This window comes from Paroedura picta, chromosome 2 (assembly GCF_049243985.1).
Source record: "Paroedura picta isolate Pp20150507F chromosome 2, Ppicta_v3.0, whole genome shotgun sequence".
Lineage (NCBI taxonomy): Eukaryota > Metazoa > Chordata > Lepidosauria > Squamata > Gekkonidae > Paroedura > Paroedura picta.
This window is the reverse complement of record NC_135370.1, coordinates 67,354,665-67,426,753: the sequence shown is the minus strand read 5'-3', so window position 1 is coordinate 67,426,753 and position 72,089 is coordinate 67,354,665.

Genomic DNA, 72,089 nt, shown 5'->3' with positions numbered 1-72,089 from the left:
CCTGATTACTGTGCAACATGGAGGTAGACTCTGGGTCTGCCTTTTCCATCATTTCACAAGAGACTAGTGCTATACTAGATGATAGGAAGGTCTCACGTCTTGAACCACTCAGCATGTGGCTGATGGACTTCCAGGGGAACTAATTCCCTGTCACCAGCATTCACATATTCTAGATCCAGCACAAATCTTTCACAGTGTGGCTTCCACTCATCATTGTGGATGGCTGCTGCACCAGCCTGCTCAGATGAGTGGCTTGTGCCCCTTGACATCGCTATCTCTGGGGTCCATAGAATGCTGGATGCTACCTATTCTGAATTTGCTGGGGTGTTACATTAGCCTGCCAGTCTCCTTTGGCCTCGACTCGTTTATCAAGCCCATTCAGCTGAAAGCCCACAGGGTGCCTTGTCCCAAAGCCTTGCATTTATGCAGAACTCCATCACTTGATTGCACAAGGTAGCCTTGAATCAGTATCTGATGTCAAGTGGGAAACCCTGATTGTGATACCACTAAAGGCAAATGGCAGCATTTGTATTTATGCAGACTCACAATCAACAATGCACAATCAACAAGGCCCTCCAACAACATGCCTATCCAGTTCCTGTGGTGAGCCATCTGCTGGACTGTCTTTCTGGGGGCAAGGTTTTCGAGAAACTTGACCTTGCACAGGCATATCAACAGTTGCATTGTTTTGTGAGCAATGTTTTGTATGGCTTTACCCCCCCCCCTCCCTGACAACACTAATGTTCACTTTGTGCCCTGCAGCTTGAGGATTGATAGCACTGTCATCTCAGCCTCCCTGGCATAACTGAAAATATCTAAGTAAAGCACATGCTTTTGTCACTTGGATTCCTCCAGAAGACAATTTGGAATGTAATGCCTCAGAGCAAGGCAACTGCAATAATGATTGCTGGGCAGATTTAAGGAATGGGCATGGGCAGGTGAGTCACTGTGTTGAAGCAGGATCTTGTCAGACAACAGATCAGATATGTGACTTCCATCCTACAGAGGAATTGGTGCTGTCATTTGGAGGAAATCATCCCATGTCAACAGGATTTCTTTGGAGCAGCCTTAAGAACCAGAGAGATATAGAAGGACAACATAGAACAATCAATGTGGTGTAGGGATTAAAGCAGACAACTTGCCATCCAGGACATTCTGGGGTAGAAAATCCCAGTGGTAATCCATATACCTATAAATGACATAGATCCACTAGGAAGTGCTTCATCTCCTGCACAAACATCAATGAAATGAACATGAACAAGCACAAGAGGACTGCCATGCAACTCTGTAGTTTCCCTTCATTTCTGCAGAGAATCCAGTCGATCATGTGCCATAGGTCAGATCGATCAGCCCCTCATCTATCTTTAACAGCATCTATTGTTTGATGTTAAAGCATCAATTAAATTTAATTAAAACATACAAAGGCCCCTGGTGGATCAAATCAAGAATACAAGATCAAAAGTTAAAAACTCATAGAGTTAGAAAGCCATTCAGTCCAACCCCCTGCTCAATGCAGGATCAACCTAAATCATCCAGGATAAGTATCTGTCCAGCCGCTGCTTAAAGACTGCCAGTAGGAGGGAGTTCACCACCCCTCTAGGCAGCCTATTGCACTGCTGAACTACAGTGACTGTGGGGGGGGGAGAGAAGTTCCTGATATCTAGCCAGGTCCTATCCTCTGCTGCCAACAGGAACCACTCTCTACCCTCCTCCAAGTGACAGCCTTTCAAACTTTCTTTCAATAGAGCCATCATGCCTCCTCTCAACTTCCTCTTCTTGAGACTGAACATTTCCAAGTCTCCCAGCCCTTCCTCATAGGCCCTGGATCAGTCTCCTTTGCACCCTATCAGTTGTGTTCTCTTTCTCCACAATAACTGTTTGAGAATCCCACAAGCAGGTCAAAAAAGGCAATCCCCCTGCTGTATACCCATCAACTGATATACGTTGGCATACTGGCTCTGACCATGGAGGTCCATGTTAGCCATCATGGCCTTCCATACTTTTGTCATGCAGACCAACTCTAAGAATACGCTCCTGGGAGGAAGCCCCATTGATTAGACTTCAGTAGGATTCAGAGTAGAGCTGCATAGGATGCCACTGTCGCTGCCTGCTTCCTGGTTGCAGTCTTTACATGGCAGGGCAAAGAACTACTGATTGGCCTGGGTGGGATACCTACGCAGCAAGAGCAACAGGTAAGGGAAAATCACAAGTGAACAAAGCTGATGCCTGGCATCCCGTGGGATAAACTTTTCATGACAGCCCAGCTAATGATATTAAGCAGCAACACTCTCTGCTGTGCACATCTTTGCCTGACCTTATCCCGGATGTTTCCCCCTTTTGACTTTCTTCCTTAAAAACCCTAATAGATTTTCTTTAGCTTGAGGCACAGTAAACCTCTGCTGGTTTGAACTAATGTAGAAATATTAGAAAAGATTGGAGCTGGGAATTCTTCCACTCCCTCCATTCTCCTTGCAGGCTGATTGGAGAAAAATGTCTGACCTAAATCTGCCAGACACCTTCAAAAGAGAAGGATGAAATGGGCATGGGAGACGGTACCAGGGAGCCACCCAGCTCCAGTGAATAATTATTAAGAAAATGCAAGTGCCAGTAAATTACTGGGGGGGGGGGACCTGAACAAGTTGTTAAATGATTATAATTTTCCTCTCATATTTCTTTTTGTCTGGATAAATATTCTACATTATAAATAAATATAGGCATGTGACCTGGCACCGAAACATACACCTTAATTTGTTTTAATTTTATTTTAATTTTATGGGAGGGAGAGAAGGTCTGTGCTAATGCTGCTCAGAACTAAATTTCAATCAGGAGCACCCCCTGGAGCATCTTTGAAAAATTACAACACGATGATATTCTTTTTGGGAAAAGGAAAGCCAGGGCTAAACAAACTCATTTGTGTGGTAGAATTTTGATAGTTTGACTTTATCCAAGCAGTATCAGTTATACAATCATGATTTTATTAATGATGTTGAAATGGTTGCCATACATCTATAAGTTGCCTTGAGAACCAAATTTGGCTGAGAGTCCGTGGGTGATAAATATCCCACAGATATGAATAATACAAATCAATCTCAGGAATTGATTTTCCTTCCGAGCAATTTTCAGACACATGGCTGAAGGAAGACTGACAGATGGACAGTTCACTCTGTTTAAAGCAACCTATGTCAATTTTTTTACCATTGAGAAACCCATGCAACATTCTTCAGGCTTCAAGAAATCCCAGATGTGGAACAACAATTTAATATATATATATTAATTAAGTCTCTCCCATTTGGGAAACCCTTTTGGGGTCATCAAGACACCCCAGGGGTTCACAAAACCCTAGTTCAGAAAGCCTGGTCTAGAGTCTAGGAGCCAGTAAGCCAGCTGGTTCCCTAACCTATAGTGCTGCACGAAAAAAATGGACGATTCCAAAATAGTGACGAAGGAGAGACTGAATCTATCCAGTGGCTTAATTAGGCGTAAGAAGATAAACAGTTGTTTATTTAGGCTTTGACTCTGCCAACCTATGTCATTTGCCCCTAGATTTTCCAAAAGACAATTTAAGAGGTTATACAGATTGTGGATTTTGTTCTTCATCCCCTATAACCGTCTCAAAGCAGCTTTTCATCAAAATTGGGGAAAATGTAGGACACCTCAAATTCACCATCAATTCATAGCCCCATCAAATAGTGTCTGTCCCACGTGTTTTCCCATTTCACAGCAAATTAGGGAAATTAGTTTACCTTGAAAGTGACAAATTAGGCACTCATTGGAGATGTGAGAAGAAGAGAGAAAATAACTGGTAACAGACAACAAGGAAGAGAGGTAGAGTTCCAAATAAAGCTCAGAAATGGGATGTTTTTAATGCATTTTAGGGGAGGAAATGGAGTTACCTTTAGTCTCCTGTGGAAGACAATTCTGCAGGTGTTCCAGAGGTGTCTTTCAATAAATAAATATTTATTCAAAGTGCTTGCATTCTTGATGATGGAAAACCCAAAATGCTCAGCCTGGCATTACCAGATGTAGACACATTACAATGGTGTTAATGCTGCCAACTATCTGGAAGGGGAAAAAATTCCTATTCCTTTAAAAGAAGCCTAATAGGATGTTATTTACCAGGTGATGTTATGTCAAGAAATGCTTCACCAGCCCATTTCTACATATTATGCTGAACTTGGCCTTCCTCAAGTTGCTGAACTTGGCCTTCCTTCACTGAGGGCCCAGATAAATGTGGTTTTAACTAATTTTTGGTGTAAGCAGACAAAAACCCCAGCCTCCTATCCATCAAGGCAATAATTCCAAAATGATAGCCCCTGGGTCACTAAATATAATAGTACTCCTAACTGATATTCTTTTCTAGTTGATACTCAGAAGGTTCCCAGCTTAGCTCCAAACCCTGTGAATGGGTATGCACCTTTGATATCTTGATGGATATGCATACAATGGTAGGCTTTAAATTCTTGACTTGGTACAGATGGCTCAAAGTAGACCACAACAGAGCAGGTCTAACATCACATTTCAGAACTGAAAATCAGCCTTTACAAACATCTGCTTCTGAACCATGACATCTGCCAGGTTAAGTACTCTGCCAGGACAGTACTCATGCAAACATGTTAGGTTTGCCAGCTACCCCAGGAACTGGTGGGGGGCAGGGAGGACTTACCAGCAGCAGGGGAGGCCTGCACTGGCATCTCAGCATCAACTCTGGCAACACAGTGAAGTCACTTCCAGCACACCCCAGGAGTCACCTTATCATGTTGCTGGTGACCCAGAGTCACTGATATTTGGGGGGAAACTCTTATGTTGCCAGCAACAACACTGCGAGGCTGCTGCTAATGTCCTTTCCAACAACTGGCTGATACAATATGATGGGCACTAGGAATTATAGTCCAGTGAGGTCTTTCCCTTCCAAGCCTCAGCCTCCATTCCCCAAAACTACAGACATTTCCCAACCCAGAGTTGGAAACCTTAAGCCCAGCCTCAGTTCCTCACTACGAACACCACAGCCTTGGTCTAGCCTGGGTCCTTGCCTGCCACCTCTCTCGGAATCCTATTTTATTCCTTTACAAGTAGAGAACAGGTGAGTACCTGCTTCTTTCTAATGACTAATAAAATAAAATTTTAATTTATAAAATTTATAATTTAATTTATAAATTTATAAAAAGTTTAATCTATAAACTCTTTCTGACCGAAAGAATTAAGAGGTGCTAAATTATTTGAGTTCAGTGGCACCATTCTTTTATTTCACACCTACATATTATTCTCCCTTACTTCATTAGTGAGCTGCTATATTTTAATAGTGCCTGCCAAAATGAAAGCTCCCAAGTTCACTGGGTTTGCCTACCTTAGTTCTCACTATCTTGGAACAGGCTCATTCAACCAGAAACTGTTCATAAGAGGGAACAATCTTTCTGTCATGAAAAAGCTTCATACATTCTGCCCCCTCAAATTAAATCATGAGTGGCAGTACGCACAAGCTTATTTTGGCTGCCGTGCATACCCACAGTTGTGGCTCACCAGCCCTATGCAATATCTCCCTGCTGTACTACTACTCACCAACAAGTTTCTTGTAGCCTGGAGACCTTGCCCCTGCTCCTTGCAAAAGCCTACCTGTGCAGACATTGGACCATCCCCTCACCCCTCCATCATGTGATGTGCATGCAGAAGCCAACTGAGGTAAGTAACAAGCAGGGGATGGTGACTGAGCACAATCTGTCCAACTCCAATCAAAGAGAGATACAAGTGTGGTGCAATTCACCCTTTCATGGAACAGCTCCAGAAAGCTGAAAGCAAGTCAGATGATTAGGGCTGATAACTTTCTCCTTGCAGTAAGGCTCCTGTGCCTTTGGATATGACACTGAAAGACTACAGAGTCACAGGCACACTCACTTCATGAACATGTCTGTTCAGGAGCTTCCAGTGGTGCAGGAGATAAGACAGCAAAAGAGCTGCAACCCCATAGCTGAGTAGCTAGAATAGATGCACACCAATCACCACTGCTGTTGTTTGTGCTGTAGGCTTATCCGGTTGGATGACTGCCTAAAAAGAGTTCCAAGAAACACAAAGACTATCATGAATAATGTCCCACAGTAACAGCAAATGTTATTTGTTCATCTATTTAGGTATTTATATCCTGCTTTCCCCCATAACGGGGATACAAAGCAGCTTACATCATTCTCCTCCATTTTAGCCTCATTACCATTATCCTGTAAGGTAGGTTAGGCTGAGAGAGAAAGTGTCTGTCAGGACCAAGGACACCTAACCAGTATCCATCGCAGAGTGGGGAATCAAGCCTGGCCCTTCCAGATCCTAGTGTGACAGTCAGCACACAAGAAAGAATGAGTGGGCTCCAAAGGTCTGAGCAGTGTGCTCCATAGTTTTCTGCTTCCTCTTGAAGGTTCCCTCAGGTTGGGCTGCCCTGTTGATACATGTAAATAAATTCTCCTAGCAGTCAGTTACTAAAATGGGACTGTCTACAATGAGAGGGAAAAATCCATTAGCAACTGGTTACTAAAATGGAATACAAAGGTTACTTGAAAATGGCCACTTTTCCACAGTCATATCATTAAAGGAAAAATATCTTCCCACAAGGATTCTCATACCTTATGTGGAACACATGCACATAAAGGGAAGGGGGGGGCTGGCAAAGATTATGCCAAACTGGCAAAACCTGATTCGTTGTTACGAAGCACATGTTTTGCAGACTTGGGTTGTACTTGCATACTCTTCCAAACATCCTGGGTTCTCTTGACCTCTTATTTAGTGGGGACATTAAACAGATGCTGCCTTTCATTAGTGGATAATGCAGTTCTGCTATATTGCTTGGGGAGCAGTCTGGTTTCCTGGGATGAAAAAATGCCCCCAAAATGTACTGCAAGCTGTTATCCAGTTTTTTTTAAATGATTCACTTCAGGGATAAGATCTTTTATGCCAACTTTTAGCTCAGGGGAAACTTTTATGGCCAGGTTATAAACTTCTGAAGAGAAGGAGGTTTATAATGGAAAACTGTAGTAGTGCATCTACAGGATCAGCTGGAGCAATTTATAGCCACCATTGCTTTTGATTTCCAAGAACAATGATCTTTCATCAAGTCCAATATTAGGGTGCAGTCCTACTAGGATAACATGTGTATGTGCACGTATGAAGATATATACTGAAACACAACCTAGATTGCAGGGTGTTTTTTAAAGGGGAGAACAAGCACGGAGTACATTTTAAATGGAGATGGTTATTCCTACACAAATTCTTAGAAACTGCAACATATTTCTGATTGCATTCCCTAATTACTCAATTGGTATCACAGTAGATTTATGACTACGGACCAACTAATTCTTGGAACTGAAACCTAGCCATTATCCTCCTATGTCAGGATGACACTCAAGAGAGTGGATTAAACCCATGTTATTCATAGTACAGTGTCCCAGAGAGAGCTGGGAGGAGCATTTGAAGGAGGTCCATTTGAAGGAGTTGGCTGGAATAAAGTTGGACACAGAAGTGTCTCAGTCTTATTTATTTGTTTATTTATAGCCTGACTTTCTCACTGAGAGTCAAGGCAGAATACAGAATATAAAAGAAGAAGTGGAAGAGATCTCAAAGTGGCTTATAGTTAAGGAGTCTCAAAGTGGCTTACAATTGCCTTCCCTTCATCTTCTGACAATAGACACCTTGCGAGGCAGGTAAGGCTGAGAGAATTCTGAAAGAGCTGTGACTGGTCCAAGGTCACTTAGCTGGTGGCATGTGGAGGTGAAGTGGGGAATCAAACCCAGTCCCCCAAATTAGACTCTGCCACTTTCAACCACCACACCCTGTAGTACAATGTGACAGTGTAAAAAAACCAATGAAAAATGCAAACCTGGGTGTAAACTGCACGGAGCTTTTATTCCAATCCCAGGTTGATTCAGTCCCTGCCGTCTACACAGAATGCGATATCCGTTTTGATTTTGGGCGATTTAAATTTTCCTTCTGCAGCAAGGATTGATCCGGAGTGACTCTACCTTTATTGTGCGATATCTTAGAGTACTTTTAATGCTCAATATTTCAATATTCAGATTAGAGAAAGCAGGCTGTTTTGAACCTCCGTGGTAGAGACACCCTGATTGGCCAAAGGTGGCCATGTGACAAGCTTGCCTTAAAGGAGAAGCCCCTAATTTCTCTCAACTTCTTGGATTTTTTCTCCCTTCTTTGCCTTCTTCGATCCTCTCCTCCCCCCTCCAAGAAAAGAAAGAGGCTCCCTGCTTGGCTCCTCTTTCCCCCCCCCTTCAAGAAAAGAAAGAAAGAGGCTTGGCTCCCCCCCCCCTTCTGAACTACCCTAACCACGTGCAGAACACTTTCCTGTTTCAATGGGGAGGGGGGGAAAGAGGAAGACCCAAGTTCAAATCGATCTGAATTCAACAGGATTGACAATGGAATAAATAAACTAAGTGCAGACTCTGCCCTGGTCTCTTTGCCCTGGGGAAAGAGGAACACTACATTGTTCGGAAGACGAAAAGCTGTATCACTCCTTAAAGCAAAAGACAACCTTGGAGATTTTTAAGCTTTTTTTTTTTTAAGGTTCATACTGTCAGCACTGATTCATATTTTAGTCTTTGAGATCTGGTACAAAAGTATCCACATTTAAATGGCATGCTAAATGCTTGTGCTGTGCCAGCAACTGTAAATGACATGCGTGAATTTCAATGGTCAAGTTTCCATATAATAAACACCAGCTGGAGACTGGAAATAAATTTTTTTTTTCAAAGAGTAGAAGGTGGAATGATAAAGGATCATTACCTATGATGCTCATAGTCATACCACTGTTGTTACTTTTTACAGGCTTTTGTTGTGCTTCAAAAGCCTATGTGACCAGCAGCAGTTGTAGAACAAATGAAATGACTGTACACACCACTGGAATGAAGCCTATGTGAGACCTTTTGCTGATCCTGAAACTGTTGCTCATCAGCATCGCTGGAAGCTCTTGAATTTTGCTATTATGGGATGGGGACAAAAGCTATCTTCATCTGCTTTCTCTACCCCATATATAATTTTATAAGCTTTTGCCATATCCCACTTTGTTTATCCATGATGGGCATGCATGCAGTTTGATCTCATGTTCTCTCTGCTCACCCTCCTTCTTCCCCTAATATACACAGCATGACTGAAATCTTCCTACCTTGGGAAGGTCTTAGTCAAAGTTCCACTTGCTATGACATTCCCACATAGGGACCTGGGCAAATGGGAGTTTATTTCTCCACAAAGACCTTAGCATTAGCATCCTCGTTTATGGGGAAGAAAACAACTCCCATTTGCCTAGGCATTTGCACTTGGGTCTCACTGCAAACAGGAGTTTGATACACTCAGGAAGGCATCAATTACATTCTGTATATGAGGGGAGCATAAAGGGAAGGTATGGGAGGAAAGATACAAGAACAAGCTGTTAAACTCCTATGAGCACAAAAGCCCAACAGATGTGTGGGCTGTGTATTATTGGTGAGAATGGGTTTAATGGAGAAGGGCATAGGCTGCACTATCAAAAATGTATTTTTAACTGTGGGTGGATATTGTATACGCATCATGTGCAAGAGTAATGTGGGTGAGAGAACATAGTGTATGAGAGAAGGTATGCTGAACCTTTACACACAATGGAGGAAATTTGCTGAACCTAAGAGGTCTGCTGAACCTAAGAGGTCAGCAATTTTTTCCCACTGCCATGATGGGAGCCCATCTGAAAACCTCTTGTACTGTATGCATTTTGAGTTCCATGGGGGAGAAAGGTGGAATGCAGTTTGATCTCATGTTCCTCAAAAATGTACCTAACAAAGGTAACCAATTTTGCTCAATATTTTGCTAGGCTTCTTGGATGCTGATTTATGATCTATTTTCTCATGGATTGAAACACACACACTGATATGAATTTTTTAAAAATTAAAAAGGCACTTCTGTATTGCTATGTGATAATGCCACAACATAGATGCATTTTTAATAAAAAATCAATACTGCCCCGTTACTATGGAGAAACATCAGAATAATACAGCACCCCCCCCCCCCATCTTTTTGGAATTTGTGTTCTTTTGCCATTTATTTCTTTCTGGGTAGATTTCTGAGATGCCCAACATGATACCTGGAGCTCAGAAAGACATTTTGTGTAAATGGTTGGCTTTAACACAAGGTGCTCAGAATGCTGTATGATCAGGAGAAGGCTGCCAGATCACCCATTCTGCCCCCTCTTTCCCAACTCATTCCCCACTTCCAGAAAACAGAAAAGGGGTTGTGTTTTGCCTGCCTGATTCAAATAAGACTGTGGACACTTTGAAGAAGATTGTATTTCACCTTGAATAATGTAGGTTTGCAGTCACACTGCAACATGGACCACACCATTTTAAAAAATTGCTCAGAGTAGAAAATGGAGAGGGGAGGGTGGGTGCAAGGGCAGGACAAAGCTGCTGAGACTATCATGCATTTCCTCCTCCATAAAGTCTTATCCCTGGTTGTGCACTAGTTGTTCACCAATAGGACATGCAATTTAGGGTGGTAAATCCAGTTCTGGCGATTCTGGAAATCAGAAGATAAAAATGGCCAAATCATGACCTACCTACTGGACTGCCTTGGGATGCAGGTGATATCATGTGAAGGGGCTCTAAAAGCCACCAACATTCGAAGACTGTCCAAGAACATATTCCTTGTGTGGAAATGGTCTTATAATAAAGATACAAGATGGAAGGCAGAAGCTCAATTAAAACCATATATTGGATTCATGGATGAGCTAAGCTCTGAATTAAGAACATCCTGTTCAACCCCTACACTACACTTCTGGATTTCTGCTAGTTCTGAGATTTTTTACAGCTTCCTTTTATTTACATACAGTTTGTCCCCTCCAGCAGGAGTGATTCAAAATGTAAGGTGGGCAAACACAAATAAGGCTGTGAACATGACTGTAGAAAAACTGTTTCTTTTTCATGAATATTCATTCCAAATGTTTTCTGCATTAGTCACTTCATTAGCCAACTTCATTAACAATACAAAAGTATTTGTGTAAATAAGAGAATGAAGGGTGATGACACTTGAGGCAAGGAATTAGCAAATTAACTAACTCTTTGGGTAAATAAAAGCGATTGAACCACATTGTTCTGAAGGGGGTGGGGATATGCATATGCTCTGCTTGGTGAATGAAAACACACTTTTCAAGCAAGGAGCACCTTTATTTACTGAGTCAATCATTTCAAGGAATTACTTTTAAAAGCTCGTGTCCCAAGAGGGTAATGAACCTTCATACTTCAAGCAAAACTGAAAATTAAGCACTTTTAAAGACCAGTGCAGATACCCCTGAGGCAATCTAATTTTTCTATTTGCAGAGGGGGTATGCCTATCTGTTCTAGCAGCCATGTAAGGATTCTACATATGGTCCCATAAATCTGAGCAATCCTTCTCCTCCAGAAAGGGAAGGAAGAAAAACTATGCAAATTGCACTATGTGAAGAAATGTGTTTTTTTTTCCCCTTTGGAAGTTTGAATTGAGCAAAACCATCACTCTGCATTTTAAAAGGCTCCACCTCCCCCCCCCCCCTCTGGGCAGAGAACGGGCAGGAAGAGGGGAGTCAGTTCAATTATTTTCCAGATATGCCTCAGCCTATCTTCATACAAATGCTAATAACAATGGAATGGTCAAGCACCTCCTCCCCCAAATAAGGAATGGAGATTTGGAAGAATTGAAGACTAGAGACACTTCAGAAAGGGAATTTCTGGAGACTTCAGGAAAAGCCTCTCTGACCTGGCCTGACTTGGTGATAATGTGGAGGAAAGAAAGGTTATTTTTTTATCATAGAGTTGGAAGGGGCCATACAGGCCATCTAGTCCAACCCCCTGCTTAATGCAGTATCAGCCCAAAGCATCCTAAAGCATCCAAGAAAAGTGTGCATCCAACCTTTGCTTGAAGACTGCCAGTGAGGCGGAGCTCACCACCTCCTTAGGCAGCCTATTCAACTGCTGAATTACTCTGACTGTGAAAAATTTTTTCCTGATATCTAGCCTATATCGTTGTAGTTTAAACCCATTACTGCGTGTCCTCTCCTCTGCAGCCAATGGAAACAGCATCCTGCCCTCCTCCAAGTGACAACCTTTCAAATACTTAAAGAGGGCTATCATAATACTCATGGAAGCAGGGAGGAAGGTTAGACAAGGTTAGACAACTGAAGGAAGCTTCAAGGAAACAGTAAATGTGGAAACCAGATTGCCTTCCTCAGCTGGGCACAAAGACACAGAGACATGGTGGTCACTTCCACACTTACTGCTCCAGCTTGGCTTCTTAACAGCATTGGCTTTTCCCTGACCATCACATGACTGCCATCACTATGCTGATCCTAAGTCAACTTTTCTATATATATTTCTCAGATCATCTTTGCCTGAAAGTTTCCAACAAAAATACAGTGTTCTGTGTTCTCTTAAGTTCTGCCCACAAAACAATAATTTCCCTGGACACTCACCCATTTCTGCATTTCTTATGAGAAGTCTCTGTTCTCCATTGTTTTAAAGGTTTGCTAGCAGTCAAAATATTGGCATACTAATGTACCAATCCACCTTTAGGGCATATTTTTCTAACCTTTTACATGTCAGTTTTTCCCACAGCTGCCCTTATCTTCTTATGTATACCTATATGAATCAGATCATAGTCCTACTGATTTCAGTAGGAAACAATGAAGCAAATGTTTGAGTTTCTGTTGAAAAATGTTTCAATTTTAGCTACATCATGACCAAGGTTAAAATTTCCCCAAAGCTAAGAAGCACAAATTATTCAATGAAGCTTATCCCCATAAAAGCATTCTAAAGAGTCAACTGGTAATCCTTTAGCTGGAGATAGTTTAGATGGAGTTAAGGCATTTCGGGATTCGTGCAGCTCCTGTTCAACTCGAGAATGGGATGTTGATCTAATGTATAAATTTCATTTTGTGACCTGATGCTATCTGAACATAATGAAGAACATTTTTCACAGGCATCACTTTGTCTAAAAGAAGAACATAAATAGTCAAAGGTCTCTTACTCTGAATAACATTTTAAAATGCAAATTTGTCAGTGTCACTCTGAGAGTGCATTGACTGATAAGCTGGTAATGTCCTCAATTTGCAAATTATGTTTCTTTGTGTGCTAGAAAATAATTCTGAATAGAAAGTTGAATTCATGTGTCCCACCATAGAAGAAGCATCATAGAAGCTTCTTTGAAACAATTTATATTCCCTTTCAAGTGAATCTTATGTGTCCCCTTTGTATGCATGAGAGGGTATGATGGAACATTGTATTGCAGTGTTTTGCCTCTGTAGAATACACATTACAATGTACATAGGATTCTGAAACCTGACACCTAGAAGAAATTATATATGTACATAGCTAATAAAATGGTAATGATTGGGGAAGGCACTGGCAAACCACCTCGTATTGAGTCTGCCAAGAAAACGCTAGAGGGCGTCACCCCAAGGGTCAGACATGACTCAGTGCTTGCACAGGGGATACCTTTACCTTTACTTTAATATGTTTTTTGCTTGTTTTAAAGCTATAATCACAGCCAAGCAATTCAACATATAACCCAACTGGTATTCTCATAAAAAAACAGCACATTTTGTATTTAAACTCATATTGATTGGAACATAAAGGTTTAAGTACAAATAGATTGAGGAAACTATAAGCATGCCTGCATGACTCTTCCTGAAATTATCAACTGTGGTTTCTGGATCTGGGCATGTGTCAATATTACGCGCTAAAAGTCTGATGCTCTACTTCTCCCAGGCAAATTGACTGTGGAAGGGGTTGGTGGACTGGGTCCTGAGAGAGGAGGGGTTGCCCCTGCTCTGAATCACCCATTGGTGGTATAAAAGAAACTAACTCTGGCCAAAGAGAGCTGAGTAACTACAGTCCAGTCAAAATGTACTATTCTTGTGCAAGGTTATAGAACAAGTAGAGGCCAGGCAACTTCAGGGTTTCCAGAATGAAGCAGATTCTTTTGATCAGCTACTATCTTGTTTCCCGTATAGGTATGGATCTGAAACAGCTTTGGTCACCCTGCTGGATGACCTGCACCTGGTAATGAACAGGGAGATTCTGTTAATTCTTCTTGACCTCCTGGTGTCTTTGGATACTAATGCTCATCGTATCCTTCTGGGCTGTCTTTTGGGGTTAGGACTGGCAAATACTGTTCTATGGTGACTTAAAAAGGTAGGTTTCATGTTCTGGTACTCAGGAACTGTCTGCACCTTGGCCAACATCCTACAGTGTTCAGCAAAGTCATATCTTGTCTCCCATACTTTTCAAGATCTATGTAAAACCACTGGGGGAATTCATCACTAGATTTGGGCTGACATGCCACCAACATGTGGATGACACTAAGCTGTTCTATCTTGTACTTCCAGTGATCTCAGAGATACTGTGGAAGCCATAAACAAGTGGTTGGAGGTAGTTTGTGGATGGATGAGGACTAACAAACAGAAATTTAATCTTGACAAAGTGGAGATGCTCCTGGTGGGAGAAAGACTTGACTCAGGAAGTGGGATATCTCCTGTTCTGGATGGGGTTGTACTTCCCCTAGAACTGCAGGCTTGTAGCTTGGTGGGAGCAGGGGGATGCTGCTGGACCTGGTCCTCCAGTTCAATAAATGGCTTGTTCCCTGCTTGTATATGTGTAAACAAAACAAACATTTTTAAATGCCATAAGAATCTACAAATACCTTTTTCACTGTAAGAAAGGCCATGTTTGTATGGCGAACTTCGTTGACCAAAAACTCCATTCATATGAAATGGGATAACTACATATGCATCTAGGATCTGATACCTAATTGACTATCCCAACAGTTTGTCATGTAATGTCCCAGGGGCATCTGATAAAGTTTCATCCTGATACCTCTGAAGCCCCTGCACATAGATACAATCTCCCCCCCACAAAAAAAAACCCTGTTGAGTGATGATTCATTAATCTGGAGCATTTGGGATAAACCCTCTGCTTTCTCATAGTCATGATATTTCCAGTCTGCTTTTGCAAGGGAGGTATAACTACTAGTGAAACTTTTATGTCTGAAGATAGCCAGAAACAGTGTTGTTGATCTCCATCTCAGTTCACTGTTTCCTTTTTTCCAACCCCCTCATCTGCCAATGTCTGTGTGCCTTAGCAGTGGAACTTTCCTCTGAGAAACATTTATTGCTACTTTTTCTCCATGAGCTTGCTATTCAGTTCACTGAACAGTGAAGTATAGTTGCCAACCTCCAGGTGGGGCCAAAAGAGCTCTCAGAATTACAGCTGTTCTCCAGACTTTAGAGATCAGTTCCCTGGAGAAAATGGCAATGTTGGAAGGTGATCTCTGTGGTATTGTGCCCCACTGAGGTCCCTCTCCTCTCAATACCCATTCTCCCGAGATTTTATTCCCAAGTATCTAGGAATTTCCTAGACTGGAGTTGGCAACCTTAACTGACGATAAAAGCAAGAATGCAGTTTCTTTACTGGGATAAGGAACACACCAAGTTCCCCTCCATCATAAAGGAGGCGTGTTTATTGTCATACCTGTGGCCCATTATGCACGGCCGCCGAAACGGCGATTTCGGGTCACATGGAAAACGCGGAGGGGGAAGACGCGACGCATACCGGTTATACACAGGGCGGGGCGCGACGGCGGCAAAACCCAGAGTAACCGATTATGCACGCGCCGATCCGGGCGCCGCTCCTGGTTGCGCCCCGCTCACCCGGAAGCTGCGCTTTCTTCCGCGTTTCACTGACGCGGCTTTTTCGGCGGCATGCACCGAAGCTGCAGCCGGTTGCAGCCGGCTCCGTGCGTTATCCGTGATTTTAGTCGCCGCCATTCCACCCCGAATGTGCGCTAAAACCCCCGTGCATAATGGGTCTGTGTATGGATAGATGATGACCAAGCCCACTTTCCTCCCTCAGAGGCAAGATTTTCTCTTCATTTTTCTCTACCTTTCTGACTGAGCAGCTCTATTTATCAGTTATTTTCCTTTTCTGAAGAACTAGGACTGGTCCACCCTGTTGCAGTAGAAAACTTTGCTGCTGCCTCAGCATAGGAACTTGAGGGAAGAAACATGGTCTCCCTCTTAAACCTCTGAAATATAGTTAACTTTTCTTCATGTGGAAGATTCCTGTTCTACCAAGTATCAGCTAGATGTGTTATGAGTGTTGGAGCTACTTGGGCATATTATGCCTGCCCCCAGTAGCTCTGACACTCATAATACAAACAGCCTAAGTAAGCATTGCTTCTGGAGAGTCCCACCAAGTGGAAACATAGGGAGTATTTAATATTGTTGGTATCAGTACAGTTGACCTTACTGACCATGTAGTTGTTTTTTACGCATGCTCACAATTTATTAGATTGGTGAGTTTGGTCATCATTTAGAACAATTTCAAATGCTTGATAAAAGAAACATTTTTCAGTTGTGGGAAGCTCCTGATCACAATGACCGATTATGCACTGGGAACTTTACTGCCCCAGCTCCCATGCAGGAGCGCAAATTGGGGGCGGATGAAGTGCACTGGGACAAATGCTCACCCATGTGGGTGCAGGAAGAGGTAGGGCAACCTGCCATGACTAAAACTCCAGCCTGCAGCCTGGCATGAAACCTCCAGTGCAGAAATGGTCCAAGTGTGAACCAATTACAATTCAAACAGAGGAATGATTGTACATTGCTCCTGTTGTACTTCCCGTTATACACTCTCTGTTTTACAGTTGTTGGGCCTGCATTAAAAAACACATTCCAGGACCAATCTCTGGCTCAGATTAAAACATTAATCTTGAAGTCTGATACACACCATTTAGAATTATCATTTTAATTTCTTACATTCAGAAAATCCTATCAAGTTACATGTTAGGCTAGAGTATCATTCTAGCATCTGAAATTTTACAAAATTGAAGATATTTTTGAAGTATCTGTATCCTAGTGCCACTTTCCTTTTTTCAATTAATATCCAAGTTTGATACATCTTGCTACAGAATTAATATCTTAACACAGAGGTAATAGGTGGCATGACATTTAATCTCTTTGATTAAATTCCATAGTAAAAATGTCATATAAATAAAAGAAACAATTGAGGTAACTTTTAAATTATCTTGATTGTTACAAAGTGACGGATTTAATAGTTATGAAACGTGAAATTTAGAACCCATTAGAGATATAAGAGGATTTTTTTTTAATTCCATAGTCCTAAAAGATGCTATGGTCTATGGTACCTTTCCCCACACGGCTTTAATTTAATTAGATAAAATCTAAAAGAAAGCTGTAAGTTTTTTAGGCTGCTTCTGGGTTTAGACAACTGACACCGTAACATTAAAATCTGCCTGTAATGCTCCTATTACTGCCCCACCCAAAAGCCAATTTCATCATGCTTTCTAGAAAATACAAAATTATTTCACACATTAATTAGACAAATACTTTGGGCCATTCCACACAGAGCTAATGTTGCTGAAGTATAACTGTTGTGAAACGCTATTTTTTTAACATTATGCATGATATCGTACACAATCCGCAACACTCCTACAACACTGCTGCAAAAAGCGCTTCAATGTAGCGTTTTTCGGGGAATCGTAAAAAGTGGATTCCCCCTTTAAAAACGTATACCATACTTATTGTAGTCTAATATTATCTCAAGAAATATATAGTCAGTTCCCATTGCATATTGGTCCTAACCTAACAGTTACTGCTGTCTTTCTTAAGAAAGTCCAGATAATCACTCCACTGTTCATCATATTCTTCCGGTGGTTTCTTCTTAACCATGTTTTTTTTTTCTTCAAGCCGCCAATAGCAATGAACATGCGAGCACACAGCTTCTTTAACCGAAGTTCCTGGACAACTAATTCAGCAGTGCCAAACAGAAAGCACCCTTCTTCAAACGTATTAAATATTTCCAAGTGCCATCACCCACAGTCATTGCTCAAAAAAAATGTTTTTTTTAATGGAAACACGTGTCATTGAATACACCCGAGTGTGGCATGTTTTGTCTGATAAATAAATGTTTTGGGAAGAGAAACCAAGATGGCTCCCTATGAAGCAATGAGTAAACATATATTCATTGCCACTTGTATTTTGGGGTTTTTAAAAATAAATAAAGGGAAAGGGGGGTTTTGGTGGCACTAGGATATCAATTGAATTGGCTCTTCAGTTTGATTGACGGCCAGAGGCCGGCAGAAATGCCACAAATTATGTCTCGTTTGTAGCGATTCAGGCAAGACCAGAAACTTGTGGGTAACGAAAACAGCGCTAGTGAGAGAGCCTTTTTTCCACTAGAAATGACTGTGTGCGTTATCAAGACCTGCCGCTATTAATTGTAGCGCTTTATGATAGCGCTTACATTTAGCTACATTGGCGGTTGTGCAGAATGGCCCTTAGTTTCCCCAAATACTCAACAGAAGTGTGGTGAATTGGCTATGCAAGAGGGGGGTAACTAGCAAAGAATTTTTGCTAATGTTTTACAAGGTGATTACGCCCTTTGAGGAACCCAAAGTGGACAACAAGTATTTAAAAATAAAGAATGTGGTAAAGAATAAAACACAAGGCCAATACTATACAATTACACCAGCACATGTATGGAGAGAGAAATAAGATAGGAAAAGGCTAGGTTTCAAGGAAATGGGGGCAGCAAGGGTTATACCGATTTAGTCGTAGAGTGCATAAATGGAGGGAGTCAGGTGCATAGATAGAAGAACACAGAGAAACACAAATGAGCCAGCATCCAAGTTGGTGTTTGGTGAAGATCCATACTAGGGAGGCTTGTCACCAGAGAGGAATGTGCTTTGGGAGCCCAAATAAAGGAGTTTTATACACTCTTCCTAGCCAGATACATGGTAAAAAGTAATGTAGGTTGACATGGGCTTTAGACAAAAGGTCAGTTGTCCTTTTGATTGTGATGATTGATCAGGATGGGTAAGATCTAAAGGATCAAAGAGGGGGCTCTGGGAATCTTTGGACCTCATTTGATATTCTAATATCTAGGTGGATAGACCAATAAAGCTCTTGGCAGGCTGGCATGATAGTGGGGACAAGAAGGGGGTTCATGAGGTGGGAAAGTGACTTCTGAAGGTCTGCCAGTTCCCTTGTTAGCAATACATATGGGAATGTCAGGAAGGAAGATGCTCTTTGAAGATTGAAGGCAGGGATGCAAAGTTCATGAGAGAAGTCAGTTACTCATGTCATGTCCACTGATGCTCTCCCGAGGCCAAAGTGAATGTCCAAAGTCCAAAGTCGTGATTGTTCCAGTCCATTCCAATGATGAGGTCTGCTGTCAAGGGCACTGATTCCATTATTGTGAAATCACTTCATTCAGGAACACCGAAGAGAAGAATCATCATACCCTAGAGTTATACTCTATGCTAGATGGGAGAGTATCGTTTACAAATTTCTCCCAATGCTAATAGAACCCAATGACACTCCAGAAGACCCCAATGATACATTGCACTTATACTGATAGTAGGGACTACATTGTGCTGATGCCAAAATTTTGCAGCAGATCAGGAGATCAACTAGGAATCATGTTCTAATCTATCACCACCCTTCATAAAAATACCTACACAGTAAATTGGAGATCAGAAGTTATTGGCTTCTGATCTCCCTATTGCCAAAGGGAGAGGAGAACGATACTGTTTCTGTTCCCTCCTCTCCCTGCTGGGGAATGCTTCTGTCCCCACCATTGCCCAAAGGAAACATAGATAGTTTCTCTCCTTTCCTCAGCAGTACAACCTGAAAGCTTAGGGCAAGGAAAAAAGAAGCCATCTGTTTCTTTCCTTCCATCCCAAATGAGAATTTGGGCTCCTTTTCTTTACTACTTCTTTCTACTACTGTTAGATATGGAGGGGGGGAAAGGAAATCAGTTAAGTGTCTGCTTCCCTTAGGTAGTCTGGGACACCAGCAAGAGTACAGAAGCCAATTGCTAGTTGATTCCTCATCACTTTAGAGTTGACTCTGGACAGCTGCAAGTTGCCTGCTTCTAAGAATAGAAATATACAGACTGCAAATAATTGAACAGCAGATCAATTAGTCAGTAGTCTGGTCGCCACTGGTGAACAGATGTGAACTGAAACACAGGCATTAGAACATCACTAGCTGATGATATTCAACCCTTGCAGCAGTAGCATACTACCAATGCAAAGAGGGAAACTATAGAAAATAGCATCCATCACAGTACAGGAAATTCCAGTGGGGCTGATGCTATAAGCTAGCCAGCCATCACCCATGAAACCAGAGTGAGCACCTTTCTCAGTTTATTATCAGCCACAATTCTAGACTATCATGCTATATCAATCAAATGTCTCCAGAAGCAGCAGACTAGATTACTCATGGTCATACCGGGAATTATGTTTCCTACATTGTGTCATGTCTTTCTCTCTAGAATGAGAAATTAATTTCAAGCTTGCATTACTGATATTGTTATGGTAGTGTTGTGATTTATATTTTAGAACTTTTTACGTATTTGTTTTCCTTATATTTTTTGTTCATTTTTAATGAAAAATAAACATTTACTTTTTTGAAAGGTATGAATCCCTCTCTCCTCTCCTCTCCTCTCTCTCTTTCCAAAGCTGTTTCAATTCCCAATAAAGCTATTTATTCTTCAAACAGCCTGGTGCTGTGTGCTCTTACATATTTGAACTCTGCCAACAGAGAGGAAGATGCCATGGCACGGGGTGAATTGCATTAATTTATTCCCAATCCCAGCATACCTCTTTTTTTCTGCCACTCCAGTAGCCAACTGGGCACAGCATGACCAAGTCAAATGTGTCTCTGCTTTATTCACTGGCCCAGCTTTAAGGTTCAATGCTTGACTTCCATGTGCTTTTCCCAGGTGGCTTCTGGAGAAAGCAGCGAGGAAGACAAGAAAAGAGTAAAATGCTGCACTTCACCTCTCTACCCTGGGCTCCCTTTGGGTATGTGTGTGTGATTCCCCATTCTCCATCCACTGTGTGGCTCTGCCTGCTGCAACAACCATTTTGTAGTGGTACCTACCAGCTTCTTTCAAAATATTTTTATTTTTATTTTTTATTATTTGGATTTATTGCCCCTACCCCTTCCTGGGAACAGACTAACAACAATAAAACATATACAAATAAATATAAAACAATTTCAGATGAATACATTAAAATTCAGCTAAAACCCCTATCCCTTTAATTCAATTCTGGCAGAGATGTTAAAACTATTTTCCAATGGTGGGGGGTGGGGAGGAGGAGAGTCCCAACTGATGTTAATTTGTGCATTAGATTGGCCTCAACCAGATGTTTGGTGAAAGAGTGCTGCCTTGCAGGCCCTTCAAAACTGTGTCAGCTCAGATAGATCCCAAGTCTTGGCTGCAACTCATTCCACCAAGCTGGAGCCATGGCTCTGGTCAAAGATAATCACACTTCCCTGGGGTTGGGGGTAACCAGTAAGTTGGAACTTGCAGAGCACAACTTCCTCGGAAAGGCGGTCCCTCAGATATGCAGGTCCCAAAATGCATAAGGCCTTAAAGGTCATAAGCAGTACCTTAAACTTGATCTGGAATTCAACTGGTAATCAGTGCAGCTGCTGGAGAATGAGTCAAATACGTGTCTTCCATTGGGGTCCTATAAGGACCCAAGTCGCTACCTTCTGGACCAGCCATAATTTCCAGGTCAATATCAAGGGTAGACCCATGTAGAACAAGTTACAGAAGTCTAACCTGGAGATGACCATTGTGTGGATCACGGTGGCTAGTGTTCTGGGGCCAGCAGCTTTGCCTGCCATAGATGATGTGTCACCTTAGTGATCTGTGCCTCCATAGTAAGGGAGGCATGGAAGATCACTCCCAAATTCTGAATGGTGTGTGTAGCTTCTCAAGCTGTAACCCATCCAGATAGGCTGAAAAAGGCACCCCTTCTGTAGAGGGTCAAAGAAGCATGCCTGGGAACTGGATGTATTGTGGATTTACCTTATATGAGGGTAGATTGTAGGTATTCAGTTGCAACAGTTGCAACAAGAAGGTATATGAATTCATGGTGCAATCCTGGGCATGTTTATTCAAAATAAAGTCCTAATGAGAACCTCCTCTCAAATAATAATAAGAAGAAGAGTTGGCTCTTATATGCCGCTTTTCTCTACCTGAAAGAGGCTCAAAGCAGCTTACAGTCACCTTCCCTCTCCTCTCCCAACAACAGAAACCCTGTGAGGTAGGTGAGGCTGAGAGAGCCCTGATATCACTGCTCAGTCAGAACCGCTTTATCAGTGCCATGGCGAGCCCAAGGTCACCCAGCTGGTTGCATGTGGGGGAGCGCAGATTCGAACCTGGCATGCCAGATTAGAAATCCACATTCCTAACCGCTACACCAAACTGGCTCTGTGCATAAACCTATAAGAAATGTGGTCAGGCAGTAATTTTTCATTAATTAACCCTGTGATGGAATCTTTGGAGGAAACCAAAGTAAACAGCAGTGGCATGATTCAGGCAAGCCATAATCAAAATATTGTGGGACTGTAGAAATAAGATATATTATAGTCCAGCATAGAAGGGCAGAAAAATATATTAAGTCATCATCTGAAATACTAGCAATTCTAACATCTAATAGTATCTTAGGCAAATTATCTTGGAACACAATTGTAAAGGGATAGTAGAGAGATAGTGGCTCTGTAACTCTATGTTCCTTCCTTTTTCTTCTCTTCAATTTCTCAATAAATCTTTGTGTTATAATTGGTTCACTTGAGATTGAACAGAAATCAGATTTATTACGGCCTCTCTCTATGTATGTGTTTCTCACAGACAGAGAGGGGGGTGGGAGAATACTGTGTGATTCATATAATCTCTTTGCACTGTACATCTCTGTTTCTTCTCCCATGTCAATGACTGATGCTCACACTTTACATTCACAGGAAACAAATGAGGACCAAGAAATACATGCTTCAGATGCGAAGTCTCTTATCTAGCCAAGCGTTATTGTTGTTTTCTCAAGAGAAAGGGAAATAGAACTGTTCTCTGCAGCCTCAGATACCAGTGACATTTTTTATTTTGCACTTTTTAAAAGAAATTCCAAAAGAGGAGCTACTTTTGTTAAATTGGACATAAGCTCACTCAATCATGCGATGACTTTATGGTCTCTTTGTTTTACCCTTTTGCCTTTGTGTTCTTCCATCTTTGAGGACAGGGAGGTACACGTAATATTTGCTTAACCTCAGTTAACTGCAGCCAAATGTTTAGAATGTGGATAATAATCTTTCCTTTGTATCATGTCATTTGCTAATTGAAGCAGAAATACTGAATTTCTGAGGTAATTACAAGTACCTGTCAGTTGCCAGCTACTGGCCATGTGGCATATGCTTTTTGCTAAGCAATCGGACTTGAGGAAAGTGGGGGGAGTTGTGACACAATTCCAGGCCTGGTTCCCAGCTCAGGCATGGGTTACCAACTCTGGCTTGGGAAATTCCTGGAAATTTAGAAGCGGAACCTGGAGAAGGCCAAATCTGGAGAGGTAAAGGACTCAGCAGGGATATGATTCCACAGAGTCTATACTTCAAAGCTTCCGTTATCTCTAAAACAGCCTTTCTCAACTTTTTTACCCTTGAGAAATCCCTGAAACATTCTTCAGGATTTGAAAACCCCCAGAAATGGTGCAATCACGCAAAATATAGTTGGGAAGCATAACTGTGTACACCCCCTCCTCAGGCCCCTCCCCTTCCCACCCCCTCCAGGCCAATCATTGGCCATTTTGGGAGGGGGGCAGGTCAATGTGTCCATACATGGTCATATCACCCAATTAATGTTTAATTTTTTTAAATATATATATATTACAAAATAATTAACTCCCACCCATGTGGGAAACCCTTCCAGGGTTATCAAGAAACCACAGGGTTTCATGAAACCCCGGGTGAGAAAACCTACTCTAGGGAAACATATCTCTGTTGGCCTTTTGATCAGCTGTAGTTCTGGGAAATCTCCAGCCTATGGTTGCCAATCTCCAGGTAGTAGCTGGAGATCTCCCACTATTACAAGTGAACTCCAGGCAATAGATAACTGTTTTCCTAAAGAAAACTTCCACTTTGGAAGGTGAATTCCATGGCATTATACCCTGCTGAATTCTGTTCCTTCCCCCAAACTCTACCCTCCCCAGGATCCATCCTCAAAATCTCCAGGTACTTTCCAACTCAAATCTGGCAATGTTACTCCAGCCACTACCTGGAAGTTGGCAACCCTACTGGCTGAGACTTTGTGCACTGCAGTTCAATGGCTGCCCTGGGCCTGTATTCTCAAATGGTTACCAGGTAGTGGAAAGGCTACAATCTCCTATACTGTATGCTCAGAAGGAGAGGTATATGCTGTCCATGTGCTATGACTGATTCAAATTAGTAGCTGTGTTGGTCTGAAGTAGCACAATAAAATCGGAGTCCAGTAGCACCTTTAAGACCAACAAAGATTTATTCAAGGTGTGCAAGTACTCTTCATCAGACTAAGAACTGACCATCATAACAGTAGGAATATATGAGCAAAAGTTAATCCTGTTACATTAGTAAACTGTGTCACAGGATCCAAACACAGCCACATGATAATTCCCTGCCAAACCAGCCAATCAGACCCCTTGAACCCATTTGTAGTTCACAAAGACATATCGGAAATAAAACTGTCAAAGCCAGTGATCCACGGCTCACACCCTACTATTTACTGCCAGCCCCATCTGTCTCCATACCAGTGGGAAACTTTCTTACAAGCAGAAGCTAAGCTGACCGCTTTCTTGTCCTGGGACCAGAAAGTAGAATTCAAAATTACATTATATATTTCTAACAGTCACATAATCCCAATTAAAATAAATTGTGAGGAATGTGGATACACAAGTTACATAAGGTTAGCATGCATAGTGAGATAAAAAACCTTTGTCCTTGTTGAGTCCAGGGTATGTCAAAGTATTGAGTGTTGTAATAACTTGCATTTATGCAATCTCCCTTTCTAGCCTGTTCTTGAAGTTTCTTTGTAATAAAACAGCTACTTTCAGGTCCCTTATAGAATGTCCTCGAAGGTTGAAGTGTTCCCCTATACATTTTTCAATCTTGTCTGTCATCAAAAGTCACAGTAGCTTCAATTCACACTTCCCTTTGCTTGCTGTGAAACTGAAATATGATAAAAGGGTATTTGTATCTGTCTGTGGCAGGCATAACTCATAAGTAAATAAAGCCCCCAGCTTCAGGATGATGGTGAGAGTTGCAGTGCAAACACAAAGGGAATTGGAACAGCCTGTCTCTGATTATGTCTTGTTCCACATACCTGCCTTACACCATATCATCCATGTGTTCAATCCCTAAATTTGGGAATCTATCACTCTGCACCTCCCCCCTTCTTCCATTGTATGTTGTGTTTTGAAATCAGTTGTCTTCCTGTTCGCACAGGTCACAGAAAATAGTTTCCATTAGTTTTAAAATTCAAGGGTGGCAGCCATCAGTGATGTCAGAATGCTTTCCCCATTTTGGGGGGGTGCATGCACACTAGCAGTGCTGCACAGTAGCACAAATTTTCTTCAATGCCTGCTTTAAATGTTTAAAATAAGGATAGGTGAATGGGTGCCTAAAATAGTGCACTTATGTACTATCAAATTGTAGTAGAGAAGGAAAAATACATTACGGTAATCCCCCCCCCCCTTAATGGATCATTACATTAACACACTAAAACTAATTTGAGATCCAGCTTGTTGTAGTGGTTAAGAGTGGTGGCTTCTAATATGGAGAACTGGATTTGATTCCCCACTCCTCCACATGTAGCCAACTGGGTCACCCTGGGCTAGTCACAATTCTCTCAGAGCTCTCTCAGCCTCACCTACCTCATAGGCCAAGCTTTCTCAACCAGGGCTTTGTGAAACCTTGGAGTTTCTTGATTGCCTTGGAATGGGTGGAAGTTAATTAATTTTAATAGATTTTTTAAATTCAGTAAACATTTATCAGGTGATATAACCATATATGGTCGTGCAACCCCTCCCCCCCCAATGGCCAATGATGGGCCTGGAGGGGGTGGGAAAGGAAGGGAGTCCAGGTCGCTGTGTACCCAGCTATGCTTCCCAACCATATTCAGCATGAGCGTGCCACTTCTGGGATTTCTCAAAGCCTGAAGAACATTTCAGGGGGTTCTCAAGGGCAAAAAAGGTGAGAAAGGCTATCATAGGATGTGTGTTCTGGGGAGAGGAAGGGTAGGTAATTGTAAAACGTTTTGATGCTCCTTCAGGTAGTAAAACAGCTCTTCTAATTTTTTATTATGAACAAAATATTAGCCTGTCAGAGAAGGCAGAGGGAGAAGGGGGCCAGAGATAGAAGGAGGAAGAAGACACAGTTTGCACCTAGAATTAAGCTGACTTCCAATTAACTGAGAAGGGGGGGAGGGGGTCCCTGTAATAGTTTACCAAAAAAAGTGGGGGGAAACAAGAAAATACCAACATTTATCCAAAATGGATAATCACAATTGAAAATCCAAGATAAAGTTCATATGTCCAGAACATCCCTCAACTATTTCAGTATGTAATGACTATGACAGTTTACTTGCTCAAATACAGGATGCTAGAGATGGCAGAGTCAAGGATAACAAAGTATATTCCCTCCTTTACAAAACAAACCTTCAGCAGTCTTGGGCTCCCTCCTTCAGCACCTTTCATCTGCAAATGTAGCCAGTGTATCACTGTCTTGACAAGCCATGGATGAAAAAATCCAGATTGCATTCCCCTCACAGGTTTGTACTAACATGGATGAACAGAACTATCACTCTGCGTGAGTTTTATGGACACTTCTATGAAACAAATATTAAAATCACATTTAAAAGAGTCAAATACGCTGTGCCAAGTGGAGAATACCAGGAACCCCATGCAAAGTCACCTGGAACTAACAAAGCAATGCTCTGTTCAAATCCCATAAAGTAAATCCACTCTGCATGGGGGTGCCCAGTTCTAATGATGAATACGCCCACTTGCTTTGTTAGCATTCCATGAGCTGTACAAAGGGGTGATGCTAATGGACTAAATTATTCGGGGGAGGTGTTATTTTGTTGCCATTTGGTTTATTTTCTTTTACATGCTACCCACTAACCCAGAAAAAAATAAAATAAAACTAGACAATTTGTCTTTCTTTCCCTCCTTACTTAAGGGAGACATTTCAAATGTTTTTTTAATTGCATTGTGCATATCAAGTGCCATTAGACATCACCATTGCTTTGCTGCTTGAGAAGCCAATGGAATATTGCAGCATATCACAAAGTAAATAAACCTCATCCGTGCCATTAACTCTGACAATTGCAGAGCCAATAACACCAGAATCACCCGAAGAGATACACCCAGCAATACTTGAACACAGCCATAGATGTTTCAGGCCAAATATGCCCCAAGTGCAATACCATTACGAGCTTCACTGGAGTTACATCAGCCATGAATTTATCACCTGCAGCTGTCAACCCTAATATGAGTACAGTATATTTCAGGCATGTTTAAAAGCTAAATTAAATAGAAAGCGGTTTTTAGAGGGCATTTAAATGCTGCACAACAGCACTGAGAATTCATCCCCTAGAGGTTTGTGCTAAATGAGTAAGAACAGGAGAATGAAACCAGCTAACATCTGAAAGGGAAGCTAATTAATCTACTTTATTGTCTTATCTGAATGAAATCAAAATAAACATCACACAATAAGTTTGCAAATGTGGGAACGTTTTCTCAAAAGAAATGTCCCTGGGTTTTGAACATCTCCTCACCGCCCCCCCCCCAAAAAAAAAAAACCCTACAAGATTTTGGAATACTTTCCTTACCGACATTGGAAGATATGTGCATCATTTTATTTAATTTATTTTAAAAATTGTATACAACTTTTCCACACAAATAGGATATCCGAAGCAGCTAACATTAAAACATTTCAACATTTAAATGCACACACATGTATGTATAAATGACAGGCGTATGTGAATGTATGTATGTATGTATGTATATATATGTGTGTGTTGTGATTCATGTCCATATAAGATTCCTAACATAGCAGTTCCATTTTGTAAACAAGACCAGACAATTGGGGGGAAAATTCAAGGTGAATTTTTTATTGAAAATTTTCAGAAATATATGACAATCTTGATTGATGTATCTAAAAATGGAAAAGAGTGGATATAGGTGAAGTTTAAAAGTAAAATATTGCTACGTGAAACTAAGAGAAGGAAACAAAGCCAAATATTAAAATGTTTCACATCTCACCATATTTTAAAACAACCAGACTGTTTATAGAAACAGGATTTTCCCCCAGTTTGGTTTGGGGTTTAGTTTTTTGTTTTTGTTTTTTTGTTTTAAAGCTTGTAAGAGCCACTGATTGCAACATGCTGTGAGGAAGGTATCACCCCATGGGTATTTCTCCACAATGAGGCAAGACAACCAATATCTTTATTTCCTCCTTGGGTTCAGGTGGCTGTTTCACCCTTGCACTGTTCCACAAAGTACTGCAGCCCCAAGCTCCTTCAAGAGATGGCCTGAAGGCCATCCCCAAGAGCTGAAATCCATGCCATTGAGCTTGACCATTCCCTGACTCCTTGGCCCAATCCTTGTCTCAGACCTAACGGGATACAATCACCTCCTGGAACTGTTCCAGGCATCTTTGTCTCATGCCTGGCCACACCCTTCCACCTGTGCTGTGGTTGGTTTAGGCCAGAAAGCCTTCTCTCATCTACCAGCTATTGGACCCATTGATTCCTTTGCTGGGAAGACTATGAGCACTTTGGTCTCTTTTTCCATGACCTTGCCCCCCCAACCCTGGGCTGTCCCTTCCACTGAGCTAACTGTGGACTTTATCCTTTTCATATATACAAATCTTTCACAAAAGTAACCATCATATCCAAACTTTTTTAAGGTACAGAATCTCTTTTAAGAGCATAAAATGTATCAGTAACATATTCTAAAGTGAACATTCCCAGTTACTAAAAGTACTGCTTGTCCCTACCTCCATTGTGGATATGCTGAGGTCATTTCCATCAAGTTCTCCTTTGATAATCAGACCTTGAAGTATCTCTCCAATGTGCTGGTGAAATTCACTTAGCAGCCAGACTTCTGTGGTCACATTGCTTTGCAATCTAACCTCCTTTTGTTCCTATGTCAACAGGCTAACCATTTCAGAAATATGAATCAGTAAAGCACAAAACTGGAATACTTCTGAATATGTTCCAGGCCCTTCCATAGCTTCCATTCACTTCATGGGGCCCTGCACAGGAAAAAGGCCTGCAGGTAGACGAAAGTTCTATATTAATTGAATGAGCCACTGGTATTCATTGGATCATAAATTAACAACATTCTAACACATTCAGTTTCAGAAAAAGACAAATATCTAGCTGCAAACCATTAAAGTAAGCTTAGATTATGAAGTCCTTTTAGTGGTCTTTTTATTAAAGAACACAATAACAACTCATCAGTTCTCTCTACTTTAAAATGAAAATCTATTAGCAAAGAATGATTGTCAGAAGAAATCCTTACAACCCCGATGACAGAGCTGCAGCTGAAGGTCAGCTGCCAGGAAAAATATCCCCACTGCTGCTAAAGTAACTCATCAGTTTTCCTAAGCAATGGAGTGGTTTCTGTCATGGCTGCTCAAAGCCCTGGCATGAAGTCCTGAGAGAACAACTTCATTACTTCAGCACAAATGAGAACAACTTTGTTATTTTAGCTGTTTGTCTCAGCCTTCTGAGGGGCAGCTGAAAAGCATTTTGCAGTGACCTTTGCAGCAATGCTAGCTAGAGGCTAGCATATGTATTGTAAATAAGAACCTGTCTAATCCAGAAGCTTTCTGCAGTTACCCAATTGTGCTAAGGTAATAGGAAGAAGGACACACTTGTGTAGGTCTCTGATTTTCTCTGGGGATATAGAGACAAGAGAAGTCTTGCTGACTTTCTTGATACAAACCTTACATTGCATGTGACCCAATCAACAACATTCTTCCAGTGCTTTGAAAAACCTCCTAGAGACGGATTCTAGAGGGTCCATTAATACCAACAGATTTTAGAGATCAGCTCCCCATTATCATGATCCACCATGACAGGTATCATCAGTTAAAAGTGCCTTCAAGATATCAAGTAAGAATAGGGGCATGGAGATCAACCCTCTATATCAGTCTTTTTCAACTTTTCAACCATGGAGGTGCCCCTGAAGTAATTTTTCTGGCTTAAAGGAGCCCCAAAAGTGGTGGCAGCTAGCCATGCCTCCCTGGCATACACCCAAGAAATCACATGTCACTGAAAGTGACAACATCACCCACTTTAACAGGCAGGCTTGAGGAGGACTGAGAGGGCAAGAGACAGGATGCAGTTTAAGGCAGGAGTAGGCATGCAAGCTCCACCCACTCCCAGGCACAGAAACCACAAGAGTACTCACTCACAATTAGGAGGGGGAGCAATGGAAGTGGCCAGTTCCCTAGCTTGTGGCTGAGTCCATTAGGGCAGGAGGGGAAAGACCATGGTCCTCCTCTAGAGCTTCTGTGGCTCCCTGGAGGTCCATGGACATTTGGTTAAGAATTCCTGCTCTATATAATTGCTTTAGAGATAGCATATTTTTGAAGACCTGTTAAAGTCCACGGGGGAGGGAGGTCAGTTCCATTGTTAGAAGATCCTTCATTCAATGAAAGGAGACTTCCTCTGGGAGAGAAGGTGTGTCCCAACAGTGGAAAGCTCCATGTCTTAGAAGACACTTCCTGGCACTGAAGGAATGCTCCACTGTTAGCAGAACCAATCATATGTGAAATCATATATAACATATTTTTCTTTGGGCAAATTTAGTTCTAATAACAATATCTATTACTAAATAAAATAATGACACAGCATTCCATTCCCAGCAAAGTGCTTTTATATATATAATTTTATTTATTTCATGGAAAGGGTGGCGGGTGAAGGGTTTGATGTACAGTATTACCTAGTGCAGGGAAGGAGGGAGAGGGAAATAGGTCAATTTTCAGTCTCAACATTATCTACTAGTTAGCTAATTACAGTGATTCTGTGTTTTTGTAGATAATTATGTCTCTTGATAATCCAGAAAGCATTTCCAATGGTTTTGAAATTTCTCTGGAGTTCTTTGCATACCAGGCTAGTCAGTCTTGCCATTGATACAAAGTGTTCCATCTTGTCCAACCATTCTTCAATTTCTGGAACTGATGTTTGCTTCTACTTCATTGCTACTAATAACCTAGCTGCAGCGGTTGTATAGAACAGTGGTCCCCAACCCTTTTATCACCGGGGACCGGTCAACGCTTGACAATTTTACTGAGGCCCGGGGGGGTAGTCTTTTGCCGAGGGCCGTTGCCGCTGCCGCCTGAGGCCCTGCTCTGCTTGCTTTACTACTGGCACCCCTGACTTCCCGCTGCCCGCTGGGGGGTGCAGCAAGCAGCATCTGCACAGTGCCACGCCGAGGGGGAGCCCCAGACATGGCAGCCGCCAGAGAGCACCAAAGGTGAGTTGGTGGCAGAGTGGCAGGGCAGCCCCTGAGGCAGCAGCCGGGGAGGAAGAGGAGCCGCAGCCCGGTACCGACTGATTCACGGACCGGTCCCAGTCTCCAGACTGGGGGTTGAGGACCACTGGCATAGAAAAAGAACTCTTTTAGTTGCTTTGGTAAATTAGTTGGGGGGGGGAAAACACAACAACATATGTTTAGCATATGTAGGAAACATACACTTCATAATTTCCTGCATGAGCCCATGTATTTTACACCAAAACTTTTGGATCTTTTCATATGTCCACTACATATGGTAAAAGGAACCTGTTGCCTTTTTACATCTCCAGCACCTGTTATCCCCATTAGGTGACATATTACCTAGAACTTTGGGGGTAACATACCACCTGAAAAACATTTTGAACCATCCTTCTGTCAGGGATTGACATTTTGTCAGTTTGATGTTTTTTTTCCAAAGTTCCTCCCATTCCTCTAAAATAATTTTTTGCCCAAAATTTTGCATCCACTTAATCATGCAGTGTTTTATCTGTTCTCCCTTGGTTTCTAATTTTAACAGATGTTTATAGATTTGGCCTAACAAGTGAGGTTTATTTGTTTTTTCTAGCATTTCGAATTCAGTGCAGTTACTAGGTTGGCTTCTTGATCCTCTCACTTCTAATTTAAATCTTGAACTTAGCTATCTATGGGTGAGCCAGTCAAGTTCTTTATGCTCTAGTTGCATCTGAGAATAATCTTTTATTGACCCTTGAGGTGATAATAGGTCCACATATCTTAATGGTCCCAGTCTTTGTTGTTTATTCTGTTCGGTATATGCTTCTATCGGTGATTTCAGAAGAGAGGTTTGAGGGCTTATTCTCTATTGGTACCTCTTCCACACTTTCATTAGAGCTGCTCTTATAAAATGTGTTCCCGTCTTGGGTTTCAAATGTTCAGTTGGCCATAACAGATTATGCAACCCAGAGAAGTATTTTTATAGAAATTGTTTCACCATTTTAAGCCACTTTGAGTCCCATTAATAATAATAAGGTGATCTTTTAATTACATCAAAGAAACACACTTTTTATTGGGAAATGTATGGAAAATGCAAATGGAGAGGTATGTGATTTATGTTTTTTCTAATGACCTGGTGGAAAGACCACTGCAGGTAGAAAAAGAGGTGGGAGGTTTGGAGACATTCGTGGTTAGCAAGAATGAACTTTCAAAGTCACAAATGAGAGTTAGTATTCCGGCTTTCCTTCACATTTAAGTTTTGCTTTGTATAAATAAGGTAAAATGACTTGGAAAAAAGTAATCATAGGACTCACATGATATGTCTCCCTCAGTAAATGGTCGTGGACTACAGACAGAGAAGGAAGCTGCTGGCTTCAATGAAAAGGCTAAAGGCCAAAAAAGGATGGTGACAGAAAGAACCCCAAGTTTTCTCACTTAGTTCTCTTTCTCCACTAGCTTCCTGAGACTCATTCACAAGGCTAGCCCTGCTGCTCCTCGGTACCTCTAGGAAATGCCCTAGGAAAATAGCATATTCCACTCTGGTTATGTCTCAGAGGTTCAGGATGGTCAATACTTGGAGACCATCAAGGAAGATCCTGCAGAGGAAAGAAAAGGTCAACCACCTCTGCTGCTCACTTCCCATGAAAGGCTATTGCTTGATCCACCATAACACCATATATACATGAGTAGTAGAATGAAGGGTGGGCTAATATCACTGGAGTAAGTTTTCAAATAATCTCATAATTGTTTCTTATTAGCCCTGATCCCTGATTTATATATATATCATCATAACTTAACATTATGAAGTTGAACTTGCATTCAGCCAGCTCACCTCCGACCTGATTGGCCCTCCCTTGGGGTATGACACCAATAGGGAGAGAGTTCTCTGCCAACAAGGGCCAATCAGGTCAAATTGCATCTAGACAGCCAGGAAAAGCCTCTATCCTGGGAATGTTTACTCATGAGTGAGGTCAATCTGTTTAAATGGAACTCTGCTAATGAGGGCCAATCAGGTCAAATTGCATGCAGACAGCCACAATGTTTGTGAACTGAAAAACTGCCATGAACATCTATGAATTTTGATGCAGTTTGTGGCAGTTCATGAAAAACAGCCCAGTTGTTAATTTTAATTGCCTCCAAACCATTTAAACCCTTCTTTCTGATCCCCATAAAAAGCTGCAGGGGTTTCCAGACTGCTGAGCAGCAGAGCCATTTAAACCTGCTTTCAGTTCCCCATAAAAAGCCATGGGAAACAAAAAGCAGGATTTAAATGACTCTGAGTCATTTAAATCAAACAGCTGAATGGCAGCTCCCCTGCAGCTTTTCCTTGGGAGAAGAAAGCAGGAGTTTAAATGGCAAATCTGTGATTTCTGCTCCCCATGAAAAGCCACATAGAGGAAAAAGCAGGAGCAGGAGCAGGAGCTTAAACTTTAAATGGCTCACAAACAGATACAAACCAGTTCATAAGCCAACATATCAGTTCATGGTTCATCCATGAACTGAATTGCAAAAATGCCTTTCATGTCCATAGTTAGGAAGTGGCACAGCATCAGAGGACAGAAGGGGTAAAGCAGAGCTCAGAGAGGGTGGCCTGGGACCCTGGAACTATTGTTGTCAGTTAGTTTACTTAACTTATTCTGTGGGCTACAAATCTGAACCCTCCCTACAGTCTGTCTTCAAAATGTTTAATTTATAAATGAGAAATACTCTAAGCATGGCATTCACTGCAGCTAGATCTGTGGATATGCTGAGGAAATGAAGGAATGCCTCAGAATGTCATCTGGGCTACATAATTTGACTAAAAATAGCAGCAGCCTGGCAGCAGAACCCCACCTGGACCTACCTGAGGTGTGGTGGAAGCCAGCGGAACCAACAAGAGACTGATGAGAGCCAGAGGAGGCCCCAGCTGTGGAGCTAGTGCCTACAAGCAGCCCGTCCACCAGCAAACAACTCGCAGCCTGCCTCCATTGAGGCTGGCTAATCCCCATCATTGGGGACAGCAGCTCAGCAGGGGTGGCACAAAAGGGATGGGGCAAAGTCCTGAAGTACAGATGCCAAACTCCAGGAATTACAGTTCATCTCCAAACTGCAGGAATCAGTTTCCCTAGAGAAAATGGATGCTTTGGAGGGTGGCTTGTATGACATTGTACCCCACTTGGGTCTCTGTTCTCCCCAGGCTCCCTAATCTCTAGGAGTTTCCTAAAGCTGACAACTCTACCACTCCTCACCCCCTGCTGGTAATGGGGAGGTCCTGGCATCCCTACCCTCAAGACTCAATGGCGGAGTCACCTGGCTACAGCAATAACCTGGAGGCAGGGCCATCAGCCCGGCAAGGGACAGGCAAGGAGAGTGGAGACTCATCAGGGGTGGGAAGAGGGAATACCTGCCCAACCCAAAAGGGAAATCATAGGATTTCTGGGGCAAAGAAGGCAGGATTGACTGCAACTCCTTTAAAAACAGGACCAGGCAGAGAAGGAGAGTGATGCTGTCTAGAACTGAGACAGCAGCAGCCATGGGAGCAAGATTTTTAAAAGGTGGAACAACCCCATCCTTCTCAGTTCCGAGGTCTCAGTGTTACTTGAGAAACATGGGCATCATAGCAGAAGGCCAGGATCCAGGAGTAAGGCAGGTAGATGGCCAGAAACAGTTTCATTGCTTAATGAAATGGCTTAAAGCCCCTAAATAATTTCTTATATCTCCCAAACCACCAGCAGAATAAATTACACCAAATAAACTGCATCATTATATGTAAAAGGTATAATGGAAATTTGTTTCGTTTCAAATTTTTTGTTACTATTCTATGAATTTATTTATTCTTCAGTCTACCAGACTTACCCACCCATCCCCATGACTTTCTAAATTGTCTTTCTTAAATGTAAACACCACCCATCCCAGTGAATGTTGCTTTTTAAAAAATGATAAATTCAATCACACAGTGGATTTGTCATCTCTTTCCTTTAACACTTCACATTAAGATTTGTTTGTGAGTTGTGCCATCTTCTGGGGAAACACTGAATGTGCAGAACTACAAGATATCTTCAATAGATTCATGCATTCCCCTTCGGCATAGAAATTGAATTAAACAAAGATGATGGTGTTTAAACAAGTTTAAATGTCAGATGGAAAGCAATAGACCACAGTGGTTTCAAATATTTAACATGATAGGTTGGAGACAGCTAGGGAAAATTCTTAGATGCTTTTCCCAGTCTCTCAAAAACTCTTTGTGGTCAGATCTCTCTAAGATACTTCCTAAACTGGAATACTCTTTAATCTATACCAAAAGAAATGTTCATTCACTTCCTTATCATTTCCTCCTTCAAAGATAATTCGGCCTATTCGGTGAATAAAATCAATGACCATAGATTGGGGTAACTTTATAGGATTGCACTGTCAGTTAGCTGAGTCTAGATTTATAGGGTGCCATATCCCAGAGACTAAGGTAGAGCAACTGAAGGCCAAGTTATTTACAGCCATGTTGGTCTAAAAGTAGAATTGAAAAAGCCACTATCAGAGTCTGTTTGTTAGGACCAATGATCACATAATAGTATTCAAGTTTTTGAGCTCCCTAGAATTCCAGCCAAATGTTACAATATAAAAAAGAGGGGGAAAGCAGATTTCTTTCAAAGTTATCAAGATCTGCTTTGGCAAGATATGTTGGAACTTCTGGCAGGCAAAGAAGATCCAAGCTTCAGGTAGCTACTGTCCAACATAAATCAAGAGGCAATACAACAACTCCATAGAAATAATTCCCTCCAGTGTCCCCAATCTCCCCCTTGAAAGCCAGACAGTGTTATATGTTGATCCCTAAAAGGATAAATGGGTATCTTATTTGGGCTAACCTAGGCTCACAAGAGCCTCTTGTGGCGCAGAGTAGTAAGCGGCAGAAATGCTGTCTGAAGCTCTGTCCATGAGGCTGGGAGTTTGATCCCAGCAACCGGCTCAAGGTTGATTCAGCCTTCCATCCTTCCGAGGACGGTAAATAAGTACCCAGCTTGCTGGGGGGTAATGACTGAGGAAGGCACTGGCAAGGCCACTCTGTATTGAGTCTGCCATGAAAATGCTGGAGGGCGTCACCCCAAGGGTCAGACATGACTCGGTGCTTGCACAGGGGATACCTTTACCTTAGGCTAGTAAAGGATGGAGTGTGCAGAAAGCAGGCACAAAGGCAAATTGTGATAGTGCCAAAGCAAAGTAGAACCTTTTAAAGACCCCTCTTGTGCAAGCAAATTCCAAAATGATCTTTTGTGCTCAAATTCAACCTGTTGTTTTTCCTTCCTTGGCACATGAAGCTCTTACAAGAGTAAAAGCCAAATTAGATGGACCAGTCTTCCTTTAAAGCTCAGATCCCAGCACATTTTAGGCAAGAAGTTGTCGCAACTCATTGGCCAAGTGACTCCTTTGAATGCAAGAGGTCCTACATTTGATCCTTCCAAGAAAAAGACAGGCTGCAGGAAAATCAAGAGGTGCTCCCACTCACAGCAGGCAATGCTACACAAAACAGACCAATTATCTGATTAGGTATAAGGCAATGCTGACTGAGAAATAAGTCGTACTGACATCAAAGGGATTTGCTTTCTAGTCAGATGGCTTATCATTGCTTCCCAGTAGCCAGATGTATTCACTGAAAAATAAATTCCCCCAAGGTTAATATAACCGTAGCTGTAAATAACTCTCTTCCCACCCCCTGATCAGAACATGCCATCTGATATGAGACTGCAAGTGAAGAAAAAAATCTAGGTGTTGCACATCTCATTTAAAGATGAATTTACTCAAGTATCTTCATGAACGACATTGGCATGGCAGAAGGGCATGCCTCCAAAAAACCACAAATCACTGTGAGGTTACCAGGTGACCATGAAAAAAAATGCCTTGTCCATTTAAAGGGAGCTTAGTATGGGGAAAAAATGAACAGTTGAGGCTTTTCATGGAATGAAGGCAAAGAACTTCACCAGATGATAGCTGCACATGGAAACAATATTAAAGGGACAGCTAGCGGGACCATTGTTAAAGTTGGCAACTCTATCACTGCCATACAGCTGTTGGAAGAACACTGGTTGGGCCCTATAAAGATGCCTTGCAGAAGGCAGTGGAGAAGGGGCCTAGAGGGACAACATAATAGGGGTCCTGGTCATCTGATGACCCATAAAGCTGGGCAAATCATGCCACATGTTTTCATATTATACTAGTTGTGCCTAGAGGGAAGCAGAGGAGACCTTTCTCTGAGGATCCTTTGTGGCTCTCAGCATGGAAACCTGAACCTGTATCTGGATGTGTGTTATATGTCATTGGCCTCAAATCAGAGTGAAAGAGACTTTTAAACTACAAAGGCCATCTCTCCAATAACATCTTACCTATTTCCTGTCTCCGGTTTGAAGGAGAACCATCAGCATTGTTCAAGTATACAATGTCTTGTTCATAACTGAAGAGTTATTGAAGAAATAGTTCTGGGATGATAAAGTTCTCCTGCTCTTCATTTGGCCATCAGGGTTCAAAAAAAATTGGGGGGGGGGAGTTTTCTACAGTGGAATAGCTCTGCTGACACAAAATACATTGGCTTCTATGGACCCTGTTATCCAGACTTCCTTGCTAGATGATGCTGCAGGTGAGGCTTCAAAGACATGACTGTCAAATTAGTATCTTCTTCATAACAAACACAAATTTCTATAACCCTATCTCCAGTCTCAGTGTCACAACATATTATCATGTGTACAAAGATTGAATAAATGTTATTAATAATTAACAGCTTCCTTATATTTGTACCTATTTAAAGCCCTTATAATTGACCTTCCTTCCTTAGAACTCAAGGCAGTGAATACAGAGTTTCTTGGCCACCTCCCATTATAGCAATACTGTTACCACCTTAGGTCATGGCCTGGTGATATTATGGTTGTCAGGTCCTTGGATGCCTGTCAATGGGATATCAGCTTCTACTGGCTTGCCTCCCCAGTGGAAGGCTCCTGGACATTTCAGAATGTGCTACAGAGCTTCAGCAGCTAGCTACCCTGATATTGAGACATATTCTCCATTCATCTCCTCCCCAACCTACACCTAGAGTCTTCTATTTATCCCTCTCCCTGCTCCCTTGACCCCACCCACCGAGGCTCAGATAATTCCATATATCATCATCTGCCACCTTCCCTTTCTCCAGATGACAAGGGCATGGCACTCACTCAATGTGCCAGGCCCAGCCATTCAAAGTCTCCAGCCCACCCTGCTCTGTTCTCTCCCCAGCACTATGGATGTTTCCCTTCTTCAAACACTGCTGTCAGTTGGGTTGCATAGCCTCTCCCCTCCATGGGGTCATTTGCCTCTGTTGCCTGGTAGCCAACTTGCCTCTAACTGCCCTAGACAACTCATAGCTCGACAACCCCATTCTCTTGGCATCTCGCCCACTTAGTGCTGTTCCAAGAACTGGCTTTCACCCTTGCAGACTCTGGCATCTTGCTGACTCTTGCAGTGAGCAGTTGAACTTCCCAGGAGGGACCCATCAGATTTCTGTCATCTTACAGCCCCTCTGCTCTGAATGGGTTATGGGTTTTGGATGAGTCAGAAAGGCAGAGCTCCGGCAATGGTCTTCTTCCTGCCAGACAGACATTAAATTCAGTCAGGACACATTATGTGATATTTGTATCCCATCCTTAAAAGCAGCACTTCCTACAGGGCAACCCACGAAAATCCTGTGGAAGTTAAACTGGATTTTCAGCAGAAATGGGAAGGCAAGGCAAATATCATTGTTACAGGAAATTTAGCTTTAAAACAACTATGCCTAATTTGAAAGTGACTTTTTGAACTATGCTAGCACAAAAACAAACAGCTTTTCAGTGGTTTGGGGGAAGATTATTACTCCCTGCGAAGTTAAGATTTAAATGGAGATGATTATGGATGAGGACATTTGAACAGCTCCAATACTGTTTGTCAGGTGCATCTGCCAAGCAAGGGCTAATCCCACTGATTAGGAAGTGTAGTGATAAAGTGCTTGTACCCAACATAGCCCCAGTTGGCAGCTTATCAGCTCCAAAGGCCTTCAATACTGATACCATATGTCTCTGTCCACTTATGTACCTCAGATAATTCCATATCTTGTATCCTTTGCTGAGGGTTGTAGGTAAGCAACTGACTGGCATCATCCAGGAAAACAGGATGTTCGCAAATATACTTGCAACAAAATTAGGAATAGGGGAGTCATCCAGCAGTAGCAACAGACCTGTGTAGTCCTCTGAACTTAAAAGAATAGCTGTCTCACGGTAACATCCCTGAAGAACGACAAGTCATCTGGTTAGAGTGTTCTAGATAAGAACTTGATAGCAAAAGGGTGCCAGAAAACGATAACAATTAAAAATAGTGGTCTATAACCTTTTTGACCCCATGGGCATCTTTGGGATTCTAACACAGGGAGGATTCTAACACAACATGGCTGCTGCAGAACGCAAGTCCACATACACAGAGGCAGGCAAAGTGCAGGGGGAAAATAGGAGTACTTAAAAAAAACACTCAAAAGAGAGTGTGAGAAACTTAAAACATCAGTGGCAGGTGCAGCAGAAACAACAGTCAAATCTCCAGTGATCAGTCAGAAGCCCTGCTACATAAGGGTCCCATATGGCCCCAACCACTTTCTAAAATGCTTAGTAGGCACTAGGAAAAGTGTTGGCAGGTGCTGTGATCTCCATGGGCACTACATTGGAGATCCCTGGTTTAAAGTAGCTCCAGGGCCATTGGGTAAAGCATGAATCCTAAGGGATCTTTGGGAAGGAAATGAAGTAGAGTTGCTGATGTAAAAATGCAAGAGGCCTACAAACTAAGATGGGAGTATTGGAGAGTTTGGTGTTAAATGGGAGCTTTGATATAATGAATGTTGCAGAAATCTCATGGCACAAGGAACCGGATGTCTTGCCTAAAGGAGAAGAGTGCAGACTCTGGCACAACAAATGTAAATTGACAACAAAACAGGTGAAAAGAGAATTTGAGGAGCATCTTGCTAAAAACATTAAGAGAAACAGTACATAGGTCTGTAAATATGTCAAAAGTAAAAACAAGAAGAAACACAACAAGTCAGAAAAGTGGCAGGATCCTCAAGTGACAAAGTGGTAAAATTATTGCTAAATAAAGATGGGGAGATTGAAGAAAAACAGGGGCATGGATTATACAAGTTCTGGCAGTTCCAATTTTCCAGGCATGAACAGACCCAGCTCTGATTGGAGCCATGTCATTTTGCTAACCTGAAATGCCACCAGGCTATTTGATATTTCCTCCACTGGAAACTTATGCATAATAAAGGCTGTATATGTTTCCACCTGGTAAGAAACTGGCTCTGAATGAAATCTTTGTGTGGTTCTCCATGCAGAAAGTGTAGGGCAGTTACCTACATGGTAACCACTGTTTTCAGAAGGATTGTTTAAAGGGCTGAGCCAAAGAGAGGCAATGAGAGATGAGGTTCTAGGGCTAGTGGCCAAATAAAAAACTAATAAGCTATCAGGTTCAGATCACATGCACCTGAGGTTCCTTAGGGAACGGTGTGAAATTCTTGATCAAGAATTTGTTACTAAAAGCTAACGTGGTTTCCCTAAGGAAGAATCTATGATATACTGACCTTGAACCTTCCCAATCAACTTTTTCTCCCATGTTCTAACCAGGCATATTGTGCAAGTTCATGCAGAGGGGGAATATGGGTAATCTGAAAACTATATCCAGATCTCCCATGTTTAAACCCAGGCCACAGTCCAATAAAGAATATATTCTGGCAAATAACTAGAAACTTCCCTATACAAATATTGTCTGGCTTACATGGACTAATCAAAATGAACAGATGCAAAGGAGGACAAGCTACCTTTAACACCAAAAAAAGAAAAGAAAAAAGCATTGGAACTTTTTTTGCAAATCTCTGTGAAATGATAAACTGAGTCTGAAAAGCTGTTCTATATAATGGTTAAAAGTTTCAGGAATCCTGTTATCCACTGCACTTTGCTCACTCTGTTTGAAGGGGAAATGTCTGCCTCTCACCTCTAGGCAAGCTGCTGTAAGAGTGAATGTGTCTGTGTTGAATAACAACTGGCCAGCCCTCTATTCTGCTACAGCTAGCTGAGGGTTTAAGCACATTTGTGTGAATATTTAGAGAGGAAATTGCTACTTTTTTGTGCATTGTATGATTGAACATAATGCTGACCACTTTATTCTCTGGGACTATAATTAAACTATAATCTGAAGCCATTGCCATTACTAGAATGAAAACACGCTGCCGGAGTGGGCTGTTAATTCTAGCCCTTTTCAGCTCCAAGCAATTGTTGCAGGAGAACCAATCTTCCCTCGTAGTAAGTTTTATTTCTAGCTCACAACAAAGTGAGTCTCTAACAGAGACATATCAAAGAAATGCTCCTGGTTTATCCAGTAAGTGAAAATGCAACTGCATGTACAAATTATACTTGGAAGAAATCAGCGTGTTTTTCAATTCTGATTTGGGAAAATGGGATGTAAAATGATGATAATGGTGTTTAAGAGGAGCTGTAGTGGGTGCAGTTGAGTCCAAGTGATGGTCTTCCACTAAAGGAAAGAGTTTTATGTTTCTCTTTGGCAAAATATCTGAACAGAATAAGGAATAGCTTGAACAGCCAAACCCTTTATGAAAATGGTAAAAAAAAAATCATGGGTGGCAAACTTTGCTCAGTAAGTTGATAAAGGCAGACAAAGGGCATCAAAGGGCTTACAGAAAAGGGCCTTGTGAGAGATGCACCAGAATAGCAAAATATTTTTGACTGAACTTGATGGCAATCCAAAGACACTCCACTTTAATTTTGTTAAAATATAGACTATAAGTCTCATAGGAGACTCACTGAGAAAACCATCAGCCTTTGCAAAAGGCTGTAAAGACAGGAAAGAAAATACCATGGAACAGATAATATGGTTGAGGCCAGGGTGAGTTCCTGAGTTTCCATCAGTGGATCTCTCCACATTGGTACATCTGGATCCTCACTCCCAATGAGGAAGAACTGAGACAGAGGGAGAGGGTGGGGGGTTAGAACTCTTTATTGCCATCTTTTAGTGTTAATGTTAACTTTAATGGGTTTTAATGGGATTATACTGGTTTTTATCATTTTATTGTGAACTGCCGTGAGTCCGAATGGAATGCAGAGGTATATAAATACAAAAATAAATAAATAAATAAATAACTCTCCTTTAAGAAGTTCAATATCATTTTTTATAAAACTAGTATTTCTAGAAATAGGGCAGCCAGGTCACCTGCTAAGGCATGAGATCTCCTAGTGGCAACCTTCTCTTTCAAGTGGCGAGAGAGAAATAAACTAAAAAATTACCATCAATCCAACAGTGTGATACCACTTCCAGGACAAACCAGGAAGTGATGCTAGTACTCTGTAGAAATTGCTGCAGACTCTATGGTTTTACCATTCCTACGGGCATGATGTTACTTCCATGGTTTCCTACAAGTGGCACACCATTATCAATGGTGCATCCTCCCCATGTCCCTGGCCCCTCTGACTCCTACCAGTTGCCAGGCATAACATGGCACCCCTATTTGCAACAGAAATATTAGACTTCTGATGGACTGTGCATGCAGAGCACTTTCCTCAAAAAATCCTGTTTTTCTTTTCTTTAAAAAATTTATTACTGCCACAGTAGGTAGTGATGCCGCTACTCTGATTACTGTGATCCAGCATAACTGCTCTTTTATGGCTAACAGTGAGTTGGAGTATTTCATCATACTTATGAACTCACTATGGGTGGCTCTGGGCAAATAATAAAATAGTGCAAAAGATTGTTATAAGAGTTACTGACATAAATTACACCTTGGAATATGGACCCTTGAGACAAATATACTAAAGGCCAAACTAGGCATGACATTCTCCCTGGTTTCTGACTTTCATGCGTGTGGCTTCAGTTACTTGTCTCTCTTCTCAGTTTCCCATGTGTCATAGAATCATAGAGTTGGAAGGGACCTCATGGGTCATCTAGTCCAACTCCCTGCACTAAGCAGGACACTCACATCCCAATCACTCATCGACTGTAACCTGCCACCCCTTTGCCTTCACAGAATCAGCCTCTCCATCAGATGGCTATATAGCCTCTCTATACTATTTGTCTATCAGTTACTGATCCACCTGACAGAATTAGGATCCATACCGCATTTTACGAACTTGACAACAAGAATATCATGTGGAACCTTATCAAAAGCTTTACTGAAATTCAGATAAACTATGTCCATGGGATTCCCCTGATCCAGCAAGGTAGTCACTTTCTCGAAAAAAGAGATAAGGTTGCTCTGACATGACTTGTTCTTGTGAAACCCGTGCTGAGTCACAGCTCTCAGTTCCAGCTGCTCAAAGACCGAGTGTTTGATTATTTGTTCCAATATTTTGCCAGCTACAGATGTCAAGCTGACGGGTCGATAATTACCCGGATCTTCTCCTCCAGCAGAGCCACTAATTTGTAAAAATTGTTCCCCTGAGGTAAAAAAACAAACATTCCACAGATGGTACATGTATCTACGCAACCTTTTTCAGTCTTCATGCCACTTTGATTCATCTGAACTGCTCCACAAACAGTCCAACACTTCACTGAAACCTTCAGCTTGATCCTCAGGCAAAAAGCCAACAGCCAAGAGTCCTTTAGCTCTTACTCTTGGCTACTTACACAGTATTCTGGTTTAATGCAGACCCCAATAGTCCTTTAGGCTTTATTAGTATTGCAAGCAAAAACCTCTGGCAAGCAAAAGCCTTTTATAGCACAAAGGGCTTCTCAGCAGAGGGCGGAGCTAGCAGTCAGCTTCTGAGTCAGCTCCTGAGATAATGTTCTGTTCTCCTGAGTTCCTCAAGTAGTATATTCCTCATGTAGGACCCAAGGCAACTAGTACAGAGGATCCATGGGGGCTGTATGGGATCCTTTACTCACTTTTGTCTTCTTGCTGGTCTTTTATAGTCTTGCAGAATATAAGAAGGTGCAGTTGTGGAGATATTTGCTCCACTTTCATGGATTCCCCAACTAGTGCTTTAAAATGGAGGATGTAGCTGCTGGTTCGCTGCTGGGATGCTGGATGCTGATGATGTTGTGTAAAACACCAAAAAATATGGCATCAGCAAAAGGTAAGCCTTTCACCATATTTTCCAGGTACAGAATGGCCCCCAGTTGCAAAAATACTGGTCAAGAGTCAACTTGGAATGTATTGCTGTGGAGATTCAAGTTCCAGATTTATTGGGAAAATACTGGTTCCATACATGTTTGCCACTAATGATAGTAAGACAACATAAATATTTTTCTTCATTTGGAGAAAATCATCCTACCACATTGAAAAAAAGAATTAGCACATCTCAAGATCTTTCACATTATTTTCATCCTGTACTGTAGAATGTATTTTGTGATATCATCCTTTCTCAATTTTTTTCCAATTCCTTCTAATTGCAGATCTTATACTATCCCATGCTGTTCCTGGGGACATGCTGTTTCCTAAGGACAGCATTTACAGGGCCATTTTGAGCCGTATTGGAAGGGGGAGGGGAAAGCCATGCTCTACAGGCAGAAATCCTATCTCTTAGTGGAAATCTCTGGTGGATCCAAGCTATTGTTTAATTTTGGTGGCAACACCCATAACATATCCATGACTTGGAGCATGGTGACTCTTAGGGAGTTGAAAGAACTTTTACTTATACAAAGGGGATTTTTCACACAAGCTGCACACACATACACACACCCATGCTGTAGCCCGTAATGTTCCTGAAGGTCTCTCAGCCCTGAAAAGCAGCTTTTTAGGTGGGACAGAGAGCTATAGGGGATAAAGAGAGGAAGAAAAGACCTGACCTATACAAAAACTCTGTTCACTGTTATTTGGATCCAGCCAAACAGCTGCATTTTATATTCCCTATAGAGAATAACTAAATCTGATCAAACAATGAAGAATCAAATAAATGCTGAGAGAGAGCAGCTGGGTTCTGAATACACAAAAACTAGGACACACTCAAAAAATTGCTAAGCCATAATTCTCTTAGAGAATTTCACCTGTTGAGCTTTATAGATGGACTGCTGTTGAGTGTAATTTCTGAAGTGCATTTATAGGATGAGAAGCTTCTGTTTGGTAGACGTTAAGTTTCCTGCAATAAATTGTCACATCAAGGAGGTGGATCGATGTTAAATTAAATCAGCCCACTTCCTAATGACTGTTTGCCATTCTTGTTGCAAAAGCCTAGTATTATAGTTCAACACAGCCAAAGTGAGGGTTATAAGAACGGTAAAAAAAATTCCAAAGAAATATGGGTACAGAGGGATTTGGGTTGTCAAATGTTAAGGTCTCTAGAAACCTCAACTATTAAAAATTTAAGAAAGAAACTTTAATTAGTCCTTACTGCAGTCATGTATCATTACAGAGATCAAATACTCAAAGGAAGCTGAGGATCACAAGAGTCTTTCCTGTCTACTAGCGCATAACATTCATTAGTTTTACAGCATTTAAAAACTTGACACTGTACAAAAGTTAATAGGGAACAAATCCTGCCTGCTGGCTCACAGACAGATTGAAGCAATCCATGAAGCCTTCTTAATTTATTTGCTGAATTTTCTCCTATAAAAATTACTATAATGCCCCTTGGAGGGCTTTTCGTTCTGCGGGTATGAATTTACTGGTTGTCCCAGGCCTCTGGGACATCCACCTGGCTTTGACCTAGGCCAGGGCGATTTTGGTCCTGGCCCCAACCTGGTGGAATGAGCTCCTGGAAGAGCTGAGGGCCCTGCCAGAGTTGTCAGCTTTCTGCAGGGCCTGCAAGACGGAGCTCTTCTGCCAGGCGCATGGTTGAGGCAAGGGTAGAGTCTGCACTTACTTTCTTTATTCCATTGTCAATCCTGTTGAATTCAGATCGCTTCGAACTCGGGTCTTCCTCTCCCCCCTCCTCCCCATTGAAACAGGAAAGTCTTCTGCACGTGGTTAGGGAGGCTCAGAAGGTGGGGGGGGGCTCTTTCTTTCTTTTCTTGAAGGGGGGGGGAGAGAAGCCAAGCAGGGAGCCTCTTTCTTTTCTTGGAGGGGAGGGGGAGAGGATCAAAAAAGGCAGAGGAGGGAGGAAAAATCCAGGACTGACAGAAGTTGAGAGAAGTTAGGGGCTTCTCCTTTAAGGCAAGTGTGTCACATGATCAGGTGTAGCCTATCAGAGATTCTCTACCACGGAGCTTTCTTTATTCAGGATTAACAGCAGTCTGAGATATCACACAATAAAGGTAGGGTCACTCCGGATCAATCCTTCTTGCTGCAGAAGGAAAATTTAAATTGCCCAAAATCCAAACAGAAATCTAATTCTGTGTAGAGGGCAGGGACTGAATCGATCTGGGGTTGGAATAAAAGCTCCGTGCAGTTTACACCCAGGGTGGAGTCCCAGTGATTTCATCAGAAGATCCCCCCCCCAATGCCTATTGATATCTGGCTCCTCGCTCCCAGTGGAAGAAAATTTGGCCCTCCGGTTGAATGGGAAGGAGGAGGGAGGGAGGGGACTGGAGATCAGATATGTTGAGTCAGAGGTCACCATCTATTTATCTTCCTATTTATTGTTTTAAGGGGTGTTTTATGGGGTTTTATTGTATTTTATTGTTTTTATCTTGTGTGAACCGCCGCGAGGCCACTGGAAGAGCAGTGGTACAAAAATCAAATGAATGAATGAATGAATGAATGAATGAATGAATGAATGAATGAATGAATGAATGAATGATCCACCTTCATATATACCTGCCACAAAATCATAACAATTAAATGAAGCCAAGATAGCAGATAGCTTGCCATACACTATACCCAAACATGCCATCTTCCAGCTGGTACCCCTTCAACAGAAACTTCTCTTTCAAAGGGATAGCAGCAAGAACTAAGGCGCCACCTGAGCCTAGTTATACAGTCTATCAAGATGATATTGGTGGATAATCTAGCTTCCCATATCTACCCATTATTATCTTGTCTTACTGTGCGGCAAGCTGAAGCTCCTGTCTCAGGTACCAGGTTCTAAGCAGCACCAAGGTGCTAATTTGTTAGTACTTAATGTATTACATTTTTACTGGTGGAGTCTTTGGAATATTTGACTTTGGGACCCAAAATACATGGGTTCTATTGGTTCTTAAAAGCAGGAATATGTTGGCAGAGTCTAAATGTGAAGAAAAACTGAACAGATGCTACTTAAGAAAAAAATATTTATTGTAGAAAAGAACAGACTTTATAGGAAAGAAAAGAGAGAGGATAAGATATACTTGCTGGGAGAGAGAGAATTAAGGGCATTTCTGCACATCTGTAAAAATAGCATTACACCAGCTGAATGGCGTAACGCTAAATATAATCATGCCTCCTGGCCCTTCCTCACCTTTTTGATGTCTCACTCTTCTCTGCCACCTTTTCCCACTTCTCACCCTCCACATCACCTGTTTCAAATGGCAGAAGAGAGCAGCACGGTTTATACGTGACTGTCTTCCGCCTGTCAGTCAAGCCAGGCAGCCAATCTCCTTTCTTCATGCTTTAAAGGTCTTGCGATGCCCGCTAATTTTTTTTAAATGCATACTTCTCCATTGCTATGCCTATGCATCTAATCATAGATGCATAGCATTTTTGAACGCTACCCCTTATTGAATCACAAGTCTTGATAATTTAAAAAATTAATCTTGTTCCTGATTTTGGGGGGGGGGGGAGTTTTAGAGAGGCATGTTTTGTGCTACAATGTTGGGGGGGAAATGTTTTTGGCATCGCCTGCATGCTTGTCCACCTATAAGTTGCTCCAAGATGTCAGGCATTTTTAAAAAGACATTCCCATCCCCGGGAGAGGGAGGCGGGAGTGAGGGCTGGATGAGGCAGGCTCCTTTCATGCATTTTAGCCTCCATGACTTCCCTCCACTGGTTGCTTGCTGGTTGCTCTCCATTAGCTAGTGCTACATAGGTTGGTAAATCGACTATTTGGGATTCACCAACTAGTGCTTGAAAATGGAGGATGTAGCTGGCTGGTTACTGCCCAGACACTGCTTGTTGGTGACTTCATATGGAGGGGCCAGAATATAATGACTACCTAAGGTAAGCATTTCACTACATTTAAAGGATGCAGAAACGCCCTAACTGTTGGCTAAGGGAACTCAGAAGGATCCATATTCCCTTAGCCTGGGGTTTCTGGGGCCTGATCCACGCCAGGCCCAAGAGGGTGGCAGCCTGGCAGTGCAGCCTGGCGGCAACATCATATAAAAAAGGGAATTTGCCCCTCTTCCATATGACTGCCCTCTCAGCCTTTTTTGCCCAGGCGGAATCAACCTTTGTCAGGTTGTCTGCTGAGACTGAAGATAAACGCAAAAAAGAGCCTGTATCAGCAGCAATTATTCTGGATAAGTCAGAGCTCCACCATTCCTCCATACTACTTGTATATCAATGACTCTCACTGTTCTTTTGCCCAGAAGTTTTGAGATCAGAAAAGCTAAAATTTCATTCATTCACTCACTCACTCATTTATTCATTCTCTCACTCACTTATTCATTCTTTTTTTCATTCATTCAAAATTGAGTGATGGTTTCATAGGTCCTCAAGGACCTTCTTAACAATCCCTTGACTCAAACCATTCACCTTAAAAGAAATTTATTTCCCAATAACCTAAGTCATTTGTAAAGCGCAAGACATTTTCTAGCTGTTAATTTCTATCTGGGAGCCATTTAAAAGTCAATATTGATGTTTCCATTTGTCTTTGCAGCCCCTTTGTCATTTTTATAGGATCTATTCCCCCCCTCTCTCTTTATAATGAATGTCAAAATAAATTGCAAGAGGCTCTGATGCACATACTAACAAATAAAAAGGGGGAAACCTCCACTAATTCCATTTCATATTGTATACAGTACATTCATTCCTGCATGTTATGCATATTAGAAGTGATTAAATAAAGAATGAATAGAGGATAAATTCAAGCAATTGTAATTTGTGCTAACCTTATCACTGGTGCAAGTCAGCAGGCTTCACTAGAACCTCAATAGGAATATATTTATGTCTGAATAGCATAAAACATCTTACATTAATTCAATCTGCCTTTCAGTGTGCATATTCTTGAGTGTGCATCAGAGATACTGCATAGGCTTCTGCCTGGGTGATATTAATGGCCCCTAGGCTTTGACAAACACAGGGGAAGATTTAAGATATATCAGGAACTATTCTATCCTGATAAACATGTATTTATTAATTATTAATTTGCTATATTTGTATACCACCCTCCCCTGAGGACAATTAGATATAGTGAACCCGAATATGCATGTGTGTTTTGGTTCAGATAGTCCAAAAAGTACCCAAATCATTGTTTATTTGGACACTTTGAGACTAATCCAGTCCAAATGGACCTTCCCCTGAAGTTAAATTGCCTGGATCAGCCTTGGTTGAATCACTGAACCACAATTCAGGCGTAATTCATAAAAAGAAGCAGTTTAACGTTTAAAGAGACCAAAATGTTCCTTTTCCATCTATTCCATGGTCTGGGGAAGTGGAGGTTTGAGGTAGATGCACCAAATTTTCAGCATAGTTGTAGGACCTTCTCCTCAAAAGAACCCCTAAGTTTCAAAAAGATTGGACTGGGGGTTCCAATTCTACTGGTACCTAAAGAGGGTGCCCCCATTTGATCTTTTTGTTTCCAGTGGTGAGACAAGAAGAGAAAATCTTTCCAGACCATGGAACAGACAGAAAGGGGAACTTTCCCATTGACATTAATGGCACTATTGACTTTAATGGTGCCAAATCACTTTGGATTAAGTTGAATCTGAGCCAGGAGAGGGTTCTTTGAAGGCTTCAGATCTGGGCCCAAATCAATTTGGGCTGAATTCAAAATAGTATTGATTTTTTTTTTTACATTCCTAATTCTGTAACAGATATAAATCTATGATGATGCTAAAGATACAATGGTGTGTCAAATACTACTGGACAACCAGAGACCCATGAGAAAGTCATGGAGAAATTGCTAACTGATGCCAGGAAGGAGAGAAGATGGTGGCCAGGAGAGGCAAGCAGTGAACACTAGTCATGTTTGGACTGGACTTCCTATTCAAACATTGGGAACACTTCATATCTCCCACCCTCCTCTTTCCCTCCTAGTGGTGAAGAGTAGAAGATGTTGAAGAGATGAAGGAGGAAAGAAGGTGCAGCACCTTAGTACTCAGCACCAACCTTCTCCAGACTCCTTCTGTTCCTCCTCTTGATAGTCCTCACCACCTCTCCGGCCAATACATTGGTGGGGGTTGCTTGGCAACTCTCCAGATGATGGTTGAGACTTGAGACAAGATCTGTGTTTTAAATGTTGGAATTTTAAAATTCCCCTTGCTTCCCCCATCCCAGTTTTAGATTTTTCGGCAAACCTGGGGTTTCCCCCAGTTTGAAGAAATATCATACCTCTCTGAACATGGCCCTATTGTGTAGATTTTTTTAAATCTGCATTTTAAAGCCATTGTTCACAGGTAGGTATATTGATTTGTGGTATTCTTGTTGTTTGTTGTTAGGTGTGAAGTCGTGTCTGACCCATCGCGACCCCATGGACAATGATCCTCCAGGCCTTCCTGTCCTCTACCATTCCCCGGAGTCCATTTAAGTTTGCACCTACTGCTTCAGTGCTCCATCCAGCCACCTCATTCTCTGTCGTCCCCTTCTTCTTTTGCCCTCAATCGCTCCCAGCATTAGGCTCTTCTGCAGTGATCTTGGAGCCCAGGAAAATAAAATCTGTCACTACCTCCATTTCTTCCCCATCTATTTGCCAGGAATTGAGAGGGCCGGATGCCATGATCTTCGTTTTTTTGATGCTGAGTTTCAAGCCAACCTTTGCACTCTCCTCCTTCACCTGCATCAACAGGCTCTTTACTTCCTCTTCGCTTTCTGCCATGTGGTATTCTACTTAAATGTAATTTCAGTGGTGCACATGTACACTCTCCCATAAAAAACATTGAAGTCAGTTCTTCTACATGATGTTCTACTGAATTGGTATAGGAATTAAAGCAGAAGATCTGCCAAGTAAAGGGTGGTCAAGTACCTGTACACAGACCGGTAACACCTTGGAAGGATGCTGCAAGCAGCCAGAGAAAATTCAGTGGAAATTTTCAAGCATTTTTTATCCCTTTTGTCAGCATTTAAGATTTTAATGTTTGGGACTTTTCCTCCTGCATAAAATGCAGAGTCAGTAAAAAGCACTCAATGTGGTCCAGGGTGATCACATTGTAATCCTTCAATGAAAAAGAACCTAGGTTTGAACTGCATGTTCTTCAACCTAGTTATGATGAAACAGGACACTTGCACAATTGATTCACCTAGGAAACCTAATTCAAGCTTCAAAACCTCTTCTGCCCAATGAGTTCTGGTGTCACTTTACTCAAGGTAAGTAGAACTTCGGGAATCACACAAATATTGAGTAGATTAAAAGTTCAGGCCCTTTGACATTTAATAAATAACTGGAACAAAATGGGGGCAAAAGAATAGATAGTAAAGAAACTTTTCATTCAAATTTTAAATAATTAAAATGTGATACCACTTTTACCTTTGTGTATATGCCACAAAAAAGCCTCTTGTGGCGCAGAGTGGTAAGGCAGCAGACATGCTGTCTGAAGCTCTGCCCATGAGGCTGGGAGTTTAATCCCAGCAGCCAGTTCAAGGTTGACTAAGCCTTCCATCCTTCCGAGGTCGGTAAAATGAGTACCAAGCTTGTTGCTGGGGGGTAAACGGTAATGACTGGGGAAGGCACTGGCAAACCACCCCATATTGAGTCTGCCAAGAAAACGCTAGAGGGCGTCACCCCAAGGGTCAGACTTGACCTGGTTGCTTGCACAGGGGATACATTTACCTTTACCTTTTATATGCCACAGTCTTGCACATCCTGGAAACTGAACTAGGGAACCTTTTGCTACAGCACTAGAATCATTCCTCGTCACCCAATCCTTTCTGGTATTTGATAGCTTCTTCCCTATATTTGAATACACAGAATGACAAAAGCAAGCTTTCTTCCATAATGATTTGAGTTTTCTTTTAGTTTCACAGAATGTCTGTCAAAATATTTAAATGTATATGGAGGACTCTGAGGACCTAATTAAATTTAAGTTAGCAAAAGAAATATACCTTCTCTCCCCACCCTCCGGAGTAGGGTGTTTCATGCTTCAAGCATACTATATGGGAACTGTCAAGGGAAGACAGCAAGGTATATCATAGCCATTTGGACATTGGAAATATTTACCATCTAAGATCTACATCTTGAGGATAGGTTATTATTCCTCAACTGCAAATACTGTGCCCTATAAACCAGGGGTAGTCAAACTGCGGCCCTCCAGATGTCCAGCATTCGCTGGCAGGGGCTCCTGGGAATTGTAGTCCACGGACATCTGGAGGGCCGCAGTTTGACTACCCCTGCTATAAACTCACTTGGCCACAATACACAGCACAACTCTGTGCTGGATTCTGACCCAAATCATTTCTTCTTCAGTGTCTTCTTCGGTGGTGCATTTCCAATCCTGATTATTTTGTATCCGGCAAAGTAGACAATGGCCAGCTTATCTATACGCTCTGGAAGGGGAGCAAGGCCTTTGGGATGCTTTGGGGAAGGCTAATGATGATGTCAAAGGCAGAATATCATTCCAGCTGAAGAGCAGTACAATGGACACTTATCTAATCTCCTGGGGTTGACTTGACATGTCACAGCCCAAATGCTTCTGTCAGTCCTCTAGCTTAGGATGCAGATAACCAGATCTGGCAGTCTTCAGTGCAAACTGCTCACTTAAAGAGAAAGGAATGGCTGTCATTGTTCATTTAATTCTCAGCTGTGCTTTGGGGCTATATATACCGGAGCAGTGATGGGCAGTCTTAAGAAGGGATAAGACATGTACATCTGCCAAGGATGTCCCAAACAAGAAGTAGACCTACCACCACTAGCAGCTAATATCTAATGGTAGAAGAAGCCCAGTGGGGGTGAATTTTCAGAGGCTAAGCAGGGAGATTGACAGGAAGCCCATTCACTTTCGTGACGTAAAAAAGCAGTTTAGTGCTTTACTCCACTTTGTAAATTCAAACTCTATCAACAACCGCAAACCAAATAAAGGATCATGAAGTGTTTTTAAAGAACCAAACTGAACATATAATAAATGTTCAAAACTTACAGAAAAAGGAAATCAAAATCTGTTTTTAACAATGCGTAGAAGGTAAAGGCACCATTGCACTCATTTCTCATGCTAGCAAAGTTATGCTCAAAATCCTACAAGCTAGGCTCCAGCAATATGTGGACCGAGAACTTCCAGAAGTACAGGCAAGATTTCGAAGAGGCAGAGGAACTAGAGATCAAATTGCCAACATACGCTGGATCATGGAGAAAGCTAGGGAGTACCAGAAGAATGTCTACTTCTGCTTTATTGACTATGCTAATGCCTTTGATTGTGTGGAGCACAACAAATTGTGGCAATTTCTTAAAGAGAACATCTTATTTGTCTCTTGAGAAACTTATATGCAGGTCAAGAAGCAACAGTGAGAACCGGACATGGAATCACTGATTGGTTCAAAATTGAGAATGGAGTTCGGCAAGGCTGTATACTGTCACCTTGCCTATTTAACTTGTATGCGGAGCACATAATGAGAAAGGAAGGATTAGAGGAGTCACAAGATTGCAGGGAGAAATATAAACAACCTCAGATATGCAGATGATACCACTCTAATGGCGGAAAGCGAAGAGGAACTAAAGAGCCTGTTGATGCGGGTAAAGGAGGAGAGTGCAAAAGTTGGCTTGAAACTCAACATCAAGAAAACGAAGATCATGGCATCCGGCCCACTCAATTCCTGGCAAATAGGTGGGGAAGAAATGAAAGTAGTGACAGATTTTATTTTCCTGGGCTCCAAGATCACTGCAGATGGAGACTGCAGCAAAGAAATTAAAAAACGCTTGCTCCTGGGGAGGAAAGCTATGGCAAATCTTGACAGCATCCTAAAAAGCAGAGACATCATCCTGCCAACAAAAGTGCGTCTAGTCAAGGCTATGGTATTCCCAGTTGCAATGTATGGCTGCGAAAGGTGGACCATAAGGAAGGCCGAGCGTCAAAGAATTGAGGCTTTTGAATTCTGGTGCTGGAGAAGACTCTTGCGAGTCTCTTGGACTGCAAGGCGAACAAACTGGTCAGTCCTAGAGGAGATCAGCCCTGACTGCTCCTAAGAAGGCCAGATCCTGAAGATGAAATTCAAATACTTTGGCCACCTCATGAGAAGGAAGGACTCCCTGGAGAAGGGCCTAATGCTGGGAGCGATCGAGGGCAAAAGAAGAAGGGGACGACAGAGAATGAGGTGGCTGGATGGAGTCACTAAAGCAGTAGGTGCAAACTTAATTGGACTCCGGGGAATGGTAGAGGACAGTAAGGCCTGGAGGATCATTGTCCATGGGGTCACGATGGGTTGGACACAACTTCGCACCTAACAGCAATAGCAAAAGGTAAAGGCAAAGGTATCCCCTGTGTAAGCACCGGGTCATGTCTGACCCTTGGGGTGACGCCTCCAGCGTTTTCATGGCAAACTAAATACCGGGTGGTTTGCCATTCCCTTCCCCAGTCATTACCGTTTACCTCCCAGCAAGCTGGGTACTCATTTTAACGACCTCAGAAGGATGGAAGGCTGAGTCAACCTTGAGCCGGCTGCTGAGATTGAACTCCCAGCCTCATGGGCAGAGCTTTCAGACAGCATGTCTGCTGCCTTACCATTCTGCGCCACAAGAGGCTCATTTAACAATGCGTACTATGTTTCAAATCCAGGCAGCATAGATGTAACAGTTACCAAACAATGTATTAAAGACTTCAACTAGCCCCTAGCCGTATATATGGCATTAAATTATTGCATTTCTACAATTTTTTCCTAAGTCTAAGAGAATCTACTTCAAAGATTCATCACCTGAACCTACTAACTGCTCTAACCTCACCAAGTCACTTCTAGCTCCAACCGCTATTTTCCAGTGGTCTTACACTCCCTTGGAACTCAAATCTTACTAGTTCATAGGCATATGAATAACTTATAATAATAATTCAGTCCTGACTTTCCATTATCATCCATGACAATACCTGCTTGATTGAGAATTTCCACACCTATTTTTACTTAGAATTCTTTCGCCATGACTATGTACAAGAAATGAAATAAGTATGAAACTGAGAGGGAAAAAATATGTAAATATTCTGATGCTTTCACAAGTGTCTGAATAGAGAAATTAATTAGTAAGAACTGACTTTACAGTCTTGCTTTAAAACCTTCCCTTTCTCTTCAATACATTGTATGCATCTTGAATATTTCATAGGTTTTTAAAAAATACAATTCACTTATACATTTCAGGGTCTATATGGCTCTTTATTACTTTTTTTCTTCAATAATGTTTTAAAATCTATTCCCATTCCCATTCAAAAATAGTTTATGGGAGTGTTAGAACCATGGTGGATCTTGTGAGTGAAGAACCACAGACACTGGAATCGCTGCAGCTCCTTACTGGTGCCAGAACATGATACGAGTAGTACCATGACTGCACTGGGGGGAAAAACGAAACCCCCAACTTATATACACATATGAGACAAAAGGGGATTGCTTGCAGCCATGTGCTGTTGGCCAGATCCCACTGATTGGTTTGAACTGATTGAATCCTGGATCAGGGATCCCTGGAGCACGATGATTAGAACCCATCAATGAATGATCCTCCCTCGGACCATGTGCTCGGTCCTCCATAGATTTGTTAGCCTGGCCACATACACAACAGGGAGAATTTACCATGGATTCACAACCAGGTACCAATACAAGACCTCCCCCCCCCTCCAGCCCTGAGTTTGCAACAGAATGCCATCTGCCAGCCAGTTCATCTCCCCTGTCCCCAGAGCCATGGGAATGGCATCGATCGGAGAAAAGGAGGGAGCCACAAGATAGAAGGCGCAGTACCAGATTGGCGGCATAACACAGGCTCCACATCAGCAATGAGGATGAGTGTTGGTAGGAGCAAGGCTGAGGTGCCTGGCAGGTGTTTTGCCTGATGTATAAATGCAGCAAATAAAGAAGTAAACTGTTTGGGAGTTCCTGATCATGCATCTGGACTTGGGAATGGTATTTTGCCTATTGTGTGCCTGCAATAAAGACATTTATGTTGCCTTCGCCAGACTAACTTATTTCTCCTTCTCTGGATGCAAAACCATTAATGTTGGGAGGGGTTACATTTTGAATTATTCAGATGCATGAGTGAATATATCATGTAGATCAAAGGCTGGAAAATAAAGGATTATTCTATACAAGGAACATGTCTGACCTGCACTAGGGATGTTTGTTTATTAGGCCCTGCTATTCTAAGTTTAGAGCCTCTTGTGGCACAGAGTGGTAAGGCAGCAGACATGCAGTCTGAAAGCTCTGCCCATGAGGCTGAGAGTTCAATCCCAACAGCCAGCTCAAGGTTGACTCAGCCTTCCATCCTTCCGAAGTCGGTAAAATGAGTACCCAGCTTGCGGTAAATGGTAATGACTGGGGAAGGGAATGGCAAACCACCCTGTCTTGAGTCTGCCATGAAAACGCTAGAGGGCATCACCCCAAGGGTCAGACATGACTCGGTGCTTACACAGGGGATACCTTTACCTTTTTTATTTTAAGTTTATTAAAAGTGACTCAGTTCAAATGAAACAAATCACTAAGATTTAATAAATATAAGTTAAAATATTTGTTTATTTAGAGCATTCCATTCAACTTTGGCATTTTAAACTATATTAAAGAAAGATTATTAACTAATAACAAATAAACAATTGTTGTTGTTATGTGCGAAGTCGTGTCCGACCCATCGCGACCCCATGGACAATGATCCTCCAGGCCTTCCTGTCCTCTACCATTCCCTGGAGTCCATTTAAGTTTGCACCGACTGCTTCAGTGACTCCATCCAGCCACCTCATTCTCTGTCGTCCCCTTCTTCTTTTGCCCTCGATCGCTCCCACCATTAGGCTCTTCTCCAGGGAGTCCTTCCTTCTCATGAGGTGGCCAAAGTATTTGAGTTTCATCTTCAGGATCTGGCCTTCTAAAGAGCAGTCAGGGCTGATCTCCTCTAGGACTGACCGGTTTGTTCGCCTTGCAGTCCAAGGGACTCGCAAGAGTCTTCTCCAGCACCAGAGTTCAAAAGCCTCAATTCTTTGACGCTCGGCCTTCCTTATGGTCCAACTTGCGCAGCCATACATTGCAACTGGGAAGACCATAGCCTTGACTAAACGCACTTTTGTTGGCAGGGTGATGTCTCTGCTTTTTAGGATGCTGTCTAGATTTGCCATAGCTTTCCTCCCCAGGAGCAAGCGTCTTTTAATTTCTTTGCTGTAGTCCCCATCTGCAGTGATCTTGGAGCCCAGGAAAATAAAATCTGTCACTATCTCCATTTCTTCCCCTTCTATTTGCCAGGAATTGAGAGGGCCGGATGCCATGATCTTTGTTTTCTTGATGTTGAGTTTCAAGCCAACTTTTGCACTCTCCTCCTTCACCCGCATCAACAGGCTCTTTAGTTCCTCTTCACTTTCTGCCATTAGAGTGGTATCATCTGCATATCTGAGGTTGTTGATATTTCTCCCTGCAATCTTGATCCCAATTTGTGACTCCTCTAATCCCGCATTTCTCATGATGTGCTCTGCATACAAGTTAAATAGGCAAGGCGACAGTATACAGCCTTGCCGAACTCCTTTCTCAATTTTGAACCAGTCAGTGATTCCATGTTCAGTTCTCACTGTTGCTTCTTGACCTGCATATAAATTTCTCAAGAGACAAATAAGATGCTCTGGTATTCCCATCTCTTTAAGAACTTGCCACAATTTGTTGTGTTCCACACAATCAAAGGCTTTAGCATAGTCAATGAAGCAGAAGTAGACGTTCTTCTGGTACTCCCTAGCTTTCTCCATGATCCAGCGTATGTTGGCAATTTGATCTCTAGTTCCTCTGCCTCTTCGAAATCCTGCCTGTACTTCTGGAAGTTCTCGGTCCACATATTGCTGGAGCCTAGCTTGTAGGATTTTGAGCATAACTTTGCTAGCATGAGAAATTAGTGCAATGGTGCGGTAGTTTGAACATTCTTTGGCATTGCCCTTCTTTGGGATTGGAATGTAAACTGACCTTTTCCAATCCTGTGGCCATTGTTGAGTTTTCCAAATTTGCTGGCATATTGAGTGTAGCACTTTTACTGCATCGTCCTTTAAGATTTTGAATAGTTCAACTGGAATGCTGTCACCACCACTAGCTTTATTGTTGCTCAGACTTCCTAAGGCCCATTTGATTTCACATTCCAGGATGTCTGGCTCCAGGTCAGTAACTACCCCATTGTGGTCATCAGGGATGTTAAGCTCGCTCTTGTATAGTTCTTCTGTATAATTTTGCCACCTTTGTTTAATCTCTTCTGCTTCTGTGAGGTCCCTACCATTTTGGTCCCTTATCATACCCATCTTTGCATGAAACGTTCTCTTCATATCTCCAATTTTCTTGAAAAGATCTCTGGTCCTCCCGATTCTATTGTTTTCTTCTATTTGTTTGCACTGTTCATTTAAGAAGGCATTCTTATCTCTTCTAGCTTTTCTCTGGAATTCTGCATTCAGTTGGGTGTATCTTTCTCTTTCTCCCTTGCCTTTCACTTCCCTTCTCTCCTTAGCTATTTGTAAAGCTTCCTCAGACAGCCATTTTGATTTCTTGCATTTCTTTTTCTTTGGGATGGTTTTAGTTGCTACATCTTGTACAATGTTGCGAACCTCCGTCCATAGTTCTTCAGGCACTCTGTCTATCAGATCTAATTCCTTAAATCTATTTGTCACCTCCACTGTGTATTCGTCGGGAATATGATTTAGTTCATACCTGAGTGGCCTAGTGCTTTTCCCTACTTTCTTCAATTTAAGCCTAAATTTTGCAACAAGAAGCTCATGATCTGAACCACAATCAGCTCCTGGTCTTGTTTTTATTGACTGGATAGAACTTTTCCATCTTTGGCTGCAGAGCACATAGTCAATCTGATTTCTGTGTTGACCGTCTGGTGATGTCCATGTGTAGAGTCGTCTCTTGGGTTGCTGGAAAAGAGTGTTTGCTATGACCATTGTATTCTCTTGACAAAATTCTACCAGCCTGTGCCCTGCTTCATTTTGTACTCCAAGACCAAACTTGCCTGTTATCCCGGTTATCTTTTGGCTTCCTACTTTAGCATTCCAATCCCCCATGATAATAAGCACATCATTTTTGGGCGTTGCTTCTAGAAGGTGTTGTAGGGCTTCATAGAACTGATCAACTTCATCCTCTTCAGCAGCAGTGGTTGGGGCGTAGACCTGGATCACTGTGATGTTGAATGGTTTGCCTTGGATTCGAACTGAGATCATTCTGTCATTTTGGGGATTGTATCCCAAGACTGCTTTTCCTACCCTCTTATTGATTATGAAGGCTACTCCATTTCTTCTGCGAGATTCTTGTCCACAGTAGTATACCTGATGGTCATCTGAATTAAATTCACCCATTCCTGTCCATTTTAGTTCACTGATTCCTAAAATGTCGATGTTCAGTCTTGTCATTTCTTGTTTAACCACGTCCAGCTTGCCTTGATTCATGGATCTGACGTTCCAGGTTCCTATGGAATAAAAATCTTTACAGCATCGGACTGTCTTTTCGCCACCAGTTACTTCCACAACTGAGCGTCCTTTCGGCTTTGGCCCAGCCGCTTCATTCATTCTGGCGCTACTCGTACTAGCCGTCTGCTCATCCCCAGTAGCATATTGGACACCTTCCGACCTGAGGGGCTCATCTTCCAGCGTCATATCGTTATGCCTATTGGAACTGTCCATAGAGTTTTCATGGCAAAGATACTGGAGTGGTTTGCCATTTCCTTCTCAAGTGGATCACCTTTTGTCAGAGCTCTCAGCTATGACCTGTCCGTCTTGGGTGGCCCTGCATGGTATAGCTCATAGCTTCACTGAACTACGCAAGCCCCCTTGCCACAACAAGGCAGCGATCCTTGAAGGGGGAAATAAACAATAATAACAAACAGTAAACACAACCAGACAGGAATCTGAAGAGGCGGTATACAAATGCTGTTAATAAATTTAAAAAAAACTATTTGTATATACGAAAAGCTAACCATCCTGCTGATGATGTGAAGAGCCTCTGATTGGCCCTTACTGGGGGACATCCCTCCAATATGATGATGGTAGTCCCTGACTGAGGGCCAGTCAGAGGCTCTTCCCCACCCCCCTGCTCTTCTTCCTCCGTGCTATTTCCCAGTTGCATCAGGAGGAAGAGCAGCCAGGAGGTAAGCCCGAGAGCTGGGAACAGCCATCCAGCCATGCTTCACTGTACTCCATCACAGCTGGCCCTTGCTCCCTACCCTCCTGGCCACTGGGAGGGTTTGGAGAGGGCTGCCCAGCCATGTTCCACAGTGGCCGCTCCACACTCCTGAGCCTCCTCACCATGGGGTGAGGGAAGTCCATCCAGCCACACTCTGCAGTGGCCGCGCCAGCCAGCCAAACCTACAGGCCACAGAGAGAGCTCTGAGGGCTGTACAGCCAACCTTGCTGCCTGGTCCTCCCCACTCTGCAGGAGCAAGGCTCTAGAGATGGAGCACAAAGGGTGGCAGGGCTCCTGTAGAATGCTGTTCCCCAGCTAGTGAGCCTGGCCACGATGGTCTGCAGGAGCCCTTCCACTCTCCCTTCCTTCTGCAGCCTGTTTTAAAAAATGGACTTTGCTACTAGTAAACCATAAAACCAAAACCCATACTAAACAGTCAACACTTAATAGATTCACCTCAGTCCATTTTTTTAAAACAGCACAATTCAACAGGTTGACTAAAATAGCGATCCCCAACCTGTGGGCTGCGGACCACATGTGGTCCGTTGACTAATTGGAGGTGGGCCACGAAGGATGCCTCCCCCCCCCCGGCCCTTTACAACACACTTCGGGTGTCATTGTCTCCCATCACTCCCAGATGGGACTATCTCATTGCAGAGAAACAAGCTCAGGGTTCCCATTGATTTGTCATTGTCATGAGTTAAAATTTCCATGAAAATAAAATGTTCCTTATGTTCATTGTTGTGGCGTGTCTGTATCTTATTTTGAAGGGATGTTTAAACATCACCATAGCGATCAGAGAGCGTTAGGGCAGTGGTTGAGAGTAGAGGAGGAAACTACACCCCCCACACCGGGCCTCAGTAAAATTGTGAAGCATTGAATAGTCCCTGGTGATAAAAAGGTTAGGGACCACTGGACTAAAGGATGAAGGGGAAGGGGCTCTGTGTTTTAAGTGGCAAGATTTTCCATAACAACAGGACTACCAAGGGGAAGGAGCAAGTCATCATTGAAACCAAGACTGCAGTCCAAAATTGATAAGTGGCCAAATATAAGGAGAACTCATCCCACAGATATGTGCCTCCCAGGAATTGAAAGGCTTTAAAGAAAGAGCAAATGCCTTGAATTGAGTCTGGAAACAGTTAACCGTTGAAGATACTTTCAAATGGCATAATGAAACCCCGGTCAAGGGGTTAATATTGTACAGTACTGTTATGGCAAGAAAGGAAATTATGCTTTCCCCTTTGCTTCAAACCTCAAGAATGGATCCAGCCTGCTCTCTTGCTTCATGTATCATCCAACTCTCCGCCTTACTACAGCCCCTGTCCCATATGTCCCTGCAGGTCCCAAGATCACGAGGATAGCCTTCCTTGGCAGTCAAAAGCAGACTCTCTCCTCTCTATCTTCCTTTTTCACCCGTGAAAACATGGTTAGATCCAACCCATGAAGATGGGGTGGGAAGCATCTTCTTTTCTCCTTAAGCATCTACCAGAAGCTATTCTGTTATTGACATGCTATTCTTGCAGTAGTCCACTTGGTGTCCTCATTAGACAGTGAAAAACAAATGCAATATACTTTACTGTAGGTATTTCGGAATGCCCTGAGCTAGCAGCTGGATGTTGTTGGTTAAGGAGTGATTTGAGCTAAGAATTTCGAAGTAAAAGAAAAAGACAGGATCCTTAGAAAACATTTGGTGCAATCTGAAGCATGTATATTCAGAAGTATGTCCCACTGTGTTCTATGGGACTCTCTCCCCTGTAAATAGCTTAGAATACAAGCTACTCCTAGGTAGCTTCAGAATTCTGTAGGACTTACTCCTCAGGAAGTGTGTTTAGAATTGCAAGTATAATACATGATCCAGACAAAGTCAAACCTCTTAAAGTCTGATAAAATCAGTATTAGAAGTTTTGATACCCCGCTTTTCTCTACCAGAAGAAGTTTCAAAGCAGCTTGCTATCACCTTCCCATCCTCTAGCAGGACATAAACTGAACTGTAGCAAATACCAAGTTGCGATGAAGTATCCAAAATTACTGCACAGTTGCTTACATGGATGTTATAACTGCATGTGTTTTGAAACAAATAGGGAAACTGGCTTCAATCAAGCAGCCAATCAGGGTAAGGTGCTGAGAGATCTGGCATTTTGCTATATTTGTCTCCCTGATTCGCCTCCATAGTAGACCATGAGATCTATGAGTACAAAGAGGTTCTCAAGGCAGGGGGCACATGAGGAGGGGGAAAGAGAGCACAGTCACCACTCCTTCCTCTTCAGCCAGTGTGGTAGTGCTTCAGAAAAGAAGGAGGATTTCCTCCCCTCCCCCAGCAGACCCAGGTGGTTGTTTGTCTACGCAGATCCCACAGTCCAAGGAATCTTCTTTCTAAGGGTTGAAAAGGATTAATCAGAGGGAGCGGATGTATTGAAAAGCCACATGTCAGCTACTAATGTAGCACTGGACCCAAGCGATTATTAGATGAATAACATATGTCACCTAACACTAGATAACAATCATGTTTTTCAGTCATCAGATCAGATAATATTATAAAAACTAGAGGCAAAGCCCATTGTACCCAGGAATACAACAGGCACTAGGATGCACACCTGCACTGTGGCCTTCCTGGGGGCTGGCTACATGGTGAAAGCTCCTGCCCACCCCTGGACTCTCGAGGCCCCGCCTCCAAACCTCAAGGAACATCTCTGACCCAGGGGTCACCAAACTCCAGCTGTAGCATGGGAATCTCCTGGAATTGGAGGTCATCTGCAGACTATAGAGATCAGTTCCCCAGGGGGGGAAAAGGCTGTTTTGAAGTGGAAACTCTGCAATGACAACTCATCTCCAGGCTCCTGGAGATGAAAACTCTGTGGCACTTTGCCCCAGCAAGGTTGCTGGATGCCAGTCTCCAGATTGGATTTGCTGGAATTGCAGGTCATTTCCAGGCAACAGAAATCAGTCCCACTGGCGAAAAGGGCTACTTGGGAGGAGGGGGGGGGGACACTCTGACTTTGGATCTCAAGGAGGTGCAGGGATGCCAGGCTTCAGATGGAAAGCAAAAAGAAACGCTGTTTGGCTGTGTAGCACTCCCCTCTATACAGAGAGACAGACACACAGATGACAAAAGCATTCCTCTCTTCTGAAATTGCAAAACTTAACCACACAATCACTTATCTATGTAGGAAATACCTGAGTGTTTCCCTCCTTGAATTGCTCTGAGAAGCTATTGGCTAGAAGGCCCATATTTAAAGGAAAATAATCCCATAACAGTCAATGAGCAAATAAAAAAAAAAAACCTTACACCATCCTCCTGCAACAGCTTCTTCTGCCAGCGCTCTAGCTACATCTCTTTAAGGCAATGGCAATTTGTGCAGCTTGGTGTCGTGGTTAAGAGCAGTGGCTTCTAATGTGTGAGCTGGATTTGATTCCCTGCTGCTTCACATGCCAAATGACCTTGGGCTAGTCACAGTCCTGTTAGAAACTGTTCTAACAGAGCAGTTTCTCTCAGAGCTCATTCAGCCTCACCTACCTCACAGTGATCTGTTGTGGTGAGAGGAAGAGAAGACTATTATAAGCCATTCTGAGACTCCTTTGGGCAGTAAGCACCAAGATATAAAAACCAACTCTTCTTCTACAGGAAAGGTGCTACTGGGAAACAATGTGTCAACTTCCACATGTCCCAATGGCCTCATTGTGCTTCTGTGCCCTGTCTACACTTTCCCCATCTTCCAGGACATTCCTAGGGCAGGGACCATGACTTACTCATGAGTAAACATTCCCAGGACAGAGGCTCTTCCTGGCTGTCCTGGGTTCCAGAGGGCTGGCAGAGCATTTCTGGGCCTCCCACAGGCCACCTCCAGATGGTGAACAGAGGCTGCATCAGAAGGCAGCTCATACACGCACACACTTTCCGCACCGGGATCCTTGTAGCAAATTGTTTGCTGAACGAAAAATCACCATTTAAAATAGTGCAATTCGTCATTATGCATACCTGACTTTGTAGTGGAATCCAGTTGCGTTTCTATCGTTTCCCACAAGCTTCTGGTCTCAGCAAAAATCGCTAGACAGGAAGCGCTATTGCCAAGCTCGTCCCGCCCCTGGCCGTCAAGCAGCCAATGGGCAGCCATTAGCATGCTCCCAAACAGCCCCTTTCCCTTTAAGAAAGGTTTTTTTAAAAAAAACACACCCATTGCAACGAATATGTGTTGATTCGTTGCAATGGAGAGACCCATCAGCTGGCAGGTGTGTTTGAGCTGTCGTTTCATCATTGCCACGCTCCCCCCAAGTGAAAAAAAAAAATCCCCCCCCCCTCACGGGCCCGATTTTCGGCCGAAAACAGTGTAAAAAATAAAGGGAAAATACATCAGCAAACGGGCTTGTCTGTTGTTTGTGCTTAGTGACTAAACAGCTCTGGGGAGGGACTGAAGCCGGGGAAGCCTCTAAACAGGCTTGCTGGTGGGTTGAACTTCGCTCGCTCTGAGAAAAAAAATGGCGATCGCTTCGCCGGAAGATCAGAGGAGAGAGCCAGGGGGAGGGACTTTGTAGAAACCACAACAATGGTAACGCACAGAACTTTCCCGCTAGTGTTGCAGATTGGTTGCAGGAGTGTAGCGCTTTCCGGAGGGTGAATCCACTTTTGGGGATTTCCCTGAAAGCGCTACAAGGAAGCGCTTTTTGCGGATCGGTTTCAGGTGTGTGGCAGATTGTCAACGACGTTGTGCATAATGGCAAATCAGTAGTGTTTTCAATTGGCAACCATTGTGCGATTTTGAAGGTGTGCAAAAAGCCCCACCATATTCTCCAAGTTAAAAGAGGCCAGGAGACCAGAGCAACTTTCCTGCAGCAGAGCAGTTTCTCTTTTGCCCGGCAAACGTCTAACACTGGGAGGAATTTGGAGGTGGAAAGCAGACGCCTTATTAGGTTTTTCTGGCTTACTCATGAGTAAACATTCCCAGGATAGAAGCTTTTCCTGGCTGTCTGCATGCAATTTGACCTGATTGGCCCTCATTGGCAGCATGTGATTTGAACTGACTGGCCTTCATTGGAAGAATGCAATTTGAACCGATTGGCTCTCACTCATGAGTAAACATTCCCAGGCCAGAGGCTTTTCCTGGCTGTCCTGTGTCCTGGACCTTCCATATCCCCACCACCACCACCACCACCACCACCACCACCAGAAGGTACACAGGGGCTGCACCAGGAGGTGACTCGCTTTCCCCCTCCCCCCATGTCCTTCAAACTGAAAAAGGCCAGAGCAACTTGCTGGCATCAGGGCATGCTCTGTGGCCAGCTCTTCTTCCACCCAGTAAACTTCTGAAAGTGGCAGGAAGTTGGAGCTGGAGGGCTGATTCCTTATTAGCCTTGCCTGGCTGAGAGCTCCATCTTGATTGGAACTAAACTATCCTGTCTAAGGGCCATGACTAACTCATGCATAAACATTCCCAGGGCAGGGTCCATAACTTACTTATGAGTAAACATTCCCAAGGTAGAGGCTTTTTTCTGTCTGCCTGCAATTTGACCTGATTGGTCCTCATTGGCAGAGTGGAATTTAAACTGATTGGCCTCACTCATGAGTAAACATTCCCAGGATAGAGGCTTTTCCTAGCTGTCTGCATGCAATTTGACATGATTGGCCCTCATTTGCAGAGTGCTCTCTCTCCCTATTTGAGGCATACCCTACGGGAGGATCAATCGGGTACGGCATGAGTTGGCTGCACACAAGTTCAACTGTATAATGTTTAGTGATGTGAATGGCCTTGTGCTCACAGGTGTCTTCTTTCCTTAGGAAATACTGAGGCCTCATTGCCACAAAAGGATTGAGAAGATTTACTTTTTTTTTTAACTATCCAGTATCGGACAGAAGCATTTGAAACATTCCTGTGTGGTTGCTGTCTTGTCATATATTCGTACTATTATACATTCTTCAGCAAACTGGAGCTGATTGGATTACAGTTCAGTCGGAATGACCCCCAGGATCAGATTTGTCCTTTAAGGGCCTCTGTATGAAAAGAAAACATGATCAATGTGATCTGATTGTAATCAAATTAAGAGTCTGCTTCAGCTCACTTGTTCTGCCATGACACTGAAAGACTGCAGATATGGCTGCATGCATGCTGCTAAGCAAAGCTGAGGGGACACCATGCACTGGAACACTGTTGTATTTGTTTCCTGGGCATGAATCTGACTGGAATTGTGAATACTGTATGACAAGAGCTTTCTTTCTAAATTATGTTTAGTGCTGAAGAGTCAAGGAGAGGCAAAACTCCTCTGCTTTCCAGATCTATGAAACCTGAGAAATTACTATGAAGCTTAGTACATATTCCCCATGGATGTTTTTAAGTACATGGTGAGAAATGTAATGTGTAGTGTGGATTTAAGCATGTACAGAATCAGCACAATCCTGCTGGAGACAGAAGTGCACAGAGAGCTGAACTGATGCTATGCCACCATATATCTGAGATACACCAGCAGAGCATCCAGGTGCTAGAGTGTCAACATCATCAAGCAATGCCCATGTAAGCCACTGGGCTGGTGGAGAACGGGATGGACTCGGGATCATGGCAGGAGTCATCTCCCTAAGCCACCTCAGCACAGGAATGCCCCCCTCAAACAATACCTGGTGGAAAGATTTACCAACAAAACCTACAGCATAGCCCGTAGGGACCTATATAACAGAAAAGGCTTAGTGCCTTCCCCCAGATGCCCAGATCTGCCTAAAAGCTTTGTTGGAGCATAGAATGCTTACTACAGCCACAACCAATCACCCCCTTACTCAACAGTAGCTACAACACCTGCCATGCACCCAATCACACCCCCCCCCCCCAGCACTACTCACCAGCTAGGTGTAGTGGTTAGGAGCGCAAACTACTCTGGCAAGCCGGGTTTTGTTCCGTGTTCCCCGACTTGCAACCAGCTGGGTGACCTTGGGCTTGCCACAGCACTGATAGAGCTGTTCTGACCGAGCAGTGATATCAGGGCTCTCTCAGCCTCACCCACCTCACAGGGTGTCTGTTGTGGGGAGAGGAAAGAGAAGGTAAATGTAAGCCACTTTGAGACTTCTTCGGGAAGAGAAAAGTGGCCTATAAGAACCAACTCCTCCTCCTCCTCCTCTACTAAGCCCCAGCCAGGATACCCCACGGTTCAGCAGACAGGGTGTGCAATATGAGGTTCTGTCTCAAGACATTTCTCCATCTTACACAGTGTTGCACTTTGAAGGTGGAAGAGGCACCAAGAAGCACCAATGAGGGAGCACTTAGAACAAATAAGGAAGAGGAAAGATCATGCTATGTGGCCTTTCAGAACCCAACGGGTACCCCATTTCCAGAGACCCAAACCAAAGAGGTGACCATGTACTGAGAGGTGAACAAGGGTGGGAATCCACAGTTGCCTCATCTATTCTCCTAGCATGAGCCCAAGCACCCCAGCAATTCTGGCTCCCACAGCCAAGAGCCAGGCCCACAGCTGGGCCCACCAGGCACTATGCCCCATGCCATGCAATATATTCCCAGAAAAGTGTATTTGGGAGCATTGCTTATGAAGGGAAGCAGCAGGAATGCTGGCAGCCACATTGGCATTGATGCATTAACATATTGCTTTGCCAGATCGGGAACAGCATACAACTGTGCCTGGTAGTTGCCTCACTGTGCTCTGTGGATTAACTGGCCAAGCAACCATGGGACTCATGCCTTTGTAGAATCAGGGATCTAGGTAGCACTTCCTCATGGGATCAGTAAGTGTAACTGGGGAGTTCCCTAGCAAATGGAGCCTCCCCTACAACACTACTGGAGCCCCACAGGCATAGCTGTGTATGGACAGTACCTCTGCTGCCAGTTAGTCTGTTGCCAGGAAAAGAGTGGGCATCCTGTCTGTTGCATGGGTGTCTATCCATTATGGGTTGTCAAGGGCCTCTCAGGCCATGTGCCTCGGTTGGGTTTGCACAGCTGCATTGTGAGGGAGGAGTAGCTCTGAGGGGTAATGGCTGGATTGGTGTTCAGTGATGGCCTTCACCTGTTTGTGCCTCTCACAGGGTTGTCATCAGCCATCACTGTCTGATTGGTAGATGTTGCCAGGGTTACTATGGACTCTGGCATGCTTGCTGTACTATCTGTGCCTTGCAGATGGGGCATGTGTTGTTATCTACCGCTGTGGAATATCCACAGGGAACAGGCCAGCTTTGTTGCTTTTGCATAGGTGGCTTTCCTCCACCACCACAGTAGCCATCAGGACTGTATTGAATGTGTATGTGTTCTCCGCGGTTCTGTGTGTGTGTTCAGTTGCATTAGGTTGAGCTTTCACATTTTTCTCTTCTTCCTTGGTCCCTCTATCAAAGCATGTTACCATGGCAACAGAGGTATATGTGTGTGTGTGTGTGTATATATATATAGTTGTTTCCCTTAGTTTTAACCAAATACTGTTAAGTTAAGATAGTGTGAACGTGCCATTCTATTTTTACTGCCAACTTCACCGTGTGCCCAGATAATGACAGTGCAAAGCTTGCTGTTGTCTCTTAGCACATCTCCTTTCAGAAGAAGAAAAACAGTCTTCAGCATAAAGATACCAGTCTTTTATCGGTGCAGTGGTCTGCTTTGGATTCAATCTCGAATTCAAGAAAGAGCCATCGATCTGCCTTGTGTATGGTGCTAATGTCATTATTTTGAAAGCCAGACGAGGAGAGACGTACAACTCCTGGTGTTCCCACATCGAGGCTTGCTTTCATTCTTTTCCCTCCATGCAGTGCTGCCCCTTCACTGGAGGCTGCATTGATTTTGTAATCAAGAAAGTAGTTATGTAATGGTTTTTCTTCCTTAAAAAATATAAAACAATGAGGCTGTCACTTGAAAATCTATTTCTCTGCAACAAAATGCTTGGGGCTGGCAGTTAAAATGAAACTCTTTTTTTTTTTCCGCCAGAAGAGTCAAAAGAATGTATTTGCTGCTGATTAGTGAGATAATGAAATAAAAAGACCGAGAATTGGGGCATGGCACTGGTGAATGCCTAAGGAAAAGCCAGCCCAGCATGAACAGCAGACCATTTCCTCAGTTCTGGCATGCATGGAAGGGTTTTTTTTTTTTTTTTTGCTTCTGGAACATCTCCAGAACTCTGGGCATTCTTTATAAATATTTTTCATAAAGAAAAGCTCAAAATAAGTAAATCCTCCCTCCAGTTTCCAATCAAGATATACGAATCAGATTTTATTATCATTTTATATTAGCACTCAAAGTAACCTTTTGAGGTAAACTATTTACCACTGCCACTTTGATAGGCATGGACACCAGCCAGAACATTGCATGGCTAAGGGCGGCGGTGCAGGATCAGAGATCATGGTGGCAACTATGTCATGGGATCGCAAAGAGTCGGATAAGGGGTCGACTGAATGGCTGACAATCACAACAAGAAAATTACCACTGCTTGCTATGGAAAGCAGGAACTAATATATTGTTGGCAGCTCAGCAGCTTCAACCTTTCAGCAAACCTCCAAGATCACTGCTGGAGTTAAACCACCGGCACCCCAGAAAAGGTAAGCTTAGGGGAGGATATAAAGAAATACAAGTGGCACCATACAGATGTTCTTAGAGGGAATTCCAGGCACAATGGAAAGCAAGGGAGAAAAATGCAAACATTTAAATTAGGGGTAAAAAACTAGAGGACATAGGTCATCAGGAAAGAGAAAGAGAGGACAGAATGGAGATGGTTGAAGAAGAAGAAGAAGAGTTGGTTCTTATATGTTGCTTTTCTCTACCCAAAGGAGTCTCAAAGCGGTTTACAGATGCCTTCCCTATCCTCTCCCCACAACAGACACCCTGAAGAACAAAATGGGAAGACAGCATAGTTACCTCAGATGGGTTGCATGGGGCATGAGCAATAAACAAGGCAACTGCCTTTGGTATAATGGGAACTGGTGTGGGTATCTGAAAACAGCATGTAGAGATAAGTTAGGAGGGGACAGACAGACAGACAGACAGATAGATAATTTTCATAAAGATAAAAATATAGAAAAAGGACAGATAATATAAATTGTTAATACAAAGAAAAATAGATTATGCTCTTCATTTGTTACACTTAAATCCCCTCTGTTAAGCGTCCCCTTTTAGTTTCTCTTCTTAAATAGTTCAGATAAGGGCCCCATTGTTCTTGAAAAGCCTCTTCTGTTTTTCCATTAACTATCAGTGTCAGTTTGGCCATCTTTGCAAAATCCGCTAGTTTGTTCAACCAGTCTTCTATCGAAGGTAATTCTAGCGTTTTCCATTTCTTGGCCAAAACTAGTCTTGCTGCCGTTGTCACGTAGAAGAATAAACTTTGAGTTTGGGAGGCACTGCAGAGATATACTTAATAACATAGATTCAGCTTTCATAGGAAATCTGAGACCCCACATTTTCTGAATAATGGAATGAACTTTTGTCCAAAACTTATAAACTTTTTCACATTTCCACCACATTTGAAAAAATGAACCTACTTTGTCACCACATTTCCAACATTTGTTATCACAGTTTTCAACAATTTTAGCAATCACTTTTGGTGTCACATACCACCTGAAAATAGGTGACTGTAAGCCACTTTGAGACGCCTTCGGGCAGAGAAAAGTGGCATATAAGAACCAACTCCTCCTCCTTACTTCTATCTGTCGTACCTGATATGCACTGAACACACACACACACATCACTATTTTCTTATGAAACAATCAGGATACTCCACCCACCTAATTTCAGTTTTGGAGGGAGTTTCGATAGCACTGAATAGCAATAGTACAATGTAACGCCCTTTCTAAAAACACCTCCATGTATTTCCAATAATTCGCCTTCCCCTGTTTAAATGTCAAGCTGACGTATGGGTGATTCTCTTCTGATATACTAAGTCTGCAATAGCTGCAAGTTACTGGCTCCTTGTAGTCCTCAGGAATGAAGAGGGTAATGGACTAGACAGAAATTTACAGAAATCCTGAAATTGTACTGTTCCTGCTCTTTTTTATTCCTAAAAGCATCTGACTCCTGTTGTACAGAGGATACTGAAGTAGCTAATCCAGTAAATTTCTTCTTAAGCTTTTACATTCAAAGAATACAGTTTGGTGTAGTGGTTAGGAGTGCGGACTTCTAATCCGCATGCCAGGTTCAATTCTGAACTCCCCCACATGCAGCCAGCTGGGTGGCCTTGGGCTCGCCACGGCACTGATAAAACTGTTCTGACCGAGCAGTGATATCAGGGCTCTCTCAGACTCACCCACCCTACAGTTGCCTTCCCATTACTCTCCCTACAACAGACACCCTGTGGGGTGGGTGAGGCCGAGAGAGCCATGATATTACTTCTCGGTCAAAACAGTTTTATCAGTGCTGTGCCAAGCCCAAGATCACCCAGCTGGCTTCATGTGGGGGAGTGCAGAACCGAACCCAGCATGCCAGATTCGAAGTCCACACTCCTAACCACTACACCAAGCTGGTTTTCCAAGAAAGAAAGCCTCCCACTCTTCTACACACACTTGTGAGAAATA